At 35.4% G+C, this 72,089-nt stretch overlaps 1 long non-coding RNA gene across 1 annotated transcript; it reads right to left on the reverse strand.

The window, feature by feature from the left end:
- Positions 1-533: 533 nt before the first annotated feature.
- On the reverse strand, positions 534-28,184 carry LOC146544632 (uncharacterized). The gene is made up of 8 exons (XR_014882344.1): positions 28,087-28,184; positions 26,446-26,502; positions 25,763-25,858; positions 24,973-25,334; positions 24,365-24,598; positions 13,959-17,634; positions 4,765-9,570; positions 534-675 (listed from the first exon to the last, which is right to left on the reverse strand). It is a non-coding gene; the product is annotated as an uncharacterized LOC146544632 (long non-coding RNA).
- Positions 28,185-72,089: the final 43,905 nt, after the last annotated feature.

Raw genomic sequence — 72,089 nt, forward strand, 5'->3', positions numbered from 1 at the left:
TCCTAAATAGGACTGGTAGTGACACATAGCGTGTCCAAATACTTCCAATGTGTGAGACAGAGATGTTCAGATGTTCCTTTCACTTTCTTACTGTTTTCTTTCATTTTGTCTTTCTAGTTCTAATGCAAAGATGTTCATCCTGTCCTACTACTGTCTGTAAACAGAGTACCTGTGGGACTTCAGCTAAGTTACAATACAGTTACTTTAAGTCAATTTTGAATTTGGCTGCAGATATTTGCTATTGATCCACACCTAGTTAGACTGATGTGTCAACCAGCCTCACTGGCCAGTTGAGAGGCCATATATTCCAGCTCAAAATCTTGTGGGGCTAAGAGGCAGAAGACAGATACCTCAAGCCTTAGAAATCTGGAAGATTATGATGATATAAGGCAGTCCACAGACTGGAAATACTGGTGGCCCTACAAAGGTTCAGATATACACTGAACTAGGTCACAACATTGTAGTGAGATAGATGTCTTATCAATCCAAGTTGGTGCATTTCTTTCCACAGGCAAGGATTCATCCATTAGATTCTGTGCTGATGAAGACTGAATTATGTTAGCTATGTTTCCAACATCATAGAAACCAAAATGTAATCAGTAGATAGGACCAGATATTTGCTGTCAGTGTCGACCTTGTGGAAATTTCTTTTCAATGCTGGGTTAAACAGAGCTTCTACAAAATAAATAAATAAATAAATAAAAAAAATAAAAAAAATAAAAATAAAAATAAAAATGTAGCAGTTCTACATTCAGAGGAAAATACCACCATTCTTGTCAAAGGCGTAAAAGAAAATACTCACCATGAGTATTTTCTGAGTGTCAAATCTAGAAGGAGGTTCCCTGTGGCTTTGTTGTCCTTTGTCAAACCTTTCCTCATTGCAGGGATGTCTCATACAGTGCAACAGTCAGTGTGCTAAACTCAGGAATGTGGTGAGTCTGCTGGGTATGTCATACCCCAAGAGGAATTAATCCAATTTGCCTTTATGTGATGCTAATCGCATTTTTATCTGCTAGTTGAGGCACTGAGTACCTGCAGCTTACAATTTTAATTAACTCTACTGTTACAGCTTCAATTAGGAGAATATCAAAAGTGCATATTCACAATTCAGTAACACTTAATTCCTGCTAATTTTACAGAATGCACCATTTCCTCCAATTTTGATAGTAAAGAAATGGGGTTCTATGTTTGCATCTTCACCTAAATATACACCAGAGCGAAATACAGCCTTAGCGAAACAGAATATATGAATCAAAAATTAAGGTTTTATATATGCCACAGGATAAGCTTAGTTGCAGTTGGCTACTCCAAAACTGGCCCTGTAAAATTATTTTGAATGTGACACAGAAAAATAACTTCAATCATTTTAGAAAGTTGAGTATTTTCTCAAACCCTCCAGAAGTAATAATTATTCCAACCTTTTAAGTCTGTCCTTCAACAACCCACCCAAAACCCTTCAGCAAAGAACATTACTAGGAAAAGTCAGAGCAAACAGGAGAAGCTCAGAACACTTTGTTTCAAAGCAAGGAAAGAACAAACTGTTACTTTTTTGTTCTATCCAGTAAATTAATCTTCCTTATTTACATAACTGAAATAATAGTTATACAGATTAAATATAATGTGTATTCATAATAAACAACTTCAGGTTATTGAAAATGCTAAGTTTTTATTTGCTGTGTAATCAACTATTGGTGATTACTTCTCATGAACAAATATTACTGCTTGCATATTTTATGCATACATAAAGTTATTATGGAGTTGAAATTTTGTTTTGGAATAATATTTTTGTGTAACTAAGAAAAAAATTTTTGCTTTGAAGCAAATGATGTAGTACTACTCCCTGCAACAAAATTCCACTGTAATAAACCGAAGAAACAGTAAGAGATCATTTCTGATCTAACAACAACAAATAAATGATAAGACTTGTTAAGAAAAGATGGTAAGAAAAAATACTGAGATGTTTTTGATTTAAAGTACTGATAAACTAATGATTTTGAGGTCTGAAAGTTGTTTTGCAGCATCGTAAACACGTTTTTCAATCTTTCAATTTCATTATGTTTTCTCACATAGAAAAGGTGAAGAAAAAAAAGTACTTAATGAAGTGAGATATTAATAAATAAGACAAGTCAAAATTGCTTGCTATATGCTTACTGGGAAGCTACAGTAGGAGATTTCTGGGATTCTGATACACAGTCTTTGTATCAGAACCTGGCAGGCTCTTGAGCCTGTTAAAATAAAATCAGTTTTTTTTTCATACTGGCCAGGGCTGTGCATGTGTATGTTTGTTGAAGCAGTGGGAGAAACCACAGCCTATGAGAACCTCTTTTAGTGTTTAATCTGAGTGCCACTGATAATCTCTTCTGAAGTCACAGGTGTTGGTCACTGAGACCTCTGTAGGAGATCTAGAACTTGGGTCCTGAAAGTTTCGTGACAGCTTTTGTGACACTAAGGCCCAGAGACTCATAACAGCATTATGCTGAAACTCATAGTCATGTAATATAACTGTTGATCTTGTTAAGCTGTACGCTGCAACTTAAGGGATGAACAGCATTACAGAATGATACAGTTAAATGGCTTTTGCAGATCTTATTTTTGTTGAATGAGTAGTCAGTCCTGTTCTAGCAAACAGGATGTTGCTAAAAGGTTTTTTGACTCAGCATTAAATGTATCATTCAAAATTATATAGGAAGCCGTTAGTAGAGAAAAAATGCACCAAGGACTCTTAAGTAGTGAGGTAACACCAAGCATTTTTTCCTCTCCATAAAGCTACAGAAATTTTTCTGGGAAGGGAATATACACCATTTTTGCATCTTTTACACACAAATTTCTTCAAAGGCTCTTTTAGGAAGAGAATGAATAGAAAAATGTGGGGTTTTTTGGTATAACTTTATCATCATCATAGATAAAAATTGCTGAATTTGTATCTAGTACTGAAACAGTGAACTATTTATATATTGATAAGACATGCACTGTATTCTTATTTAAATTCCTTGTTATCCCCAAATAAAGTTACAGCTCAAATTTTCCATATTCTGGTAAATACTTTGAAATAATTTCTTAAGGAATATAAAGTAAACTTTTAAAAATTATTATTATTTTACTTTTCATGCTTTTTTTTTTTTTTCTTTTCCTTTTTTCTACTCTGACTTTATAGCACTTGAGTTATATTCCCATATTCTCAAAGTTAATGGAACGTATTTTAGAGGTAACATATAACTAAGTATCCATCTGTCTGGAATTTATTTACATGTTCCTAAGTCATGATGAAACTGCACTTGTTACTTTGCCATAGAGCAAGGCCTTAGACCCCAGGCCAAATAACATTTATTGGCTTGCATCCTCTTTCTCTATATAATGTGAGATCGGGAACAAACAGTCATCTAAGTAGAACAGAAATTTGACCAGCCACCATCAAATTGCACTTGGATGTCATTGACACTAGGCAAGATGATGTGGTTTGGGAACCTGTGTTTACACAGTGGTTTTACAATCTGTCTACAGTTTCCAGCTGCTTTAATAAAACCCCCAAAAGTGAGTCAGCAGTGTTTTATGTTTAACTATGATATTCCTTGTGGGAAGGTGAAATTTGTTTATGTCTGTATACAAAACATTTATTTTTCACATACGAAGACTTCATGGATTAAGAAAGAACATTATGCTCTGTACTAACGAATACATAGTTAAGAAAATGGACTGGCACAAACACATCCTAGGTAGATTCTATGGTGTCTCATTAGAAAATACTGATCTCTATTTTTATCCCTTGTTCTTAGTTGCTATGCACCTTTCCTTGACAATGTCCTTAAACGGCTTTCAGAGAGATGCAGACACTGATGGGACAACTTTAAGGTCACAAAGGACACAAAGAAATTAACAGATTTATGCAGCAGTATTTGTCTGCCATAAGGCAGAGAATTTAGGTCAACAACACTGCTGCTCTGGCTTTACAGCCTGTGAAAAGGAAGGGAAAAATAAAGCACAATCAAATCCTACATATCTGAAATATTTATTTTTAGAGTCTTTATGATGTAAGACCCAGCAGAGTCTAACAATCTAAGTCTGAAAGGATGATGAGGCACTAGAACAAGCTGCCCAGAGAGGTAGAGAAAGCCCTGTCTCTGGAGATATTCAAGGCCCAACTGGACCAGGCTCTAAGCAACCTGATCTATCTGTAGGCGTCCCTGTTCATTACAGAGGAGTTGGACTACATGGCCTATAAGGGTCTCTTCCAACTCAAACAATTCTATGATTCAAGGTATTAAGTTACTCACTTACCGTAAACCCATATCTATAATATATAGTTATTACTTAATAAATGATGTATTCCTAGTTTTAATTTTAGGTGGAATTGTTTTCACCATTTTTCAGTATTGATTACCTTTTTTTCTTTTTAGAAAAGTATCAGTGAAGAGGAAAAATTAGTTATCGTTATTATACATGCAATACTCTGCAGTTCGGAGAGGGGACAGGTTATTCCTTTAGAGATTCTTCTGTACAAAATCAACTTACAAAAGACAGCTATGTGGACAGAAAAAACTACCACGTGCCCTTCTTACACTTATGTTTTAGGTTTTGCCTAAATAATTTAAAACACTGTTTATTTGAGGCTAGCTTCAAGAGAAGATATAGGACGTTGCTATTTGATTAGTCTCCAGCTTTTAAATATAATCTTTCATTGTCTTTGCTTTGTGAGACACAACATATGAATTTTTTTTCTGATTTGAATGAATGTAGTATCAGTCCACAAAAGCAGTTTTGACTTACCTCCAAGCGTGGTAAGTGATCTCATCAATGTGTCACACAACAGTGTTTGTGTGCTGAAACAGAAAGTCAAGCTCACAGGAAATTTTAGTATATTCAAAAGTTAGATGGTTGCTGTCATGTATCAAAGACATCTAAAACAACTGGAGTCCAGAAATGATGATAGGAGTACCTGTGGACACCTCTCTCAGCATGTGATGCCTACCATGGTACCAAAAATCCATTTGCTGGAACAGATATTCATGCTTTTTGGCACATCTCTCTTCATTTGCAGCCTTCTGGTATCTCTATTTCTCAGGTGGGTGGTAGGAACAGCTTCTAATGAGAAGGAATAATTTACAAGTCAAGTATTTCAGAAACTCAGCTGGGTGTCACAGAAAACGTGAGAAGAGGCAGGCACTTGAAACCTGGCAGTAAAAACAAGAGAAAGAGAAGAATAGCAATGCTGAAGAAAGATTGACAACAAAGACTGCATCAATCTTGAGATGACCTTAGTACATCAGCAGCAGCTTGTCAGTGTCCTGGAGCTCTGTGTTCCTCATAAAAACTGTTGCACCTTTCTGTGGTATGCAATGCATTTAGCCACTGTAGATGCTTGTGGTGAGGACATATGCTGCCAGTACAAGTGTATGGATATATAAGGTCCTTGATGTTCTGAGATTGCTGTTTCATGTGCCTGATTTGAGCTCACAGAGTTTTTGCTAAGGCACTATCAAAGCTGTACCTGTCCTTGATTTAACCATAAACCAGAAAGCAACATCTGAAAATAGTGATTTATTTCTCTGAACAATAGCTAGATTAGTAGATTCAAAACAAGTGACTTGATGTTACAGAGAAAGATCACAGGTGGTTTACTGGCTAATAGGAAGGATATACCAGTAAAAGTATGAAGCAGTGCTTTAAACTTTTCTATGAACTCTCACTATATTACACGACATTGTAGTTATATATATACAGACATATATATATAACAATTTTAAGACAGAGAATAAGATATATGACAGTAATTTAGCAAACTATGCAACAAATGCAGACAGCATTCAACTTTAATTATGACAGTAGGAAGTAAAATGACTGGAATGACTCAGAGATTTCCAGACAAGTTAGTTATACATTTAATATGTAAAAGAAACTCTATTAGCAATAGAGACATAGTCCATTTACACTAGTAACTCTAAATAGATTACAGTGTATTACATTTTTATATTAATGACAAGTAAAAAAAAAAAAGCATTTTACTTGAAGATAAAAGTTCATCTAGTACTAATCCTCTATTCATACAAAGGCTCCCATCTTCAAATTCTCTTAAAAATATTTTTGAAACTTATTTGGATTTAAATAAAGTTGAGTAGGACTAATAAATTTGCCAGTTGTAACACTTTCTGAAAGAAAATATGTTCTGTTCTGCTTCTTATTTGTGTTGAATTATTCTTCATTTATTTACTGAATTCTGAAGATGTTCTGTAGCTATTTTTCCTTGTTCTTCTATTATTCCATGCACACATTTCTGACTTGGATGCGCTATGAACAGGATACTTATGCCTGCAGAGGATACCAGGTGGGAACGAACTTTGAAGGATGAGATTAAAACTGGAGAAAGGTTCCAGATTGTGATTCAGCAAGTTCAAGGACAAAAGTATCACATTTATGAAGAAATAACACTACAAGAACAAGGTGAGAAATGGCTCAGGTCAGACAGCAGTTCCTTCACATCAAAAAGGATGTGAAGCATAAAGTGTTTCATAAATTAAACACAAGACAGCATATTATCCAGAAGAGAAAAATAAAGCCTATATTGAGAGGAATTAACATGTAAATTGCTATGGAAAATATATGTAAGAGAATTTCTAATACTGATAAGGCTTTTGCTTTTAGAAATGTTGTTAACATGAGCCAACACACACTTCAACACTTCTGTAAAAATGTAGGGAGTTGACTGAGTCTGAGAAATTACATGCTAGAGGTGAAAATGAAAACTGGAATCTGCTTAGTCTAGCAATAAACATATACAAAGGGATATACAATGAAAATTTGTACATGTAAATGACTCCAGTAAAAAGGAAGGAAATGAATGACTCTCCATGCACATCATGGATATGACCAGACTCAACAGGTATACGCTCTAAGGGTACAAATTTGTTAAGGTAGTCTAAATTCTCTAATGGATTTCCACCACACAGAGGAATATGCTTCTTCTGCATCCCTGCAACAGTTTGATATGTCAAATCAGTAGCTTGTTCTGCTCTTCTTTAACACATGCCTCTTTCATCGTTATGCAAACAAACCAGTTTGTGCTTACACTCACTTACCTAGAAAGACTAAATACAGCTCTTTAATTGTCTGCATCACCTACTCTGCCTCTTTTCACAAAAAAAAAAAAAAGTCTCACTTTTTGTCATTCTTACATCTATCTTCTACCATTCTCCTGTCCATCACTGTATCTCTCACTGATCTTTTCTTTGCTTTTCTGATGATGTAAAACCAGACATGATAGGTAGAAAGTATGAAGTAAATAAAAAAAAATAAAATTAAATAAAATTAAAAAACTAAATAAAATTGCATGATTTTGATATTAACATAGTTTTAAAGGAATATAGGTACATATCCCAAAGGAATTATTTTCGATTTATGTGTTATTGAAAGAATCAAATTGTTGTTAGTATTTCTCTAATTGCCATACAAAACATACGTACTTTGTTATCCACTTACATGAATTCTCACAATCTGTCAGGAAACCTAATTTAAGAAACAACTGGGACAAAATAATATTTTATAAAATTAAATACCCATTACTCTGAGTAATATTTTTTTTTGTAGTGCTTTTAAACAAATTTTCTCAAATAACTGATTCCTCCTAGGCAGGAGGTGACATTGTTACTCTGTTACATGCGATTTTAACTTATTTGCTTTACTTTTACAGGACAGGACTGTTGTGAAAAGGTATAATTCAGGATATCAGCATGATCCATAGTACTCAAAACTAATTTAAAATGCAAATGTTAAAGACAATTTTTTATAAACAAAGTAACATACACACTACATATTGTATTACTTATTGAGAACTAAATATTCATTTAGTACTGTTAATTAATAAATTTAACTCTTCTGAACAGTCTCAACAGAACAATCTCTAATTTCCTCCCTTCCTCCCTTCCTCCCTTCCTTCCCTTTTTTTTTTTTCTGCCACTTTGGAAGATCACAGATCTTTCTTGACATTTCATGACTTACACTGAGGCCTTCCAAGTTATCAACTGACTTATTTCATATGCTGTACTACTGAAGGAATCTGTAACAATCTCTCCTGTTGCTGCTAATCTACTATTTTATCAGCAGCCACCAATTAAACAAAGGAGAACTACCTTATTGGGTACAACAATAACTTTTTACACGAAAGGTCAAGAAAGGTCAAGATTAATTCAAAATCCAATAAAAGTATACGCAAAAATGAAAATATTTTAAAGTAGAGATTCACAACAAAATATGTTGATTAATAAGGCATTTATCTGTAATGGAGTAGATCTGATAAAGTTCAGAGTTATTCCTTACCCTGCTTTCAGCTGGAATAGAGTTGATTTAATTTCATAGTGTCTATATATATAATGCTATATTTCTACTTTTAGAGAACAACAATGATGATAACACACCAATGTTTTAGTTGTTGCTAAGCACTGCCATACAAAGTCAAGGACATTTCAGCTTCTTATACTGTCCTGAAAGTGAGATGGGCTGGAGGGTCACAATTTGCTGGAAGGGAACAGAACCAGTATATTTGATCTAAACTGGCCAAAGGGTTATTTCATACCATATGACATCAGATGAAAAAAACTGTAAAACTGTAGGAAGTTGGCTGGGGGAGCAGCTGCTGGGTGACCGGCTGGGCATCATTTGGCATGTGGTGAGAAATTGTGTTATTTAAAAAGAATATATTTTATGTATAGTAAATATATGAGCTGATATCTAAGGATCTTCATTCCTACAGATTCAAGGGGGGATATGCAAGGGGAGCAGGCATTCATATATTATAAACAGTGCAACTGCTTTTTAATCAAATATTTGTTGAAATTCTTAAATTCTTACGTAAGTAACATACTCAGGCTGAAATCCTAACAAGTTATTCAATAGCAAAGCACTTCCCGCTAGGAGCTGATTGATGTTTATAATACAAACTGAAACAAAAAAACTACAAGAACAACCATTAAAATAATAATAATAATAATGATAATAATAATAATAATAGCCCCTGTAGCATAGTAACAACATTGAATGTAATATTGTTGGGAAGATTCAAACTTGACTGCCATGCCACCAACATCAGGCTCCTATTCTGTGAGCCAATATAAGAAAATAGGAAGCATTACTTTTGGAGCAGCCCCCATGTATTTATCTATATCATCTATTTCTATATCTTGATGCATAATATAGGGCAGTACATAACAATTGAAAGATTACTTGCCCCCACATCTTTGCTTTTTGTGCATATGCTTCAAAATAATTCACAGTGATCTTATTTTTATAGATGTAAAAGCCTGCTAAGAGGATTTAGAGCAATGAAGCAGCACGTATACACTATAGCTTCAGGTCATCATTGTAAGCTGAAATTAAACAATTAGGTATTGATCAAATAAAGGTTGTGTCCCTGTTGGATTTCAGCCACATTTTAGTAAGTATTAATAGACCTTCATTGATACTAAGTAAATTGAAGTGAGATTACTTACACCTGCTCTACCGCAGTCTCAAATCCTTTTGTAGTACAGATACCATCAGTCACATTAGGAAGAATCTACTTTAATCCATAATGGCCTTTTGTTCCTAAATTTCAAAGAAGCTGAAATCAACTGTGTGAGAAGACACTGGATAAGACAGAGAAAGAGGAAAAGAGAATTTGCAGGTTTCACATGTGCATACTGGAAAAATGAAGTATGCATTTCTAAAAATGTAAGAAAAACAAGGTCTTTTTATAGAACAGTTAATAAAGCCTGGAAAACAATAAAAATGAGAATACCTCAAGCATGATTTCAGTCTTGAAGGAAAACACAACAGCTATTATAAATAATGCTAGCACGCCAGAGGCCTCCTCTGATCATCTAACTTCATCAGGCTATCTTATAAAAACCTTTCCCTCCCAACCCTCTTTGCAAATGTAGTTTACAAGAGTACAACAGAATATAAAATGCAGCTGTCAAGCAAAATTTCATATCACTAATGAGAACAGACTAAAGTCGCAGCTCATTCCTATACCATGTTTCAATTCCTGGCTGTAATGAAGTGTGATTATAAGTTGGCATTCTGTATAAATTGTGAATTTCTGTGGGAAAGCTCTGTAGCTATTTGGCTAGAACACTAAAATTTTTAAAATGTGTTACCATTTATACTGGCAAATAAAATCTGGTGGTTTTCATACTAAATTTTAGGCCAATTAATTATCTGAAGAGACCATTTGTGTGCATACAATTGCTTTGAGTTCCAGATTTTTTTCTTCCTAATGAGCTGTCTTTATATTTGTCATAAAAAATGCATTTATGGTTATGCTGCTGATGTAACCAGCTGATGTATTTCATGGTAATTTGATTAGCTGAATAGACTTTGTTGTATAACACCAATGGACATCCCACTCCATGTGTTGATTTATAATCACAAGTCTTTCAGTTTAAAGATTAAAATTTTGCTTTCATATTGCATTCCAGATCAATCAATTCACAATATGCACATGCACAATTTCTCAATCTACTTTTTTCAACATTTTAATAGTTTGCTTCTGACATAAACCATTTATTTAGATACTTCAAGTAAAGATAATCTTCTTGAAGATTATTGCTAGCATTGTTGATGAAGGGCTGTTACAGCTTTAGCAATCTTCTTACTTTTTATAAACTATTAATTAAGTCTCTATTCACTGAATTCTTGTGGCACTAATTCTTAGGAGGTATTGCCAAATAAGAGACAAGAATTAATCCAATTTCTAAAAAGCCTTAGAAATATTTTTTATAAAGTTATAATAAGAAAGCAGTAAAAATATTCTCTTTCTTTTCTTTTTAAATCAAAGACTCAATTTCATTTTTATTTCAGCGAGCGCAGATTCCTTATCATTGTAAAAGAAATTTATGGAAAATGGTTGATTTTCAGAGTTAGTTATCTCAATTATAACCAGAATTTAATCTCAGAATGATATTTGAAGTGAAAAAAATCCCTTCTCTCTTCATGAGGTGGTATTGGCCAGAGAACCAGATGAGAAAGATAACCGCACTAAAAGCACTTCTGTTTTTACTCCTTTTCTAACAAAGTAGAAATAAAAGCGGAAATTGTTCACCTCACACCGCATTTTGATATCAGCTTTGACTCATGTAAAAATCTTTCAATGGAGCCAGTCATATCAGCTTGTTCAATAGTACGCTGAAGTGCTTAGCAAAGCAAGCCAAAAAAGTCAGAAATTAGATACCCCACAGAAAGCTGGTAGTTCTCACAATTATATAAATATTGACAATCACAAAACTGTTAAGTAGATGCATCTCTGTTGTAAAAGAAACCACAGAGAGTACTAAAAGATTTTTTCCTGAGTGAAAGTAAATAAATAAATAAATAAGAGAGAGAGAGAAAAGAAAAGGAAAAAAAAAAAAAAGAAAGTCAACCGAGACTGTGGTGCCTTGCTGAGAAAGCAAGAAATTTTGCTGAATAGCTCACTACTTCCAGCAGGGAAAAAAATTGCAGAAATGTGTCAGACACAGGCTGGTGTTAGATGATAAAGAAGATTAAAGATTATAGTTATATCTGCTTCTCAAAGAGAGAATGCAAAGACACTGGCTGAATGCTTCGATTTAAACTCACAGCGTTCAAAAAGACAGGTGAACATTTAACTCATAACTCAAATAATGTTACAGAAAAAGCAAACTTCCATACAAGTAATACAGATTACATACAGAAACTCAGCTGATCCCTTCTATGTTTGAGAATCAGTGACAGGAATTACAATAGGTAAAATTTTCATCCCCAATTTTTTCATCCTAATTTTTCTAGCTTTGATTATGTACCCAAGGACACCTGTGAATTTCCAGAGTGAAACTGGCGGCGCTGTGGGGTCCAGTGAATTCCTTGGGCAAGAGCACGGGCTGTCACTTAGTGGCCCAGGCAGGACTGGCCAGTCAGGATCCTCTCCAGCATTTCACCTGGAGCAGGGCACTGGGGCAGTCCCAGCCTGAGGGACTTCCCTGCGGCCAGACTGAGGTGTAACCAGGCTGAGGTCCTGAGGATGGGCCCAAATGGATATGGGCCACAGTTAAGGAGGGCAAGGGCTGTGGAGACCTGGAGCACAGCCCTATTGAAGACTTTATAAACTTGATGAAATTTGCTTGACAATGCTATTGGTTATTCTTGTCACAAGAGAAGAGAAATGGGTAAAATAATACCCAGACTTGTGATACCCTTTCTTTTACAGAAATTATGTGGAACTCAAGAATTTAAGATGAATTTCAAGAATTTAAGATGAATTGCAAGAAAAAAACTGTACCTCAGTTCAGAGAAAATTAAGACATTGTCCATATATTACTAAAGTGGCTGAAGAGAAGTGCAGTGGCTCTCTAATTATGAGAAAAAAATATTGCTTAGTTAAAGATCTTACAACTACTTCTGCCAGTAGGACTGACACTTCTAGGAAAAGCACTGCAGCTAGACAAAAGAAAATAAATATGCAATATCACTAATACAAACTGGTACTATCACAATGGTAATCATAGTCTACCTATTAGTGTCTGTGCTTCCTCTCAACAAAATAACAAAAAATTCTAAGCATATTTTAAGATTTCTGTAATTTCTATAAGATACCAACAGTTACGTTAAAGACACAACAATACTTGAAGAATTTTTAAATGTAGATATAATGACCTTGGAGGGAAATTTCTGCCATTCACAAAAAATATTTACAAGACTTGCAAAATGGGACCTCAAATGTATGTGTGGTTCAACTCAGAAATTTTAAAACATATGCCTGGAGTTGGGTTGTTGTTTTTTAATACCAGCATGTTATGTTTTCTTTAAAACATGTAAGTCTATTTTTACTTTAAGAACAGCCTAATTCAAAACCCCTTGCTATGAAAAGTAAGTTTTACAATGAATTTAAATAAGCACTCGAAGACCTTGAAGCATAGCTATTTCAGAGCCCAAAGTACACTTTCCTTGGAGAAATGCACTTTCATTTCATTTATTTCAAAAAGAGTCACAACGCCACACTCATTATTAATTCAAGTGTCAGATCCATGAGAAGTATAAAATGGCTTTACTAAAAACATTAATTGCAATACCAATTAAGTAGCATGTTTCCAAAGGATGTCAGCACAAAGAAGAAAAAAAGAGTGCTGAGGTAAAACTGCTCTATGATTTTTTATATTTGTTTTATGATTAGCTACCATGAATCTCTAAATACATTGTAGAACTGTCTTCCAAAAATAACATAAGGGAAAAAAATCTACAAAACAAGGTGTGATAAAATATTTCTCTCTATTCCATAACATAGGTTTTTCTCACTTGTTTCACACTGGCAATCTAGAAATCATATGAAATACAAGTATTTTGTTGGGTAACAAATGAAATTCTGATTATAGTAAGTAAGATTACTAACGTCCAATTTACTCTCCAATTCCTTTATTTAATGTTATTGAGGACTTGGGGTAACTTGGGTAGGGAGCTAGTATTTTTCTGTGCTTGGTTTTAGAAAAAGAGGATTTTCTTTGAGATCTGTGAGCAAAATTGAAACAATTCTTGTGTTAACAATGTGACTTAAATGTTTACCTCTAAATAGCTGAAAACCTCTTCTATTAAAGAACTGTGGCCAAAGTTCATTGAAAATTGACTCTTCAGCTATAAAGAATGCTTGGATTAAGTATCCAGGATTCTGCGACTCCTTCCCTAACTGATATTTGTGACTGAAGCTGAATCTTCTGATGTGTACACCTACGTTACTATTTAAAATATTTATTTTCCCTTCTCTCCATAAAAGAAAAAATCAAAAAGATGATCCATTCTTTACAGGGAGATTTTGCAAATTCTTCAATACTTTCAATCCTCTTCTCTTTCCATGGATAAGAGATGTAGATCTTGTATTTGGAAACCTAAATTTTATGCACAGTCTATTTGTGTGAAGGACAATAACAAAATACAGACCAATATAAACTTGTCAGCATTTGTAACATTCATTGTAAAATTCTCACCAAGCTATCTGTAACTGTGGCTTCAAGTTGACCTCTATCACAACAGACTTTGAAAATTCCATAAAAAACAACAGCTCCAACAGAACAAAAGTGAATACAGGAATCAGATGATGTTCATTTAGCTGTCTCTCTTGAAGTGAGCAGGAAGGTGAATACTTATTAACATGGATGTGGGAGATATGACAATACCTCTTCCATAGATCTATCACGGGTTGCACTGTAAAACTAGCATAATAACATGTCAATCATTATAATTATAGAGAATTAAATTTCAGCTTCACTATCATAATCATGTAGAATACACCTCTATAAAATTCTCAACAAAACCTAAACACATAATAAAACTATAAATGGAACAGATTTATAGCAGTAAGTCCTCTTATGTAATTATATTAACATCTGGATAGCAAAAAAGGGAAGATTATTCATGCGTTATGACAACTGTACAAGTCTTAGACAAAAAGTCTTAAGAATATATAGGGTAAAATAAAGGATCACACAAATAGGAGAAATAGATAGAAATACAGCAAATAATTAGTATGATGGACCTACAATATCAAAGAAAGTCACCACATATGTCAGAAACTTCCTTTGCTTGGTATAATTGAAACTTCTGTCAGAAAGAGTAACATTGCTACCAAATTCAAACAGACGAGCTGTCAGAGAGGGTTCTTCATGAGGGGATAGGAAATAGGAGCCAAGAGTTGCAGTTTAAGATCAAACGAGACTGTGGAGATTAAATGGATTTGAACATCGACACATTTAAATCAAAGGTATATGCATGGTTTTGTGTCTTAAATGATTTTTCTCTTATGCAGCAGAGATGCTGTGATCCAGAATGAAAGTTGGGTGCTTTGGCACAGCGCTTTTCAGCCTGGAGTTGCTGGGCTATAGGGTCTCATCTCAGATGTGAGACCCTACAGTGAGCTGTGTAGTTAGGGTTCCTTTAGAGTCTTTCTGGTGTCCTAGATCTCAATAAGCTTTGCAGAGATGGCTCCAAATGTCAGGCAGGGTAATGGAGTTAGCAGGGTTCCCCCAAATTTTCTCAGGTTCTACTTTTTCCTAGGCTTCTTCCACATTCTTTCTCCCTGGAGTCTCCCTTAAATTTTGTTAGTTTCCCAAGCTGATTAGAGAATATTTCCTCATGATCAGTCTATTTGTCTTCTGCAATCACTTTCTCATTTGCTGTTGCCGTGCCTAGTACCACAATGAGAGTCTTTAAGACACTTCTGTGTATGACTGCACTTGAGGATTAGCAGATTGTTTGCACCATCTGGTTTTCTGTTTCTTGGGACGCATAAAAAATATTTAAGGTTCATTCTGGTGTTTGAGATAAGATGTCGGTCACATATTATCTACTTAAGAAGTTGGTAAAAACTCAGTTTTATGCCAACATTAACGCTAATTTAGGTGAAATTCATGCAAACTGCTATGCAATTGCCCCAGGTCAGCATGCTCTGCTCTGAACTGCCCTCTCCTCCAAAGCAGGGCATCATCCCACCACACTCCACGTCCAGAAATATTATATGAATGTTTGTAGTCCCTGTGGAAATGCTAATACTTTGTGAGAAAGAAGCTGCATCTCAAATGAAATTGCTAGCTAAAAATGTGGTTTTTTAAAGAAAAAGAGATGGCTTTGTTGTTAGTGCATATGAAGTTATAAAAATGGGAGACATTTACTGTGGATCAGTAATGGTAACATTCAGTTTCTAGATGGGACCTAAACAGCAAGAGCTTCAAATAAAAAACATTTTATTTTACTTGCCATTTTTATCCACCACTAGGACAAATCTTGCATTATATTCTCTATATGCATAAAATTTTATAAGGAAATAGTAAGGATTCACTATAAGGATGCAATTACTTTATCCGCAAAGAATCTATTTATTATGATGATATTATCAAGGTCCCTTCCTCACCTATATGGTTGTAGCTAAGGAATGAATCACTATAAAGCTCAACATTCTGTACAGCAATTCAGATTTAATATGTTAAGTGTAAGACTGAAGGTCAACAGCTATGACAGTATATAGACATTAATTATTACTTAATATATTCACATTTATGAGTGTTTTACTGCATGGGACAGGTCTGGGAACATGGAAATAAAAAGGCCTTTATGGGCATAAATCTAAATGACCACATTTCTTACAAGTGAGTGGATAACTATGACCTTTTAAAATATCTATGAGAGCAGAGTGAAGCATTTTTTGCTCTAAATTACAATGACGTGACTCTGGATTAACATTGAAGCTACCAACAGAGAAATGCAGACTTCAGTACAATTTCTATACTCTGAGTAATTTATGAGGAAAAACAATGACCAAGAAACAAATAAAACATTCTGATCTGTCTGAAATAACTTTTACGTACATACTGATTGGCATGTTGGGCTTTTCTCTAGTTTACTTCAAAGAAGTAGAAAGTGAACTAAAATGAGATCTCACATTCTTATATAAAAGCATGATCAAAACTCCTGGACTTGTGTCTATAGTTTCAATTCATTTCACTATGCTCAATGCCCATTATTGGTTATATAATTACACATATGTATAATAAAACTGTATGTTATGTTATAGCAATAACAGAAGAATATTTTGTCTAGGGAAAAATCAAGAGTTTAGGCTTCCAGAAAAACATAGACAAGGTTTTGGGATTATTGGGTCAATTAACAAGATATTTTTATAAAAAGACATTAAAGCTACTCCAAAACCAGTCATTTCTACACCTTTGAAAACTAGTTATGATGACTCTGCATTCTCGGGCTTACTGTTAATAACTTATTGAGTTTTCTCAAAGTTTTCTCCGTAACCAAGAATTCTTGACTTGCAACTCAACTATAATCAGTGGATTCTGACTTTCTCACAATCATTAAAAAGCAGAATATATTCAATATTTGTGTGTCTGGAAGGCAAGATGCATCTGAATATGACACTGGTAGAAAAAGATTAACATATTATTCTGCACGTGTGCTTTTTAGTAAGACTTACATGAAAACTACTTACTGGTATTGGAAAGATAAAATAACAATAGTAAAATTGAAAAAAAATTCTTAATGACAATAAAATCATAAAGACAAGAAAAAATGAAATCAATACAACTTCCTGCAGATTTAGTATATATATATATATATATATATGAATTCTGATTACTTCATTTACCTCTTTTCCTCAAGTTTTTTATGAAGTTTAACAAAAGTTTAATGCTTCATCTGCTCTGGAACTGTTGTAAATGGAATGACCCTCCTTTTATAAATTCTCTACCTACTAATCATTTATTTCAGAAAAATACTCATGAATTTTCTCCTCAGCCCACTATAATAGCATTTAGATTATTAAAATTTCTCCCACAAGACAGATCATTTCTCTATTTTGAACAGTTACGAAATTCTTTGTTCACGTTTCCTCTCTTTTCTAAATTTTTGCATTATTTTGACTATTTCAAAGTCCCTCTGTCTTTCACCACCACTTAAAGCATTAAATGACAGCTATAGAGTTTCATTACTACTTGTTCTGCCTCTTGCCTTTCACAATTTCCACAGTGGTAGAATTCCTCAGCTGTGTTGAGGCGACCCTGGGGAGAACTGCAGCCTGTAGCAAGCACATGCAGGATCTGTTTTGCATGGACAGCATTCCGTAGGAGGAGCTTCATGCCAGAGCAGGGATAGAGGCTGAATCTAAAAAAGACAGTAACTGGTGAATTCCTTAAGCCTTTTTTGATCTCTTGCTTCCCCTCTTCCTTTGAAGAATAGGAGAGTGAGTGGTATGGTGGAGCTCAGCCGCCCATCAGGCTGAAACAACCAGAAGGGCTAAGATCATTATAAATGTGCAACAAACTGAAAAGTGTCCCACTATAAAAATACGCATCCGTGCAACCACAGGAGTAGCTTCTTGAACAGAATTCAGCTTTATATCTAAATATCCAAGTTTAGGTACTTACTGTACATATTTTGACTGTTTAGATTTCTAAGATCTGGTTAAAATGAACAGAGAACTAGTCAACAGGAGATTGTAGACATCTCTTAATCTCACTCTAAATTAGATGGCTCACTCTAAATTAGATGGCTACATTTGAATAGTTCATCTTACTTTACTGACTGTATTGACTACCCATTGCTATTGGACTACAGTGAGAGGTTAAGTACAATTTTCTGCAATTGTATAACTAAACATAGGGGACTGTCTCTGAAACAGAATCCCAGCCAAAACCGTGTATGATAGGTGAGCACAATTAGGTAAAGTAGACTAAGCAGCAGAAAAGACAATGAACTCCTTTAGGCTTAAAATGTAGCACATATACACTTCTTTTGGGTGAATCAAAATTCTTTCCTGAATGTTTTCTCAGGGTATATAGCTTTATAGACAGAAGCAAAAGTCTATTAAGTAAAACAAGAGCTGTAATATAATTTAATATCACATTTTCTGTTTAGAAGCAAAGACAAAGCTAAAACTTATTCCCTTTTCTTTATCAACTTTTAAGATATTTATGGAGCTCCCTAAACTTTCACAAAAGATTTTATTGTAGTTTAATCAACATAAAGAGTGAAGCATCACACAGTCACTTCCTCACTGCCTCTGAACTACTGGGAGGGCAACATAAGAAAATTCCAAGGATAAGATAAAGACAGTTCAAACAAAACAAGATATCGTAGTAGTCTTTTCCAACCCTAATGATTCAGTGATCTATGAACGTAAGAACAACAGACAAAAACAACTACAAAGTTAAAAAAAAAATATATAATCAATGCAAAATGCAATTATTCACCACAAGCTGACTGATGCCCACATAGTCCTTAAACAAAGACAGCCCCCCATACAATTGTGTTCAGTATTGCTGAGCATGATGCCAAATACCAGGCCATGTCCAATCCATGCACAAGGTCCCCTGTTTCTGCACTACCATGACTGCAGCTCTTCCCAGCTGTGTGAGGCCCAGTCCAGCCTCACACACACACACACCTCTCAACAATAACCAAAATTTTGGTGTGATATTAATACTGTCTAAGTTGAAGCCAGGACAAGGGGAGGGTGCAGTGCAGATGATAAAGATAAAAAGATTATAATGTATATGTGTGCTGTATCAACAGTCCTTGAACATCTACCAATATGAATACAACCTATATTTGAATTGTGGATTGTGGGGGAAAAAAAGAAAAAAAAAAAGAAAAAAAAAAAAAGAAACTTGTGAAGAGAATTTTTAATTTTTTTGTGAAAATTCACCAAGTAGAAGTATCCTAGATTCGAACATTAAATTTTACATTAACTATATGTAGGAAAATATACACTTAATGTGTATACAGCATAGCGATATACAGCAAAAAGACACACATTTGGTTGATCAAAACTTGTGAAACACTTTTGTCTGCTGATTACTGATTTGTATGGGAGGTCCTGAAAAACCTGGTGGGAAATCCGTCAGAAAGTCATTGTCTAAAATGTTCCTTGCAGATTTTGCTGACTTCCTCTGAAGTAGTTACAGTTTTCAGATCTCCATTCAGTCATGCCAAACAATCAATTTTCATGAATTCATCACATTCAATTACTCTTTATTCCAGACTTTCTGCAAATGAGATCTTCATCCTACTGGTGCAGCGAATATGTATCAGGCAGCCCGTTCATCAAAATTTATTTATGTTCTTATATTTCTTCTTTTCCCATTTGTCACTGTCACACTGTCAACCAGTAGTTCACAGTTTTGGAACTTTCCCTACAGAAGTTCATGCACCCCTTTATCTATCAGGTTTACTTCCAACTCATTCATTAACCCTAGCTCCGTCTAGCAGCTTTGTGCTCATCTCTGTTCCTTTTTCCAAGTCTTTTTCTTTTAAGTTCAATTAGAATTTTGCAGGCAGAGCCTGAAATATTAGAAATGCTCCACCATCGTAATGCTAGATTAAATTGCTTGGTAGAAGCAAAATCCCTTCAGAGGCAAATGGATGACTCACATAACAGTGGGTAATCATATCAGTACATCAGGAGGTGGAATCTGTCTCTAAGATTACCTCTTCCAAATACTGACTTCATTTTCACTTATGTATCACATAGTTCTGGGACAAGAAATAAGTGAGACAGTGGTAAGCACTTACAACTTTTATATATGATTCAGGAAATACATTTGTAGTACGTATATGTGGTAGCACATGAGAAAAAAAAATAATCATAAGTCAATATTCAAATTCCTGCCAAAATTTAAATTCCCAGATCCTTAGTTTATAATTAGTTATTTTCCAAAACAAGGGAAAATACTACCATATGTGTCTGGGAAATCATATTTGTACAGGGAAGTCATGTATTTAAAAATTTACTGATCTGGTATATATACATAAACATAAACCTGTACTCAAGTTTCAGTATTTGGTATAAACACTGACCAAAAGTACTCTAAAAACACAAATAATGTCTCTAATACTTAAAGAACGAAATGGGCATACAGCAAGATTATGACACACAAAGGCATCTGATGAGATACATTTTTGTGTTTCTGTTTTTAACCTGAAGAGAAAATGGAAAGTGGTGAATTTTCCATTAACAGAAAACTTATTATTAACATACTCTAAGACAGAGCCTGGTCTGTAACAAACAGTGCTCATTAGGCCATGACATCTGATTATGAAATTCTGCTGGTTTTGGGTTGTTTTTTTGTTTGTTTTTTTACTACTCAAGACATAAACATACTCTTTTCATGTATTTAATTAGGGCCAAATGCTGTCCTTTTTTCCCACATACCAAAAAAGACATTTAGTGTTAAGCTGTCCTAGACTATACTGTTACATTCTCTTATGAGAATGAATGAAGTTCTTAAAACTATAAAAAAAGGTTCTCTCAGTAAGCGAGCTACATACACAGTAGAGCTTAAGTAGTGTGCCAGCAAGAGTGAATTCAATCTTAATTTGCAACAATAATGATATCAAAGTGAATTTAAGGGGATCATTATTTTTCTACCTTTTCTGTCTATTGTAGTCACAAATTTCATTTTTCTTCTGCTTAGTAACTTCAATTGTTACTAGAATAGATGTTATAAACTGCTAATTATGACCAGCTGAAATAGTTTCTTTTTAACAACTTCCAATTATTCTTTATTCCTCTACCTTAGAACATAATGTATTAATTTCATTTTATGCCCAAAGATAGCAAGTCTCTGTTTTATAGCACTTAATAGGTAGCACTGAACAAAAAAGTTAAAAAAAAAAAAAAAAAAAAAAAAAAAAGGAGTAACCCATCAAATTGCTCCATCTGTTTTCAAGCAAAACCGTATTTTTAAGGAACAATACATCTATTAATTTTTTCAAAACACTCATCAGCAGGCTTGAATGAAAATCTTTATCTGATCATAATTCACCCGTAATCAATCTAAAATCTCTTTCTTTTATTATCATTAATGAAATGTGGTTTTGGACATCAGATGAGGATAATTTAGAAAACAAACAAAATTAATTATTTGGCTACAGATAACATTCATGACTAACTTCTTAAATTATGTAAAGTTAATTCTATTTATTTGATTTTCACTCACATATTTAATTTTTGCCCATCTTTAATTTCATTATGTTTTGCATGCTTCTTCACTCCCCTGTAAGAATGACCAGATATGGATTGTTAGATCTACTCTTCTCTTTGAGACTTTTTATTAGTAATAATCATGTTTCTAAGTGCAGCTTTGCTGCTTGCTTTTAAAAATCTCATCAAAATATAGAATAGCAGTTGCAGCATGGATCACATATTCTGCTTGAACCTTGAATGCAGAATAACTTCTACACTTGGAGAAATCTATTCTAGATGCAAATGCTTGTCATAAAAAGTAATGCAATGTGACGAATGGAGAAAAAGAAAATCGTTTTGCTGTGTCTGTAATTACATTACAACATTTGATACTGAAAATCAGTAAATCAGGGCTGTGTTTAGCAAATAAATTGATTGACATCCAAATATTATGACACAAGTTATTTAAATAAAATCACAGTTCTTCATAATAACAAAACCAATGATGTGTGCTTCTTAAAGCTGAGGCATTGTTTTCATTGTCCTCTACATGTACTTTTTCAGCCAGGAAAGTAGTCATTGTTCAAAAGTGTTTCTGAAAAATCTCACCAAACTTACTGTTCATGATTTCTGCTAATTTTTTTATGTATTTGTGACCTGCTCCTGAGAACATTCACTTTTCTCCCAGATAGTTAATTTATATCTATTCCGTTTTTGGCTTCCTCTAGTGTGGACTGTTATGTCCACAGAGAACAATGGACAGGGCAACGGTTGCAGAACTTCAGGTCTATTCACACATGCTAGCCTTACAGTCATGCCACAAAATCAAGATATGACTCATCTATTCACATGCACTCCATTTAAGTCCTTATCATGCTCCTTGAGGCCATAGCTTTCATTTTTAGGGTTCTGAAGGCTTCTCTGAAAAGTCATTCTGCCATATCTGAAAAGGATGATCAAGCAGATGTCTGAATTTATGAACTCTTGCCCTCTGTGAGAGGAAATCTAATTTCTACAAAGGTCTGAATCTGTTCAGGGCTGCTGTCATTAATACTTAGTGTTTTACTGTAATACTCCCAAAGTAACTTCAGGGCTTTCAGACACCACACTGTATTTGTGTTTTAAAGGACAATGTCATATTCCTTTGTTTCTTCGTTTTAGAGCAAATGAAAAGGAAATTTGTCATTTGTCACCTGGGTTGGGGCAATACCAGACACAAATACAGGCTGGGCAGACAATGGCTTGAGAGGAGCCTGGAGGAGAAGGGTTTGAGAGTGTCAGTTGATGAAAGACTCAACGTGAGTAAACACTGTGCACATGCAGCCCAAGAGGTCAACTATATCCTGGGCTGCATCAGGAGAAGTGTGACCAGCAGGTCAAGGGAGATGATTCTGTCCCTCTACTCTCTTGAGACCACACCTGGAGTACTGAGTCCAGTTCTGGGGCCCCAAACACAAGAAGGACATTGAGCTGTTGTAGTGGGTTCAGAAAAGGGCCACGAAGATTATCAGAGGGCTGGAGCACCTCCCCTATGGAGATAGGCTGAGAGAACTCTTCAGCCTGGAAAAGAGAAGCTTCCAAGGAGAAGTTATAGGAGCTTCCAGTACCTGAAGGGGGACTACAGGAAAGCTGGAGAGAAACTTTTTAGAAGGGCATGTAGGGACAGGATGAAGGGAAATGGCTTTGAACTAGAAGAGGGAAGATTTAGACTAGATATTAGGAAGAAATTCTTTGCTGCAAAGGCAGTGAGATCCTGGAACAGGTTGCCCAGGGAGGTTGTGGATGTCTCTTCCCTGGAGGCATTCAAGGCCAGGATGGATAAAGCTTTGAGCAACCTGGTCTAGTGGGATGTGTTTCTGTCTATATCTTGGGGGTTGGAATTAGATGATCTTAAAGATCTCTTCCAACCCAAACATTCCATTCTTTGATTCTGTGAAATTTAAATTGTTGAAGAATGTTAATTAAATGCTGAAAGACTAATGCTAGACATCTGAAAAAGAACCGGCATCAAAGAACTGGCATCAATCTATCAATACTATCTGTCAGAATGCTCACTAATGCCATCTAACCTATCATACTATTGCTAGCTTTTTCCTTTTTTTTCCCTCTATTTTTTTTTCTTCTTTAGTGGAAAACTATCATATCCCTCTGAAATTGAGGTGATGATTATTCACGTGAATAATTTGGAAATGATCACTGAAGAGAGAGCAAAACAAAGGGAGATCCAAAGCAACAGTGAAGATAAATGCATACAGATTTGTATAAAAATAAAATGAAAATACCATCTGAAAATGATTTGCTGTTAATACACTAGTACATATACTGCTATAGTACTACTGGTAACATTCGTATGCTCATTAATCTAAATCATTCTAAAACTTTTACAAAGTTTTAAAACACTAGTATGGAGGTGGGGAAAAAAAAAAAAAAAAGGAAAACAAACCAAGTCTGAGAAACATGATGTGCTATGGTTTGGAACTGTATTAGTGTAAAGTTGATGTCACATATAATGTCCAATATTACTCATGTAGTTCACTACAGTAAAGTTATGTCTGAAAGTATGTTTCATTCGCATCTAGGATTTCTTATCAGAAATGATATCTAACAAAATAATAGAAAATGGAATCATAGAATTATTTGAGTTTGAAGGGACCTCCAAAGGCCATCTAGTCCAGCTCCGTTGTAATGAACAGGGACACCATAGCTAGATCATATTGACCAGGGCTTTATCAAGCCTTGCCTTGAAAGTCTCCAGGGACATGGGGCATCAACCACAACACTAGATAACCTGTACCAGTGCCTCACCACCCTCACTGTAAAAGATTTTTTTCTTACATCTAACCTAAACCTACCCTCTTTGAGCTTGAAAATCAAACACTTTCAAGTAAAACTCTTTCTTTCACTTCCACTGAAAACAGAATTAGTTACCTTAACATACGTTGTATTTTGCCCAGCTGATGCTCTAGTTGATGTTTCTGGATGGTTCGCATCTTCCATGGATTCTCCTTCATATTTGCCTGTCCTGTGCAAGGCCTTGCTTATCTAGTATTATTTCATAATCCAAAAATAGCAAAAAGCTCCTAAGCTTAGGCACCTGCAGCACTCCATAGAATGTTGAGATCCTGACATTTTCTTCTCATTAAAATCTCAGAAACAAGCAGACTACAGGTTAGGAAAAAAAAAAAAAAAAAAAAAATCAAACAGAGAAAATGTAGAGATGATATTGCGTGCAAGAGTGGTGGATTGTTACAAAGAAGTGTTGTCACAGAGTTAACGAGATCAATCTACACCCGTGACAGGGGGGCGGTAGGCCCCTGCCCTCCCCTCCCCAGCCCACAAAATGGGAAGGAAGGGAGGAAAACAAAAAAAAAACAGCGGCAACAATCTATGGAGGAAAACTTATTTTACTAATTATGATATCGGAATGCAAGATAACACAATATAATACAATCTGATTGAAATTGAGACTAATAAATCAAATAAAACAGGAGAGAGAGAGAGAGAGAGAGAGAGAGAGTCCCGATACCGATTCAAACCTGAAAAGCTTGGAACAGGCAGGAAAGCACCCTCCAGCACCCACTGCCAGGCAGTAAGAGACGGCCCCACCCGGAAGGGCCAGATCCCATGACTTCTGTAATGTATAGGGATAGGTGCCTGGAATTGGAGCATTAACACTTTAACTCCCAGTACACTACATGATGTTTTGATGCGGAATACTGAGAACCAAAACAAAACAAAAAATATAAAACCATGACAAGTGTATAAGTTGTTTAGAATGGAATGGAATACCTGTATCTCCATCTGTTCTGAATGTTCTCCATCTGCCAACTTGGATTTTTCAGAAGAGGAATTTCTTGATGGCAAAGTATTTGCACTCTTCCAGCAGATATTAGGGCTTCTGTGCATTGGACAATGTAATTCAGCTTCTCAATTAAACTGGTTTCACAGAGGAAATCTGTGCTTTTGTATAATATCAGACACTTGAAGATATACTGAACTGAACTGGCCTTTATCTATCTTATCTATTCTATTTTATTTTTACGTAGAATTCATCTGTAGGAAAAATAATATCTAACTGAAGGACTTAGTCCCACAGGTGTATTTTCACCAATGTCAGATAACTTGGATGAGGTCTTCTGATAATGCAACCTCTTAAAATGAGAGAGAAAAACAACTAGATAGATATATATGCCTATTTGAATGAGGAAGCCCTCTGAAATTCTTGAAGTCACGTGACTCTACAGCAAAACCAGCCTCTGTCAATTATGCATCTGCTACTGCCATCAAGCAAAGCATGCAATTACAATGTAAACTGGAAAGCAGTACCTTTTCCATGTGTCTTCAGTGTACAAAATAAAACGTCTCGGTGGAAAAGCATCAGTTTATTTTCAGTGGAAACAATTTACGTGATGATCCGCCTTTCTAGTCCAAACAAGGAGAATAGAGTATTATCTACATACAGTATTTAAACAGTCAGTAAATATATAGTTTAGAAAAGCAAAACTAACAATACTGATTTTTACACAGTTTAAGAGGACAGGTGTTATACAAGTTTATCATATAAAACAGCACAGCAGAATCACAGTCGTGGCAGTGCAGCTATTTCACTTCCATTAACATCACAGAATTAACTGTCCTGAATAAACTGCACATTGCCAAATGATGCAGTTGGTTTGAGAGTTATCCAAATGTAACAAAACCAGACTGCATTTCTTTACAGAACCTATGTGTAAATCTACAGACGCAAATGTAAGTATCTGTCCATCCTGCGCATAAACTGTTTGCATTCCTCATGTTCTTACTTCCAGCAAGATTTCTGTCATAATCCAGAATAAGAAAATGACTCTGTTAATGGAGAAGATCATATGCTCAACAGATGGAGCATAGCTGCTACATGAGGCTAGACTAATCTCAGTATCTGGTGACATTTTAGAAATAAAGGTTATTTGAACATCTTTTGCCTTCAGAGAAGATGAAGGAGAGGATGAATCCAAAATAAAAATGCCCACCTATCAAATTCAGAAGGATTCAGGTTCCAGATTTTCGTGCCATCTATAGTTGGGTTGCTAAAAAGAAAAACATTAGAAAATGTGAAGTCTAACCTCTAAGCAATGGTGTTATCTACAAAATGGTTGCCAAGACAATACAAACACATCCAATAATAAATGACTAAAAATCTGAAAGCATACTTAGTAAAACACAGTAAAATTTGGTTACTGTCATTGTGTATCAGCCATTTAGAAAATTGACAGATGTGTTAAATACTTATTTTCATAGTTTTTATTTCACATTCAGCTAGAATACTTTGGAAACTGACCATGTTTCATTCATCTCCTTCAACAAAAGTAAGTTGAAAATGAAGACTTTAGATTTTCCAGAGGATTACATGTTAGTTTTTGTTTTACAAATTGCTGAATGATGTGTGAGTGTTCTCAAAGTTTGCTAAGTAGCAGTCAAACACTTTAAGATATGGACATTATACTGCCATGTACTACTTCTTTGCCTTCTGTGACAGTTTTTCCTCTCTTAAAAAAAGTTTCCTCTCTTAAAAAATTCACAGTGTTTTTACTTTTTATTTATCAGTCAGAAAGGGCAAGACTGATAATGAGTGTGTGCAAAAAAAGCATATTATAGCAGTTTGTCAAGTCAAATCTCATTTTATGAATTTTGTTTCAATGTAGCTAAGACAATCACACCGAAAAATAAATTATATGCTTTTTGGATGTTTTGATAAATTACTAGGTAAGTTCAGTGTGAGTCAACTCCTTTGCACAACCCATGACAAACAGTCTTCTTATCATTTGGGGGCTTACTCTTTTCTATCATCTTTCAAACGATAAGAAGCAGACCATTTTAGTAGAAGTCAGTGATAAACTGCATTGTTAAATTACATTCATTACTATGTCAAACAGACATTCACATATTGCGATATGGGAAACGGGTAAAGAATCAATATATTGCTATCTTTTGTTGTAGTACCACAAATAGGAATACTAGTTGGGTCACTTCATAATAAAATAACAACCTATCAGTAAAAGTGTGTCTAAAGAAATGACACATAAGAGTGAGTGTATGAAGGAATTACTCAGCAGGTCTGATTTATCCTTGTTCTGGTCCTCTGCAGTTATGTACAGATGAGCAAAATTATATAAAATGGGAACAGCAGTGTTTTACCTCTGAGACACAAATGGTGAATGGATTTTGCTGCAGTGGAGAAATAGGGTTACTCTAAGGAAATGGTACTGCTCTGCCACTGATTAAAAACCTGTGAACATATTCTGTTTCTCATTATAGTAAGCCTCTTTAATTTGTTCCCTATGCAGCATCTTGTGTTTCTTCTCTCCCTAGTAACTGTACAGGTATGCATTGCTCTGCTCAGAAATACAGGATCTGCATCAACACAGATAAGCCAGTTCAAAAACTAAATAAAGGCCATTCACTTTTTGAAGGTAGGGCATGGAACTTAGCAGCACTGAAAACCAACATCCTTCAGAAATGACAGCAGGCAAAATACTTCATATGTTCCTGCAGGGTCATCTAGATGTTTATTCTGTCTCAAGACAAATATAACTCCCTCTGTAATAGTATAAATAAGAATCTATTATAATAATAAATGGAAGCCTTAAGATTGAGTCAACTCAAATACTTACTCAATGAAGATTAAATGCTTTTTATCTTTTGACCCAAGTAGCACCCAGAACGTCTCTCAACACTTCAAGCATCTTCGGATCCATACAGTCACACTGCTATATCATAAAGAGAATCGTAATAATCTTTTAGAAGAAGGATATTATTTTAGTAGTGTGCAGATAGGAGACAGGAATTGCCTGAGATCCCATGAAAACTCTGACATTTTTTGGTACCGCAAGTAATAGATTTGAGTCAGGATTTGACTGTGGCACTACACAGTACCCACTAGAGTGGGTAGTACAACCCACTGTGTCAAAACAGTTATTTTTAATGAGTACATGCATTTCGTACTATGCCAGTCATTTCCTTGTCATGCTATTGGATTTTTAATGCAACAGGAGAGAGGCCATTAATCGCAGTAATAAAATGTTTGAATACAGAATGTACAACTTTACACACAGCAGAAACCATACAGAAGTTAATGGACCAAATTTAGCACTGGCTTAATTCCACTTAGATCACTGGAGATAAGCCAGGTCTTAGTTTAAGTTAATGACTTTTGTGGATTACTATCATATTTATGAATTTGCATAATTTATTACATTTAAAATAACAAACACCTGTACCTGCTGAGTGCACAGTTGCCTATTACCTCAGCTACTCATGTCAAAGACACCGAGAATAAGAAGTGCTTTTTGTGCATGAGTACAGTGATAAAGTGAATATTTGGTGAGTTAGAAAAAAGTACTATAAGTGGCCTGTGAATCTGATCATCACACTGATTCTATGAAAAACAGTAATCAAGATCACTATTTTGTAAATAGTTTTAAAAAATAAATAACCAACCAATAAAAATAAAAAACTTAAAAAATTGAGCATAAATTCATAAAAAAGCCATTTTATAAATAATTTACGATAAGCTCAATATTTTCCCTTTCAAATAGTGACACATCACAAGCAGAAATTGCATTAAATTAATCTACTAATTAAGAAATGGCAGTTGCTATGGAGCAAAACTTCTGTTTAATTACTTAATAAACAAGCATGAATACATTCCAAGCAGACTAACACTGAACAATCAATCTGCATTTATGAAAGAGCCTGGAGCCTGTAAAGAACGACAGAAACTTTTTGCTGTTTATACTACTGGAAGAAGAAAAATTACATTTTTCCTTTCTGCCCAACTAAATTTTGAAACAGATGTGAGCACTGATAGTAAGCTGAATAAGCAAACAAATCCCACAGTTTGCATAAAGAATTTGGAATTCATGGAGATACATTTAGATGCTTTTTGCATTTTCAAGTTTTGCACGTTTTACCACATATATTCAAGAGACATTTGTGGTATTTCTCCCGAAAAAGAGAAACTGTAAAACTCATTGCCTCTGTTGTGCATACCAATGGTATGCTGAGTTATTTACCTTTTACTGTAGATAGTCAGTTATTAGACTTTTATCATAGATAAGCAAATTTGTGATTTTTTAATATATATATATACGTATAAAAAAAGGATTTTGCAAGTAAAGTGGAGTTCTGTGCTACAAGATCTGATCTTTACAATTAAAACTGTCACTAACTTCACTTGTTAGTGACAGGATTTTACTCAAGTTACTATTTGCTTTCATCTCTATAAAACAGATAATGTTCTTATGAAAGAAAAGAAAATACTGATCAAATCTAATGTTTTTGAAGTTGATGAATTAAAAATAGGATTTTCTAATATAAAGAAGCCAGAAAGTTTCATGCAGAAGTGGCAAATATAGATACATATATTGTCAGATAAATGCAATAGACACACTGCTTATAAAAAAATCCTGAAATACTGTTGTTTTAGTCTTTCATCAAAATCCTACTGATTGCATAGTAAAATGGATTAAAAAAAAAAAAGATATTAGAAATGGAATAGCTTATTTGATTTTGGTCTGAAAATTAGTTACTGAAAACCACAAGTTCTTTGCATATGCATGCGCACATGTGCACGAGACTGCTGCACATTTTCACACGTTTTGGATAACTGTTAATATGAATGCGTACACTGGAAGACAAATGTCTGCATGTAAAAAGCTGTTCTCTTTACTGGCATGGTTGTGGGAGGTGTCACCAAAAAAGTAGTCCAGCACATTCATGAGCAAAGCTACTTTCTCGACTCAAAAAAAGGGAATGGTTATGTTGGCAAGAAAAACAGACAATGACCCTTTGCTTAGTAAAGACACGACTTTTCACGGTTGTAAATCTAAATCTGCTCTTTACAGCTCCTTTCATATATTCAGTTACTGATTCAGCTCCAAATCATTTCACCTACTTCTTGAAATTCAACTTAATGGAATTTTTATGAATATTTTTCAAGTTTTAAAAATAAATGTTATGTCCATCATCCTGTTCAAAAAGAAATTACATATAAATTGAAAGTGTATTTTAGTGAACATGCAGTTCCAATTCATTCTGAGACTGGTTGGTATTCAATTTCACAACGAACTGCAATACAATACATTTTTAATGGTTGTTACATCAATAATATTATACAGCTATTATTCCGTTTGTATTACCTGGAATGACACCAGCTTTACACAAAAACTCACAAATCATTACAAATGAGTTTCAGAACATGTTAGCTAGCATGAAGTAATGAGTCAGCATTTATGCTATAAATTACTCCTATGCACTCTGCCAATTTTTCCTTGATGCTGAGATGACATAAAAGCATGCTGCATGCAAAAGAGAGTTTGAATGAACTTTTTTTGCTTCGTTTTGATACTGCATGTAGCTTGAATTGGCTTTGCGCCTGTATTCAGTCAAATTGGGTAGTCCTGAAAAACCGCAGTCTTGTCTTTCAGACAAGGAGTCATACATGTGTTCACATAAGAGATTAATGATATAAGGAATGGTACAATATTTTCAGCCTTGCAAATTCAGTGGAGGTATTAGTGAAATCATCTTTACAGAGCTTTACAGAGCTGGTGATCTGCTTAGTTATACTTAATCCCTGTGAGAGACACTAAGGTCTGATCACAGACAGTAGGTAGTTTCAGTCGTTAATGATATGGCTCAGTTTTAAAACAAATTCTACATAATGAATCACTTTGAAACTACATGGCAAATGTATACATCTGAATACAGAATTTAAACCTGCATTTAGAGATCTTGGTAATAATTAAGGATTTAATAAACATTCAGAAACTGAAGAGAAACTCCCACGAACTCCAGAATAGTTCTTTCATTTCTCAATTTGTACAATTTTTTTATTTTTACCTATTAGATAGTTTTAATGTTATTTGACACCTCTGAAAAACAGAGTCCCTTTCTTAAATACTGTTGATATAAGCAAATAAGAAACAATTTGCAAGACTTTTAATTATCCTACATTACTACAGGTAAGACTTCTGAGCACAAGTTTCAAAACTAACCTATTCTAACCAAAAACTAACCAGTCTTTTGAACAAGCTTCTACTTATAATTCATCTCCCTGTTTCTTCCATCCAGTAAATACTTTAAAAATTATTTGCATGCCAAGACTTTCCCCTTCACTGAATACAATTTTAAGTCATATAAAGCGTGCACTATCCAATCTTACTTACAAATGAAACTATCAGAAGCATAATAAAGCATAAAGTATTAAAAAGACCTATCACCAAACTGAATGGCAGTTTTCTGTTTAGTGCTGATGTTCTCACATGCACTTAAAAGAAAAACAGAACGCTCCTAGGACCCTAAGAAGTCACTGCACTTTCCTGTCACACAGAAAAAGTTCTGTTGATTTCCATTCATCCAGCCAACAATTACATCAAGTGCTTTCTCTGGAGAACTGAATCCAGCATTTCCTTCTCAGCTGAAAGGGCAGCAAGGGCTTAATTTCCTAATTATTGTGCCTTCACTATGTAAGCAATCACTTATGCCAGTCATATATTTCAGTGAGACATATGTGTGCCTATCCTGATCACAGAATAAAGCAACAGAAAATATGAATACATTAGTAAACTCTAGATAATGCTATCAGTACCAATGATACAGAATCATAGAATGGATTGGGTTAAAAATGACCATAATGATCATATACTTTCAACCCCCCTGCCATGTGCAGGATATCTCTTATGTTGCTGTAACTAAGGTTAAGGTTACCACATTTTGCTTTCTAACTAGCAGCGTGTCCACAAGACTAGAAAGACTGCAATGGTCTCCAGGAAATATAAGCTGACACTTCTCTATCTTCTGAACTAAATAACCATCACATTAACCTCTTTGAATAATAGAATAGCTTATGAATTGGTAATATGAAGTTGCCTTCAATAACTAGCAATCAGAGGATTTTGAGGTATTTATTTTCCTTTTAGACAAAAAAAAAAAAAAAAGAAAATAAGTTCTGTTGTATGAACAAATCAGTTCTTTGACTGAGTCACAATTGAATTCATTCATCTTTTTTTTTTTTTTTAATGCAGAATTTGTTAGCTGTTCGCAGGTTAAGCCTACAGGGTAGCTTCAACATGTCAGCTGATATGTTTGTTTAAACACTGCATGTACTTAACCAAAGCAGAAATTTCGGCACATTTAGCACTGCTAAAGAAAAAAGATCTGTTTGCACATTAACTACAGTATTTATTTTACCTACATATATTCATTTTACCTATGCTCACATTATGCATGCATATAGTTACATTTTGTTTTTCAAACAGACTATATTAGTTAATTGGGGTGGTCTTTTTATAAAGTAGTTTTCACATAGCAACTCTTAATTTCTCTGTGGCTTCTTGAGGGTTTTTTTTCTTCTTTTTTTTCTATCCTTTCTCTCTTTTCTCATTTCCTTTCCTTTCTTTTCTTCTTTTTTTTTTTTTTTTTTTTTTTTTTATTTTTTCCCCTAGAAGCCCTCAAAAAAGAAAACAGCTGTGAAAGCAAATTCCATTTCACAGAGGGACCATTCAGTTTCTTTTGTGGTGTTCTGAAGTTTTAGTTTGCTAGTTAAATTTGATGACACCAGAGGACACTGCAATTTAACGTGATAAAGTCTTCAGAATTCCAATTTCTTTTCAGTTTTATAAAAATAAGGAAAGAAACCAGAAATTGTCCATGTCCAATTGAATGAAACCCTACCCAACCTGACCTGAATTTAGTATTCACCTTCGTAGGGCAGCAAGTTCCGTTTCACTCTTACTAATGATTATCTAGTTCCAAATATTTAAAATCTTCTACTTACTTAACCTGAACATTTTAACATACTTTGTATCTATAGTTGATTTTTGCTTTAACTGGAGAAGGTAACAGGTTAATTTAGAATACTATTGTGAACTTTCTGATATTTATTACAAATGTGAAATGGCTATAGCTTCTTAACAAAGTGTTTTATTTCTGAGCATTCAGTAAAGCCTTAGTGTTATGTTTAACAAGTAAGTCAACACATAAAATACCTTGGTTCTCCACATTGCTTCATTTCACCAGATGAAGTGGTAACTTCAACGGTTTCACAGAATCACAGAATGACCCAGGTTGGAAGGGACCTCAAGGATCATGAACCTCCAACCACCTGCCACAGGCAGGGCCACCAACCTCCCCATTTAATACTAGATCGGGCTGCCCAGGACCCCAGCCAATCTGGCCTTGAACACCTCCAGGGACGGGGCATCCACAACCTCTCTGGGCAGCCCATTCCAGCACCTCACCACTCTCTCTCTGTAAAGAACTCCCCCCTGACATCCAACCTAAATCTTCCCTTCCTCAACTTAAAACCATTTCCCCTTGTCCTGCTGTTATTCACCCTTTCAGAGAGTTGAATCCCCTCCTTTTAATAGGCTCCCTTTAGGTACTGAAAGGATGCAAGCTTTCTTTTGTCCAGGCTGAACAAGCCCAGCTCCCTCAGCCTGTCTTTGTAGGGGAGGTGCTCCAGTCCCCGGATCATCTTTGTGGCTCTCCTCTGGACCCTCTCCAACAGCTCCAGCATTGGAGGCTCCAGACCTGCACACAGTCCTCCATGTGGGGCCTCATAAGGGCAGAGTAGAGAGGAGTAATCATCTCCCTATCCCTGCTGGCTACCCCTCTTCTGATGGATCCCAGGATACCATTTGCCTTCCGAGCCGCAAGAGCACACTGCTGGCTCATGTTAAGTTTTTCATCCATCAGGACTCCCAGGTTCTTCTCTGCAGGGCTACTCTCAAGGACTGCTCCTTCCAGTCCGTATGTATGCCTGGGATTCCTCCAGCCCACGTGCACTTGCACATGGCTGTGTTGAACCTCATTATATTCACCCAGACTCACCTTTTGAGTCTGCTGAGGTGCCTCCAAATGGCATCCTTTCCTTCCACTCCATCACTCAGCTTGGTGTTGTGGTGCCAGAGGAACTCTAATTGATTTGTTGCTCTTTCATCCCTTTAGGCAGTAGAGATTCACAAGTGTATTCACATAAAGTTGGCCACTTAATCTTCAGTTCTTGTTCCAAACACTTTTGTTTCAAAGGGACAGGACATTTTAGATGAGACGTCATTGTGAAAAGACACATCTTGGCCTTGGACAGAATGGTAGGATCTCACTGACTGCCTAGAAAAACAGAAGAAAGACCTATTGCAAGATTTTATGCATAAATGAAAAAAGTAAAAATATAAATAAAAATCTAGGCCTGTGGTTCCTTATTAGCTGAAACAATTCAGGATGCAGGCTACTACATGATTCATGATCCTGACGCCAATGGAAATGCTCTCTGTAACTGAGCAAGTGCTTGTTTCTGAGTCTTTGGACACATCAGAGAGTGAACTTATTGTTCAAATTACAACCAATGTGTTCTAAGTTGTAGTCACCTGGTAAACGTGCAAGTGGTGTAGTCCTGTTGCTCCACCTACAGCCCCTAATGAATCAAATAATGTCTTCCAAATTTTGCAGTTCTAAATGCTATTGTGATGCAGCGCCTACCATTCTTGAGGACAAAGTAAGAGTTTGCTTTTCTGAATGACACATTCTTCCTGCTGAGCTCAGATTTCCTTACACAAGTGATCTGTGGCTCCTCGCAGCTTGCCTCCACGAGTGGTAGAAGCTTGCAGGAATAAAATGGTAATCTCTTCTTGTACAGAAAATTTATCTTTGCTTTACTGTACTTCTTGTAACAGATCACATACATTATTATTTTTTTTTTCTAAAGGAAAAGAATAACTATGCAAAGGAACAGAAATTCCAGGTAAATTATTTGCAGACTTAATAGCATTCTAGCTTCATTTTGTTATGCAATATGCACAGTAAGCTTCCTCCCTAACTGAGGTTTACTTTGTTAAATTCTATTGCAGAATAATATGAAGTAATACATTTACTTTTAATCTTTTTGCTGTTGTTGTTCCTGCAATAAGCTGTTGCTTCTGAAGCAGTTCCGTAGGTGATGTTCAACTGCACAAAAAGACAGTATATAAGTTTTATGTATAACTCTGTCTCAACACTCATGGCAGCAGGGCAAAAATTGCTGTATGATAATTTTGTATCAATTTTTTTTCTCCCTTCTCTATCTAAGCTGCAAACTGGTTTCCAGCTGGATCATTCTCCTCTGGCAGGAGGCACTAAAGGCTCAATCCAGTCTTGCGTTAAGATACTTCATGGTTTGCCTGTGAAAAGCCAAAGGAAAAAGAATCTGTTTGAAATCAGGGAAATCATTATCAGAAAGCATCAAAAATAATATCTCACATCTCCTTCTTTAACTTAAAATAATACTTTTTGCAACAAAGAGCGTGGGTTTTCCAAAGCTTTTGCGGAGTGTATGCTGCCAACATTTTATCTCCTGAAGAATTCAATGCCATTTACACTGAACACTAAAATGTATGTGACTCTTGTACATTAATTAGAACTCCCACAATGCTCTTAATGTATTTGCAGGTTTATGTGATGGCTTCAGTAATTAAATAAAAATACAATTTAAAGCCATTGTAAATCTGGCAGTAAGTGTAGTCTTACAAAGAAACATTGCTTCTTGGAAGAAAACTGAAAAAAGGTGAAAAATATCTTTCATGCTTATCTAAAAACAAATTTCATAGCTGCTGACTACGCTTCATAACTGCATGTCCATTCGGAAGGGTAGGATTTCAAAAGTATCTCATATCCAAAATCAATCTTCCCTCTCCCCAAGTGCCTGTTCAGCACAACTAAATGATCATGTCTTGAAAAAGAACAGTTTGAACTTTTTCCTTAGAAGATTAGCCTAAATCAAAACATACTTCTTTTTTCCTTTTGAGTTATATTATTCATCTACACAGTGGGTGGTTGTAGTACATTTGCAGAACAGAAACAGAATTATAGAATTATTAAGGTTAGAAACGACCTCTAGAATAATCAAGTATATAATGTATACTTACATATTTAGTGGCTGGAGAAGCATGAACTTCGTACCTGTCTATCTTTGTTACCAATGTATAGATTCACTGAATGGCATGGGTTGGAAGGGATCTTAAAGCCCACTCAACCCCTACCCTGTGCTATGGGCAGGGCTGCCACCCACTGGGTCAGGCTGCCCAACCTGGCACTGAGCGCCTCCAGGGATGGGGCACACACAGCTTCTCTAGGCAGCCTGTTCTAGTGCTTCATCACTCTCTCAGTGAAAAATTTCTTCAACATCTGATCTAAATCCCTCATCCTATCATTATCTACCCATGCAAAATGTTTATTTCTCTCTCGTACACTGCAACCTGAGTGAGAGGAAGAAAAATATAACTTTCTTTCCCTCAAAGTGGGTCATATGACATACTTAACACGTATTTCTATGTGTTTTTATGTAGAGATATAATAAAAATTACACATTAAACATGTAGAACAATGTATCTAATATTCCTCTCCCACCTTCAAACTAAACAGCAAGCTCTTTACCACAGATAATCTTGTTTACTTTATAGAGCACTGTGAAGCCTTATGGCTCATCATTATTGCCTACATAATGGCACTGTAAAAACAGTATTACATTCAGTAAGGAATCACATTTCACCAGATTCTCTTAAAGATCCATATATTCTTATCAACTCCTATGTATTAAAAAAGATCTTTTGAATTAATATTACATTCAATAGCCAATTATAGCTCTACTTAATCTTAAATCTAATCTGGTTCATACTGACCAACTATCCAATTTATCTTCACTAGCCCTTCACATTGCTACTGCTAATTCATGTACTTCTCCTTGAGTAAGGAGAGGCAACAGCAAAATAACTGCTTTAAAACAGTTCTGGATCACCCAAGGAAAGTAGCGGTAACAATCCAGTAATAAAGAAGGAACTGCTCACTCCTTTCCGAGGATCAGAGCTTGCCAAACACTCTAAAGAAGAGAATCTTCAAGTAGAAATGCTTCTTTTGCAGATTCCAGCCCCTAAATAAGATTAGGGAGAAGTGGATCCAGGGTCCACCCCCTTCCAGTCACACAGGTGAATTGTTTCCATCTGTGTTTTCAGGACTGGCTACTGCCCTTCACCAAGTGCTCAATCACTGGTTCAGGATGGTTTCCATACAACTTTAATTTAAAAAGTTTCTGACTTAAAATTAATTTGGCTAATGCTGTAAAACAGTTCAGAGCATCATTTAAAGTACAATTCTGTAGATCACTGCTGTTTATAGCAATACAGCTAGGAATGTATATTAAGCTCTACTTTCTACATTAGCTTCTAATCATTGTTTAGCACTCAGTACAGTACTTGATAATTCCCAAATTAATTATTCCCTGTGTCACTGTTACCACTTTGCATTTGCTGAGTCTGTCTGATACCATACATTTGTCAATGAAGGTGTTTAATTTACTTCAACAGCCTACAGATAAGTAGTTAGAAATACAGTACTCCTATAATAGTCTCAATGTCAAAATTTCTAGTACTCTTCCCATAGTATTGTGTACCACCAACTTCTAGGTGCAATACTAGTATCAGTCGTCTTTTCTGTAGATAACCTATCAAACGGTTTTACAGATAAAGACTCTCCTGCAGACCTGATGTTCACTGATAAAAGTTCTATAGACTGGTAAAGATACTCTGATTTGCAATACCATTGTTGTTTTAAATAAGAATGTGACCAGTATCTTTCAAGTGTACTTCAAAAAATGCATTTTTCTGTAGAATGAGCATTAAACATTATTTTGAGCTACACTGTAAATACAACAATGAATTATCTTTCTAACTCTGTTCTGAATGCCTGTTATGCTGTAATTTCCAGAGTAGTGCTATACTTTCCAGCTATGTATATGTGTATCTCTGGCCACTAAGCTAATTTTGCATTCAGCCATTTTCTATGGAATAACGACAATAGTTTATAGTACTACAGACACTTTTGACACTTTTCTCTTTTCGATAAAAAAAAAATAAATACTAGCATAAGATTATTTTAGATGTTTATTTCTTTGTTAACCAAATATAGGTTTAAATTGCTAATATTTGATCTTGAAAACCATATACTGGTATGAATGGAGTAAGCTTAATTCATTTCACATAGAATATGAAAAGTTCCCAGAGATACCAGAAATTGCAGGGAGAGTCCAGCTAGACATCTCTGTCCTCATTAGCTTTCCAGCTACATGATCTCCACATTCACTGTGTCACCCAGAAATGAAGGTTAAATCTGGCTTTCTCTTGATTGCATAGCATTTTAAAGGTTTTTAAAAAGGATGCCAATAGTTTTACACTTGAAGAAACAAAGAGCTGAGAGTGCAGACTGACCTATACGTCCTTACTTGGGTTTTCGACAGTAATTTAGAGATTGCTTCTTAGCTTCTTCAGAAAAGCACCCACATATAAAGAAAACTGATGACAACACAATTTAGACACAGTTGATGAAACAGTAAAAATGGTCTCACAGTAACATAACTGCAGCAGAATTTTCACCAAAACTTCACTATTAGAAGAGAATCATGTAGCAATACGAAAAAAAATATGAAATACTACTTTAAACAAATAAATACTACCTCACCAAAATACAACACATTCCAGATTCTTCCTCAGTTTTCAGGTTAATAAATTAAACATTATTTTTTATCTGAAATATCTTTATTTTGATAGTAAATCTGAGATAAGCCTACTTACTTCTATTGATACACTCCAAGTTTCTCTGATATAAACTATATCTTGTGCCTCATCAAAACTACACCAAAAAAGGCAGAGTAAATCAAATATATGTTTAAAGTGCGCCAGACTTGTTCAGATAAAGGACTAACGCTCAGACCTTGGGTATGGAAATCAAGATTTTGACAGTTACATTTTAGTTGAACAAGTGGAAACACATTAACCAGGGGCTAAAAAAAAAAATCTTTAGAACACATCATGGAGCACACATCTGCATGATATGAAGGCTTTCAACATTCAAAACTATTATAATGATTAATTGTAAACGATGAATTAGAGGGAGAAAGAATTCAATGTCTTACGAAAGAGCTTCTCTGTCCATGGATGTATTTCTACGTAATTTAAAGTCTCTTTATAGTTCCTGCACTCTTTAGTTCTTTGCCATTGCAATAAATGAAGCATAAGGATTCCTTCAAACTTTCCAGTACAGTTTTACTTTTTCTTGGTCATTTCACCTCCTTTATCAATCAGAAGTTTAATAGTTTCTTACACGGTAGAAGAGCAACTAAAGAGAAAAAAAAAAAAAAAAAAAAAGAGACAAAGAAAAATCTTTCCCTCCTCCCTCCAATCCCCAAAAGTTTACCACTTCCAAGTTTTCAAAAATTGAATTGGAAAGCAAATGATGTAGAGGTAAGGTGGTTTTTTTTTTTTTCTTTTTTCTTTTTTAATTATTTTTATTTTTTGCAATGTTGGATACAGTTGAAAATAAAAATTATAATGTTCTGTTTCTCAGCTATTAAAATCATTAAATCACAGAAGAGTTGATGTTGTTAGGAATCTCTGGATGTGATCATCTCCAAACCTGCCTCTCAGTCACTTGGAGCAGATTGGCAAAGGCCATGTAAAGATTAGTTTAGAATGCCTATGTGGAAGGAAATACTTATACCCCTTCAGGTAATCTGTACTACAGCTCAGTCATCCTCACACTAGAAGTGTTCCCTTTTGTTAAGACAGCATCTTTTGCATTCTAGTTTGTGCCCACTGCCTCCTGTCCTATCACTGAGAACCAGTAAAAAGCACCTTGCTCTGCATTCTCTGCATCATCATACATGCAGGTATGCATATAATTGATAAGAACCTTTTCTTCTCCAGTCCAAGATCTCTTGCCATTTCCTCACAGGTGAGGTACTGCAGTCCCTTAATTATCTGGGACCTGACACTACTCTCTTAGATCTATTACATCTCTGAGGAGCTCAGAACTGGGCATGACAATACAGTACTGGCCTCAGCAGTGCTGACTACGTGAAATATGTTTGCAATACTCTTAATGGAACTTCAGATAGATTTCACTGTAAAGTAGGAAAGAAGAATGTATGTTATATAGAAATTCACTGTTCAAAAAAATACCACAAATTAAGTATCTTGATTTTCTACCCGAAAATTTTCTTTTGACAAAAATTGGTCCAGCTAAAATCTGTTGGACATCTTCAGAGAGAGCAGACCAGAAGATGAAATTACATTGTTATTGTCAGAATAGAAAGTGGCAGATATAGTTGCTTTAAAATCCAAGAAAGGAAGCTATCACAATCTGGTAATAAAGAAGGGATCCTTTCCAAGGATCAGGGCTCAACAAATGCTCTAAAAGATGCAGTCTTCAAATAGAGAGGCAGCTCTTGTGGCTGTAAGACCTTACATGAGGCTAGGGAGGTTGTACAAGCAAATTGTTTCCACTTCATCTCCCAGGGCTGGCTACACCCCTTCACCAAGCACTCAATCACTGGTTCAGGCCCTGAACTACCAGTTCTGATACGCTTATTACAGAAAAAAGAAAGAAAATAAAAAACTCAACTCCTGAAAAATGGGGTGTAAGACAAATATCAAAGGTTTGCAATCTCTGTAATCACTTTTACAAGAGTGTGTTACATGATGAGGAGATTTACATTCACAATTAAAGAGCAACTCAAATTGCAGAACATGTTTTGCTGTGATTTTCACTCAGTAGAATAAAAGTTATCTCCTGAGAAATTTTCATTAATGAAACGGTTTAGTTTTCCTTGATCCTTCAAATTGTTAGCATTTTGAAGTGTTATAACTGGATTAATAAAATCAGACAATATTAGTTCTACCAAAAATAACAAAGTCTGACTGGGTGAAAAATAACATCTTTTTCTTTTATCTTTTTACTGTTGTCCTCTTTATAAATTTTGGCAGTTTAAATGATTAAGAACGTATTTTCTCTTCAATTAATTTTAACAATTTAAAGACAACATTAACCCTCCTTCTCCCAAGACACATATTCAGGGTAATGCCAGCCATTTTAACAAAATAATTAAAGATCAAGGTAGCATGGCAGTAGTTCAAGCGTATCAACTCAGTGAGAGAGAAAACTAGATTCCGTAATGGTAGCTAGGGTAAAATAAGGTCCTTAGCACAAAGTTTGGTGTAAAAATCCCACCAACAAATAAAAAAAACTGAATTACAGAATCATGGAATAGTAGGGGTTGTTGATTTCTGTGGAGATCAAAGAATTATAGACAGGCTTAGGTTGTAAGGGACCTTAAAAGACTGCCTAGTTCCACCCTCTGCTGCAGTGGGCAGGCACTCACCAAGTCAGGCTGCCCAGGACTCCATGCAACCTGGCCTTGAGTACTTCCAGGGATGGGGCACCACAGCTTCTCTGGGCTGCTGTGCCAGAGATCATCTAATCCAATGTGCAGACACACAGAACCCTCAAAACAAAACAAACAAAAAACCCCCCACAAATAAATTAAAAACAAAAACAATCCTGCTAATTAAGGAAAGGCAGTAAATCTCACTAGTCTATTGAGATTAAGAATGTGATGAAAGTCTACCAGCTGTGTTTTTCAGAGGAAGCCTGTTGTTTTCTTGAAATTCTGATCTGCCCCAGAATGAAGTCTCTGGTAAAGACTATATAGCACATAGTAATTGTAGCTTTCTCACTACTCTCAAAAAACAGAAAGTATGACAGAGTCTACTTTTGTCAGTTATCACAGAATATTTTTACTATCACATACATAGTGAATAACATTATTTTCTATTTTACTGCATAAAACAAAAAAAAAAATCTTCAACAAGACCTGAAGGAAACATTTCATCTGAGAAGCAGAAACCAGTCCTATTATATAAAATCCCAATTATGCCTAAAGGCCTGTTATTTTATCACACTAAAATTAAACTTTTATATTTTGCAGTGATGTAAAATGTAATAAAAGTCATTGCAAATATTATTTTTAAACTATACAATATCAAAAAGAAGGAAATAAATATTTTCTTTTATGGTGCTCTGCAAGGCAAGAAAAATACCTCTACTAAAAGAAAATGCATGTGGAAAAATAGGAATCTATGTGTTTCATGCTATTAAGAAGTCAACTGTTACTCTACTGTCCTCTAACTTATCCTTATGGAATAGAGTTCTTCTACAAACTCTACCTGATTGTCTAAAATGTTTAATGTGACATCTCATTCCAGGCTACAATATAAATTTTAAAAAGTTCTCTTCTTTTTTCCTTTTCCTGAAAATCAGGCTTTGATTGTTGTTTGTTGTTTTTTCCTCAACATTCCCTCATTTCATTTATTATTATCTTTTCCTTGTTAAATGAACTGAATAAGATTATCAAGGAAATACCAACATTCTGGGAAAACCTCTTCAGTAAATTTTGCAACTCAAGGTGCTTTCTGGTATATTAAAAGAAGTCTAAAGAAAAGACACTTCTATGTACATAGGTCTACTAGAAAATAGGTTGCATAAAGTGAAACAACCTGGATCTTTATCAGCTTGCCTGCCCTGCAATGTATTATCTGCTTCTGAAGAGAATAAAACTGAGGATTTCCAAAGGAGATATCTATAGGGCCATTATTCCAACTTTTCTAACAGGAAAAATATATCACTGCTGTTTTCTTACTAAAAAAATGAAAAAAAAAAAAAACATCTTTTTTGTAATAATATAATTCCCACAGAATGTTTCCAAATAATCATCTCAGAGATGTTATAGTTATATCTCCATTACCAGAGGTAGTGAAAAAGGTGATGAAATACCACTACAGTTCATTTATATCACGTGACACTTCCTAGCAGGGAAATGTTCTAATGAATGCTAATTTGTCAGGGATGAATTGCCTAACACTCTTTCAATAGAGAGAAGGATTTGATCCAGAAAGGGTAAGAAATCTAAAAAATGACAACTTACTTCTAAAATATTTGGTGCTATGTTAAAACTATGACTAAGGCTTGGTCTCATCTAATGGTCTTCGCTATTTAAGTTAAGCTTCGTTAAAAGTACACAATCTCCTGCAGAATTCAGATATGGTAGAATTTCCACAATGGAAATTTCAGTTACATTAGTTGGTGAACGCCTTGTACCCTGCAGCATGTTCATGAATTCAAAATATTTAATTTAACTTGTTTGACCTACCTCTGATTAATTGCTGTTAACCTGAAGCTCTACTGTTTGAATCTAAACACACTATAAGTGCACTATTTGAACAGCTAGTCTATTTGCCTGTTGTATCTTTGTACAGACTGAATTATCATAATCACAACACCATCACATTCCACTTAATAACAAAGCAGATATTCCTGCTTAAATTTCTTCAATTATACTTCTGAGATCAGCAGATTTTTGGAGACAACTCATGTAAACCTGGCCCCAAATATCAGCTAAAACTTAGAAATCTTAGTTCAATTTCATCTCCTAAAGTAAATTAATTTTCATCCTTTACATAACTTGTTCTCCTAGGAGACCTTTCTTCAGCAGGCAAGGCTGGCTTTGCACTTATTGAGATGTGGTATTAGGTTTGAGAGACATCTCATTCATTAACACCTTGCAGAGATGCGCTTAGTACAACCACAGAGGGAGAAAAATGACATATTTTGAGATCTTGTTTGCTCCTGCACTTAAAATCATTTCCAAAGGGAATGTATAAGACAGTACATATGGTGCAAATGTAGTTTTGGACAGAGCCTGCATATGAATTACAACTCCGAGTCAATACCACCATCTGTCCAAATAGTCCTTTCAGGTCTTCTTGCTTCATATTCAGCAGAATTGGAGAAAGCATACAACACAAAAAGAGAAAAGGAACAAAGCGATTGGCTCTACATTGTAATAAAACAAAAATAAAGTAAAAAAGAGGTGCTTGAAAATAAGCCTTCAGATGTAAACCCAAATCATTCCTTGATAATCTGTCACCCAGTCACTGACAGAACTTCCTCCCCAGCCATCAGCCTACCCTATAACAACTGTCATAACTTTTGCTATGATAAGAAATTTTCATTCAGCCTTCCCATGGAGAGAAAAAAATAATACATCTGAATAGTTTCAAAAAGAATAAAAATATTTCCAGCTGGTAGCTCTACTTTAGAATATCTTAATGCAGAAATTATGCCTTATAAATCCTGGAGTGGCTTTACAACATCAAGGAAAGGTTTACAGAAAGTAAGAACCTTTTATCAGTAATGACTTGAGGCTGAGACCTAGGGGAGACTAACAAACAAGGAAGCAGGTATCCCCTAAAAGATAAATTTATCCCTTGAAAGGTCCTAGATCAGAGACTTCCCGGAGAAAGAAGCAGTGTCTTAATTCTAAATAACAATAAAGGCAGACAAACACAATTTATCTTGAATAATTTTGTTCATCCTTTTTTCTTGAAGTTTTTGCAAGGTTTCTCAGCTACTGAATTTCACAGTAAGTTCAAAATGACTACTAACTGCATAGTGAAACTCCACCAACTTTTGCCTCATAAACCTAAAACTCAGATGCTGTTATCAAAAGTCTACTTCAGCAGCACATTAAAGTTTGGAAGTACTAACAAGAAATACAGGCTAGTCAATAGAAAGTTGAGTCACAACAGATGTTATCAGGAAGTTCAGCTCTTGAAAAATGTCCACAAGACTTTTCAGAAAAAAAAAAATATATATATATATAATTTGTTTGGGTACACATGAACACTTCAGTGTAATTTAGAAATTTAGCCATAATTAAAAGATTTTCCCTCTGAAAAGTATCTGCATACAGAAGTATTAAAACTTCCCCATATGATGTAGCTGTTATATTAACAGTTAAGGAATTAGGAACAAGTGTAACTAATAAACAATTTGTTTGTACCAAGACCTTTTTAACCAATTTATTCTATCTTATGCTATTTATTCTCCTTTTTTCTTTCCAGAGTCTAATCAGAAAAGGTTTCCTTAGAAAGTGGGAAAAAAAGATCTTGTTTAAACTATTAAAAACAGTTGCTAGAAGTCTCTAATGTGTGTGATGTAAAAACAGAATTACATTTAAAAAAAAAGTATGAATTATTTAGACTTAAAATTATCCTGGACAATGCCAGCACTTAAACAATAGTCTTAAAAAAAAATAATAAAAAAGTTATACTACTTTTTAATTAAATGGAAATTAAACAACACAATTATAATTTTCGACCTGAAAGTAGATTTATTAAGTATTTTCTTTCATATATGGCCAATTTCTGCTGATATATCAATATTTGCTCAGCTTAAATCTGTATGGTACTATTTAAGGATGAAAAGACTATTTTTGCTCATAAATTTTGATTGATAAGAAAAGTGGACAAGTGTTAAAAAGTAGTTTCTACGGAGTAGAGTCTATAGAAGCAATCAACCTGCAAGATTTCATACCTGAGTGGGCTTCTGAAACTCCACATCAGCCAAGACAAAGTTACCCTTTCAGAGGAAGCCAAGTGCATCAGAAAAAAATATGATACTTTGAAGATTTACCAGTCACCCCTAAAAATTTTCTTGAGTTGATTCTACTCTGAATCACTAAAAAAGTGAATGATCTGTTCAAAAATACTAGTCAAAAATATCACACATGGTCTTGGATAAACCTGTCCAAAGAAGACAACTCCAAGCCTGTAAAATATGAGCTATTTTCCATGAGATGTAGAGTATCTCCAATACTCACAATCACTCTGTAATTTCTAGATGTCATACTTCTCTCTAGGAGAGTTATTTGTCTGAATACAAAGTGCCCAGTTTAATATTTTCATCTTTTTTCTTCTATTGTGTTTATATTTTCTTACTGTTAGGACATAAGCATTTATTTTCATAAGTACTATTGGAGAACATACAATAAAACTGCAAATATGCTGAAAAGATAATATACAAAAAGGAAATACAGTGTGCCTTCTTGTAGATATACCCAAGAGCAAGGGAAGATGGGCTCTCTGTTGTCAGAGAGCCTGATTTCTCTTCAAATGAGATTTTCACCACATATGCTAACCTGCATTCAAATGTGTTGTTGCATACAGGTTACATACAGGAGTCCTACCACTGATAGGGTTTCTAAAGGCAAATATACATAATTAGCAACAAGCAACAGAGAGATGGAAAGCATGTAGACATACAAGGACACTGTCGGAGCAATGGGAATGAATGGCTTGGGTAGTTAGCCAGTTATATTAGCAGGACATATAGATGATTTACATGATGGGATCTGTAAATCACTCTGTATACTAACTGCATGTGATACTATCAGAAATAATAATAATAATAATAATATCATAATTAGCTGCCTGAAACCTAATTGATAAATCAGACATGCTTATAAATTTAGCATTAATCCAGTAGAAAAATCATAGACAATTTCAGCAAAGAAGATGATACTGTTATTATCAAACCCTCCTGCTTTAAAGCCAGTTGAGACCATGGAAGATAATTGTAATATTGAAGGTTTTTGCATAGCTGCTTATAATTAGCATTATACTATTCTGTGTGTACACAGCATACTTACCACTAAAATGTATATTTTCATTAACTTTCAAAATTTCATTCTCATTCCAAATTCAAGAGTTTGAATAATTTGTTTGAAGTAAAACAACACAGTAGAATGAATTCACTTCCTAATTTTAAAAATGAATAATTAAAATTTTATGGTTATTAAGATTATATTACTTGATACACTTCTTAACTGTAACTGCTTGGTGTGTTCATCTATTTTTATGTTTCCTGCCAAAGCTAGACAAGTATATGTAAGATCTCAAAAATTGTCATGTATGCACATATCAAAGGAGGGACACTGGTCATAACTGCTTAATGTGAACAACTAGAATACTGAAAAGCTGTTTTTCGATTGAGGTACAGTGGAATCCACACACTTATATTTACACCCATATATATACATATAGATCTATCAAAGAATTCACAGAACTGAATTAAATATAGATTATAACATTGCAAATTCAGTATTATTTGACTACAAGTAGAACTACATATCATGAGTAATGAAAACAAAAAGATCAGAATCAGAATTTTCAAGTCTTTCAATATAATGAGGGCTGATCCTAAATCAATGTCTCCTGTTTTATTACGTTGGTCCACACCATCAAACGCAGGTGGTGGGGTGGTGGTACGGTAGCAGAGGTTAGAACTTCCTACCAATACCCCCTTACATGGTTTTTACCGTGTGACAGATGGCAGCAGAGGTGCAGTCTGACAGAATGGCACCTGACATAGTGCAGATTAAGGAAAGGTGTGGAACTGAAATCCTCCATGCAGAAAAAAACCAGCACCCACTGACATTCATTGCTGAATGTTTAGGGAGACTAAGCAGTAAACATGAGCACAGTGAGGCAGTGGGTGTGGCATTTCAGCAGTGGAACAGAGACATGAAAGAAAAACCATGTGCCAGGTGGCCATACAGATATTTACAAGTGCAGCATGCAGGTTCTTATTCATTGCTGGTGAAAATGCAGAGCTAATTGGGGTAACTATTTTGAAAAATAGTGCTTTGCAGCTGAGAATTTGCTCTATCAAATAGCGTTATTGCGCTCTTTGTATCTGTCCTCATTTCCACGGAAATAAATACGAGGCATTACTTATGTATATCACCCAGTGCCCTAAGGGAGCAGAGAATGAAAGCTGTTCATTTACACAGGAATGAGCAATTCAGATATAATTAGAACAACCTCTTATGTTGCCCAAAATTCAATTACAGGAAAAAACAGGGGAAAACTCTCAGTAGATTGCCTTGCTCTAAGTTGTGAATTTATGCCCATATCTATTTATTAGAACTGAGAGATATTAACTTCATCATTCTAAAAGTCATTCTACATTGAAGTCTCTTAAAAGATAAGTTAGGAATAGTTTTGTCTTTGAGCTCTATGCATAATTGCTCCATGCCATAAAAATAAAATAAAACATAATGAAATACTCTTAATATTTCTTTTTTTTTTTTCTTCCTCTTTGATGGCTCAGGAGATTAAATTTTTTTGTGTAACTAAAATATCTGAACTATTAGAACATTATCTGAAGTTTTTAAGTTCCAGCAGTCACTAAAATGAGACTCTCTTAGAAACAATCTAAAGAATATAAAATCCTCAAATTTACTTCTACGGTCTGCAACATTTTCAAACCTTCAGGTATACTCCTCACTGGAGGATTAGAATCCAGGTAGGGTTTCTACTCTGAGCCAACATCTAAAATGAACACATTCTGGATAAAAGTTAAATATTTATATTTTTAAATTTTATTAGTAATACCAGGGTTGAAAATTTCTGTCCAGGTGGGAAAAAAAAAGTTTATATGTAAACTTAATTCTCAATATACACCATAGTGAATTTCCTTCAAAATTAAGCAAAGAGAAATAATGAATACTAATAAATGAGTGAAACCTGTTATCCAAAACTTTTACTGAACACATTAATTAGAGCTTTAGAAAACCGCTGAAACTGCAGAAAGGTCTCATCCTGTCCAGAGTCCAGGCAGAGGCAAACAGCAAGAGTACTATCCCTACATCCAGCACTGCACCCCATCCCAACCAGGAGATTTGAAAGGCAGAGAAGATTCATCCACAGGTCTCCCAGACATGGGATCTGGGAGGAACAGAAATTTAGGGAAAGGAATGAAGTAAGGATAGGCAAGACACAAAATGCAGCAGATGGTGAAATGAGAGGAAAAATAAAACTGAAAGCAAAATTTCTAAGGACGGACTTACGCATCAGAGCAAAAAGGTGGTGTAGGCTTATAGCCCAATAAGTCTGTTTGTTGCTGTTACTTGCAATAGGATTCATGCTTTGTTTTATGGCTGACCTGTGGACTCCTCTGGGTTTGTCTGCATCTGACAGGAGATTTGTTTTCATCTGTAACAGTAATTGTCTAATAATCAATTATCTAATGTTTATCTGAGTATGAAAGCACTGTATCCTTTGCTTTCGTGCGACATTTGAAAAAAGGTAAATATAAATTCCACCGCAAGACCCTACTATTAAAAAATTAATATCTCCTTATTTAGTGTGTGCATTCTTTTTTTTTCTACCAGCAGACATGCCCTTGCCTTGCTAGAGGCACAATCTTGTCAAGATACAAGAAAGCATCAACCCAAGAACTGCATAAATTTTTAAAGCACCATCAGGAGCACTATTCCTTAGGCAGGAGATAACATTTCGTTTGTATCCATAGCAAGTAAAAGTATTTACATACAAATTCTGAAAGCCTTCTGATCCTTATGTTGAAATAAAATACAATGAATGTTATTTCCAATTAGCTTAACACAGTCAAAGATGAGATAGTTGAACTGAGAAAATTCGCAGTGCCCTCTGAAGTACAACAGGCAGTGTTAGCAGCTAATAATGTAGTAAATTTTTCAAGATCACTGCAGTCAGTGGCAAAGCTGGATCAAGAATCTTCTGGATCCTTCACACTATAACTGCTCTCAATAGCTTGTATCACATGATGAGTGTTGATGTAATATTCTTAGTTTCTTCCCATTTCCACTGCTATATTTATGAAACCACGAGTTCTGAATCCAGCTTTGTTAAGATTTAAAGCACCATAATTCCTGATGGAAGTTTGCATATCTGTAAAAATATCTGATGTGACATACTAGGTTTCTATGCATGAAAGCAAAGTTGAACCTTGGGTCAGGTGTTGCAGTACTAAGTTAAGCAGCACCAGCACACCCTCAAAATTCAGATCGTTCAACTTCAAAAACTGCTTTTTATACAATTCAAGCAAAAATGAAATAGAATTTATGAGCTGAATAATGAGAATGATGAAAAAACCCACTTTCAGTCATCACTGTCACTATTTGAAGATCTAATTAATTAGTACTGATACCACAGTTTTGGTCTCATTTACCTTAAAGCATTTTATACATTAAAGCAGTTCATCATGCAGCTGTATCACTTTCCTTGGAAATAAATAGGAGGCATTACTTTTGGAACAAGCTACATAGATCCGGAGACATCACTCTGCAAAATTTTTGGAAAGAAAAAAAAAGCAAAAATAACAAAAGCAAAACAAAATACCAAGCAATGTTAAGTAGTTTACTGAAAACTAGGTTACTTACGTTTTTTGAGTATAGGTGCAGATTTAATACAAATACTTATTTTATTGAAAAATCGTTCCAGCCGTTACACGCTCTTACTAGGAGCTGAAAAATAAAAGCAGGGCCAGCTCTGAATGCATATCATTTAAGATGGAAATCATATGCCTTCTTCTGTTTCCTTTCAAAGTATTTATCTCAGAGATGAATAATCAGTAATTGCTTCATATGAGATACATACAGAGTGAAACTTAATTAGTAATTTAAATGTACACCAAATTGGAACATTTTGAATCCCAATTAAAATTAATGGCTGCAATTAATTCAAACTTATTAGCCACCAGCTTGTTCCCAGTTCCAGCTGCTGACATTTTCAAGTAAATGAGACAGTGTTTGGTGAATCCATGTCATAAACATCACCATCAAGGGATGCTGTCAGCTGTTAATTTGTCAGAAGGATGTTAAAACCTTTCCATCTGCCTTACAATTGCCTTTATGAGGATTCTACCAACTACAAAAGCAGTCAGATCACCAACAGAGTAATATGAAAAATTTCCATTAGGCCTGAGATAAGCATAGAGTTGCCCAAATCCCTATGTTTAAATAAATCTTTCTTATTAATATGTCAGAAAATAGACATTCAAGTTTATTTGTATGTGTTTCTCAAGTGCTCGCATGTATAGAAGATATTAACCATGTTTCTGAGAGCACAGGATCTTACAATGGGAAATTCAAGAGTCATCTTTCTTTGTCCTTATTGCAATATACAAAAGAGACTGACTAAATTGCCTATATTTGTACATTCATTCCTCAAAACTAACCCAAATTCAGACAAACATTAAATTCTTATCCATCTGGGGAAATGTTTCATTTCGTTACATATTGTTGCCTTGCCCTTATTTTCACGTGCATTTATTTCGCTTCACTTATTTTAGAACCAGGCAAATATGAAGCACAAGAAAATTTTATGTACCATCAGGAAAAGTCAACCAGAGAGTCTTGCTGAAAACCTTTGGTTCCTGATTCCACACACTCACTATTCAGATTGACAAATGACAATGACTTCCCAAAATGAATGCAAATCTGTGTCTTGTATTCCCACATTATTTCAGTGATGTAGATTAACATCTAAGATCTGTTTCAAAATAACCTGAGAGCTGCACAATACAACCATCTTGCTGCTGTGATAAATCCTCCATACAGCATTGTTTATTTAATCTGAAATAGAATGCATCACAAACTAAATTTTCAATAGGTAAGAGCATGCATATGCTGTGGTGTATTCTGACAGCCTAACCCAGGCTCAGTTTGCCTGGGAAGTGAAAGAAAAGAAGTGGAGGAGTAGCAGGAACTGCAGAGCAGCTGTGATATTTACTCTAAAGTTAGTATATGTGAGAAAGATGAATTTGATTACATCAAGAACTTAAAGAGAGGGGGACAGTAAAGAAGTATGTAAAGAATAGCAGTTCAAAAAGTATGCATTTTGAAATACAAAGTTACAACATTCAATTTTTTGCAAATTTACATTAAAAAGTAAATATGGAGTAACAAGTAGTAACAACTACTGCCTCAAATAAAGTTGAAGTTCTCAAGTTAGCAGAAAGGTATATTTCACTTGTACCAGGAAACATGCTAAAACTCTGTGAATGTGGCAAGCTAACGCTGTATCTTGACTCCTTAGGAGTCACGCTAAGTAAAATCTAAGAAAATGTTCCTATTTTGAAAATAATCGTTTTACTTAGGACACTGACAAAGAAAATCTGCCTTCAGCCTACAAAATTACCTGTCTAATCACGAGGATTATATGTATGACTACATATAATGACTACAGTATGCCACTTATGATGCACAGCACTTGGATTCTTGACAACTGTGATTCCCTAATTTACCTTATGTTTGAAAATCTCAAAGTATTATTTAAAATAAATAAAATCTGGTAGATTTCAGAAAGTTCTCTCTTAATCTATTTTCTGTTGATGTACAGATATTTTGAATCCCTTTCCTCTTCTGCCTGTTACCTTTCTGCTTTCAAGATAGCAGTTTTCAAGCACAAAAGCGTTTCCAGAATTTCAGTATTAAAAGAAGTAAATACTTTATTTCATCATTAGTATTATGATTAATGAAAAACATGTTTCCTTTGTGTATCCAGAAGGCTTTGCAGATAGAGAGTCTATTTTAAATATTATTTCATTGATTTCAGATAACTAAAGCAACTTTCATTATCTTGACTAGTTCATATCCTATTTGTGGAGAAGTAATCAGAGAGATTTCTACGACTAGACCTTGTAACCCTGAGATATTAAACTTCCAGAGGAAGAAAAAAAGCTGCCTTACTGCCACCACTTCCAAAGCCTGGAAAAGCAGGCCCCAAAACAGCATAGAAAATCCTCCCTCAGCATACCTGGTCCTTCTGACTGGACAGCCTTTCTATGCAGTACCTATATGAACAACATGTCATCCACCAGGACCCCTAGTTCTTTCTCCACAGAGCTCCTCTCCAGCAGGTCATGTCCCAGCCTATACTGATACAGTTATTCCTTCCCAGGTGCAAGACTCTATGCTTGCTTTTGTTAAACTTCATCTGGTTTATTGCTGTCCTGTTTTTCAGTCTGTTCAGGTCTTGTTGAATAGCAGCCTTCCGGTGCGTCAGCTACTCCTCCCAGCTTTGTGTCATCAGTGTACTTACTGAGGGTGGACACTATCCCCTCATCAAAGTCACTGATGAAGATAGGGAACAAGACCCAACCCAGTACCGACCTCTGGGAAACACCGCTAGTCAAAGGTCTCCAACCAGACTCTGCACCACTGATCACAACCCTCTGAGCTCAAGCCAGTCAGCCAGTTCTAAACCCACCTCATCATCCACTCATATATCCCACACTTACTCAGCTTCAGCATCAGAATGTCAGCGGAGATGGTATCAAAAGCCTTGCTGAAGTCAAGGTAAACAACATCCACTGCTCTCCTCTTACCTGCTCAGCTGGCGATGCCATCATAGAAGGCCATGAGGTTGGTCGAGCATGATTTCTCCTTGTTGAATCCATGCTGACTATTTCTGATGACCTTCTTCTCTTCCAATTGCTTCGAGATGGCATCTAGAACAAGCTGTTCCATCACCTTTCCAGGGACTGGCCTGCAGTTCCCCAGATAAAATGACCAAACAAAAATACATATGGACATTATCAACTACAAGACAAGAACAATCTGTATTTTTAAATGTCTTTTTGTATCTTTTGTATTAGTGGCAGCTTTCTTTTATGCTAAGTAAAATTAGAATTACCCAGGAGAGTGAGCTAGAAAACTCCAAATATAAAAATATAAATATAAAAAAAGTATTAATTCAAAAGCACAGCAGCTTTCCAACAGCCTGACTGACTAAAATATTAATAAAAAGAGGTCATGTTGTTTAACCAATAATATTGCTCTTTGTACAGCTGATAGGTTTACCTTTTACAGTTTGTGGATAGGAGTCATCATTAAAGAATGACTTGCAAGCAATGTAGCAAAGCACTAAGCAAAAGAAAGAAGCATAATGTAAATAAAGAACCCCCGCAGATGTTGCAAATATGAGACCATAGCACAATGATTTCTTGATTACCATTTCTTTTCTTTTGACAGATGTATCTTGTGTACATAGCATGATCAAATTTGATGTGGGAAACTTTAATTTCATCTGTTTCCTGTTCTTCAATGTTTAATTTATTTTTCATTGGTCTCATCTGATAAATTATTCTCCTTAATTCAGATCTCTCCTGAAAATTCCCTTCTTCCAGAATAACGTCATTAATAGCCACTGTCATTTATCTATTCCTTTGAAAAAATAAAAAATATATGCTAGAACACAACATATCCTCCCAGGATTACACAAACAATAACACTGTCACAACTAAGCCCTTCTTCAAGCTACACCATCCCTACTTGAAAGCATCATCATCTTTGTGCTACTGCATAAGAGGGAAGCATCACCACCTGCTATTCTTAGTATATAGAGATATGCTCCCATCAGTCTGGCTTGTTTTCTGTGTTGGCCCTGTGGGAAATGCAGAGACTACCTGCTGAAGCTAGATGAGCAGAAATGCATTAAGGTACTCAGTGTTATCAGGCTGGAAAAGACTTGGAAAAGAATTGTCCCTACTGGTAGAAATTCACTAGGCAGAAATTCAAATACGTACACGATATATGAAGAGTCACATTGTGGTTCTGAGAAACTACTCAAACTAATAGCTTGCATTCACCCTAAGTCCTTTGTGGATTTGAGTATAACATTTCAGTAGTATTGGTCATGCCTTCCTCTTTCTGCTGTCTCTGAATGCAATTTGCCTAGACCAGGTGCACGTGACACTGGACTGCTAGTAATGTAACCTGACAAGATGGTAAACTTTCTAACATTTTTATGTGATTTTTAGCAGTATTTTCTCGTGAATCAATTGCACACAGCTCAAGTGCAGACTGTATAGGTGACAATGAAATTCTGTGGAGGGAAGGACCCAGTGCAGTGCTAACTGCCTGTCACGTCCACCACACTACTCAATGTGTTTCAAAACTGAGTGTATTACCTGTTACATGTGCTTGTGCCTCTTGGCAATTAAAATACAATAATTGCCAGCAATGTGTGTGCGCATGTGAAGACACATAATTTTTCTACTAAGCAGAGATGCACATTTTCTTATTTAATTATTAAACTTGCCATCAAATCTTCATCAAAGTTGTGTTTCGTAATGTCCAATGGATTGAATCGTGGCCAATTCCAGGAGTTCCTTTAAAGTATGGATGCTAATTATGAGAACATCATTTACTTTTCTGAAGTAAGGCAGCCAATTCAGGGTAAAACAATAAAAAGATCGTATGATTTCATTAAAAAACAAGGTCAAATATCCCATTAGTTTCATGGGTTTGTTGTCCTCCTTTTTAATAAAATTTTTTTTTTTTAAAAAAAGAAGTTGTTTTGTTACTCATAGACATTATATATATCATATATTTTATATGCTGCCCAACAGATTTCCTATTCACTAAATATGACCCAGGAAAGCAAAAAGGTTGGACACATACGGTCCAGACTTTTGTCAGCCTGCAGCTTTCACTTCAAAGAACTATGGCACATCCATATTTGCTTTAAAAAAGCACATGTTATTTTTACTATGTATTGAGATATCCAGGAGCTGTCTCCTGGGCTGAAGTCTCTATAATGGTGTAATTTTTCATTGTACATTTTACAGCTAAATGTTTAAGAGGCAGTTCTTATTTCTTCCCTGATTTAAATGCCCTATAACAGATATCAGACAGATTTTCTGTAGCTGTTATCTCACATAGGCTTTACCTTTTACAGTTCTGACTTATTAGCAATTTTAAAAGTGTTAACAGTTTTTCTGTAAGTCAGTTCCACTTCTCACTTACCTTCATTCCTCTTAATTCTCTTTAATACTACTATGACCTTCCTAAATGTTTAAAATAGGCTATTTTATTATTATAATCATTGTTTTTGTTAACCTTCCATTTTTTCCCAAAATCACTAACTGAAAACCAAGTTTTAGGAGCATAAGAAACAAAAAATAAACCCCAAGAGGGAACACTTCATGAGGGAAAAGAAAGAAGCTCTGTGTGGAGGGATTACTGAAACTGAGATTGTGCTGTTTATGAAGATTTCTGTCATAATTCTACAGATTCCCCATAGCCTTTACTGAGACTACCTTTTCATACTGGGAGCTGAAAAAGAAAAAGCAGAAAAGAGCTCTCCTACAGTATCTCTGTAGGTTGCTGTTTTATCCACGAAAAAAAAAAAGCCTATTTTTTTTTAAATAGCTGAGATACTGCATTTTCTCTGTAAGAAACATGGTTTTGCACTAAAATTTGAATGCTGAAATGTAATTTAGATAATAACATGGCATTCATTTCTCTGCAATGAAGAAAACAGGAAATCTGTGAAAGCACAGTGCTCCAATCAAGACAAATAATGATTTAGTCTGACTCATTTGGAGTTTGGAGAGTGTGTTAGAAATTATTTTAGAGTTATTAAAGCTAAAATATTAGGTTACTAATACTACATAGCATTTATATCAAAGCATGAATTAATTCCAAATAAATTCTTCTCATGTATCAGGAACTTCACTGTATTTTTATGGCCCTAATAAATATTGAAGTGGAGCCATCAGAACATAATCCCTCAGAATTTAGAAAACTAACTGATAATGAAGTGAAAAAGAAAAATCACACACACATCTGCTATGATCTTTGCTTAATGTGGCAGATTACATCTTATGGCCAGAAAAAGCACTCAAAACTTTAAAATCTGACATTCCAATAATGCAGGATTGTGTTGAAAGAAATGAACAGAATTAAGATGCTGCAGTGAACGAAATTCAGAAATGAAGTGCAAGGAAATAAAAAAGATAAAAAAAAAGAAAGAAAAAAAAGGAAGAAATGTAAATGATCTCACACTAGATATTATGTCTTAACAAAACTATTAAAAGTTTCCTAGAAGGTGATATGAAAAAAAATAATGACTGATTCATTCATTACCAAGATTTATTCAGACCTCTGCTATAACAATGGCTCCCTTCCTTTCATTTCTAATAAAAAAAAAAAAAAAAGTGAATTAAAAACAAGATGTTCCTATCTCTCTTATATTGCTTATATCAAAATAAATTGTGTATAAATCTAACAAGTATTTCAGAATTCATGAAAAATCACAAAAAGTGACAACGGACTGCAACAACTAAATGTAAACCCTACAATGCCTACTCACTGGGATTCAGAATAGTGCTATAAAGTCAATATTAACTTCAGGTAACTTTTTTTATGAGGGACTACTTTTAATTAACAGCTAGTCAAAAACCTGCTTGTTGCCTTACAAGTAGACTCTTGTGTAAGTTTATTCCATTTGAAAAATAAAAGTTCCATCATGCCCACTGTTATGTGCCTATATATTCCTATCACTTTGAAAATGGAGATTCAAGATAATGAAAATCAAACCTAGGGGATGAGAAAGTGCTCTCAGCAGAACAGAGAAGGGCTGACCAGCAGTTACAGCTGAACAGAGAAATCTCATTCTAGAAATAAAGCTAAAGGTTATTGAGTTTCTTGCTGGCTTGTCTAATGCTGTTCAGCTCTGGAATCGAGAAAGTAGATAGTGGAAATACTGCAAAAGATGCAAAAAATATTAATGATTTTCAGGATGTCACCAAAACTCTATCAGGACGCACACTGTTCTATTAAAAATCATAGCTAATGAAATATAGGAAGACATTCAACTCGTAGAACACATGAAGCATTTATAGAAATATGTGCTCATATAAGTGAGCACATAATGTCAGTATTAAAACAATTTTAAGTACAAATTTGGTATTAACACAAAGAAATGTTCCCAGTGATTATCACAGTTTTCTTCATAACAAGTACAACTCAATACTTTATGACAGAATATTGCATTAGGAGTTTGAATTTTCACCTATTTTAAAACGTAGATCACTACAAAATTAAAACAATGAAATTGCAACTTCTATGGCTGGAACTATGTCCAACTTGCTTTACTGAAAAAAAAAAATATATATAAAGAGATAAATCCGTATTTCTCTAGCTGAAACTATGCTTTCAAACTAACTTCAAGTAGCTGAACAAAGTAGTTTTATTTAGATTTTCCTTAAAAGCAAGTTTTCACTTACACAATTTCAGATCATTCTTTTAGAAGCTGTAACCACGCTAATTAGGTTGATCTGAAAATAATGCCTCCTATTTATTTGAAAACTACAACAAAGGAACAATGAAAGTGATTGGTAGAACAAAAGTATCAGCTACAAAATACTATTTTTCAGGGTAGTCACCATCATTAGCTATGCACCAATGGAGGTGATCCACTGTCACTGTCACCACTATATTTCAACCCCACTGCTCTCCCGTGGCCTCACTGGCTTACATCCACTGTTTGTTCTCCATAAATATTCAGCAACAGTCAATAAATGCCAACAGGTGCCATTTTTCTGCATGGAGGAATTCATTGACACACCTGTCTGAGACTGGTAAGGAAAGTGAAATCAACATGAGGCAATCAACATTACTTTGTTGACAGTTTTATATTTGAAAGCATTTCTTCAGAATTGTTTGCCTTTGAATGGAAGGGCTGTTTATTGGCTGAAGACTTTAACTGTGAGAAATGATTCCAGCTTGATACAGGAAATTGGTAAATGATACCACTGTATCCAGTGAAAGCAAGATACAATGAAATCTCGCACTTTCTTTTATCTGATGATTTAAATTAGCAAGGCCTGCAAGATGGCAACAAAGGAGTTCCTGCTGAGATCCCCAAAACCAAAAGAGCAAGCTCGACCACTTTGGAGTATAAGCAAGAGTTTGTACAGTCGTCTTCACTTGGCAACTGGCCAACACAACCTTGGACAACCCACCACTACTGAAGATCAGCACCTGGCACGAGGATATCATTGGATCAAAGAGTGAAGAACTGCTTTGCTTTCTTGTGTTTGTATGTCTATTTGTCTGTCTCTCTTCCCTATTTTCTATCTTTTCTCTTTGTCTTCTTTCATTCTTTTACTCTTTGTAGTCACCTGTATGGGAACTGCTGAATCACAGCCTGAACCTCTGATTGACCACCTGAAGCAAGCAATGAGTCAGCCACATGAGCACAGTGAAGGCAATTCACCCATGCTACCGAAAGAGGTGGAGCCTGGCTTCTCCTCTTTTAGATCCCATTTAAGTGCTGACTGCCAATAAGGAAGGATCTCTTCTTGGAGATCACTCCTTGTGGAGAATATTGTGCGCCTACAACATTGGTAAACATTTTTCATTCTTTATGTTTCCATCACAATAATTCTACTTAGCCTAAAACTCTGTATGCCAATTGATTTTACACCTCCATACACTTACTGATTGTACACCACCATTGCTTAATATTATCTTACCTGTAGCACTTATTAACTTGTAATTGGCAAATTAGCCAATTTTATCTCCAAGTAGAGTACTAGTTGCTATCAAGAGATCTCTCAATAAGTCGATATGTATTATTCTTCCAAGATTCCATCATGGTAGCAACCCTTGCTGACTAAGGGAAGCATTACTCAGGAGATAAAAATTCACCTCACTCAAAACCTACTGAGTGGGATGAGAAACAAACCTTTGCTTCATAGGCGTTCCCATTTCAGATACTAGTCTGTCAAGGCAGACCCTCTGCTGCTATCTGTCACATGGCAAATAACATAACAGGATTTTGGCAGGAAGGTTCAACCCTACTATCACAACACCAACATCCTTCTCTGTCATCATGGGAAAATATAGTAAAATAGAAGGTGTTACTTTCAGACTAGGCCTCATATTATAGTATGCTTTTAAACATTAATTTTTAATAGCTTTTAGCATGGTCTATTTAATAGTCATTTATAGACAAAATAATCCCGCTGATAATTTTGTAATCATGCAGGACACCGATAATAAGTCAAAAACAGCCTTAGCAGGAATGATATTAACTTACAGAACTTACTTATTCAGTGTCCAAACAATTAAATATCCTGGTAATTAGAAGTATGAGGGATTTTTAGATTTTATAAAATATTAAATATACTGTGCCAATACGTCTTTTAAACTGCATTGATTTAACTTAAATTTCTATCATCTATCACTCATCATCGTTAAACTTGCACATTGGTGATCAGAATTCATTCCTATAGACTTCACTAGAACTGATATTTTATTATTTCATTTGAGTATTTTATTTTAGATGACTTTTTTATTCTTTATTCTAGACCCATGTGACATTTCAGACAACAATCAAAAATTGTTCCACAAAGAGATCATTAGGTTACCTTCTGTAGCTGAAACACATGACTTTAAAAATAGACTAATTTCACACAACTCTTAGTTTAACACGTATAGACAGCAGAAAACAAGCACTAAATAGAGGGTCTTCAAGAAAAGGTAAGGTGGAACAGAGGATCATAACTCCTCTTAGGAATTAATGAAATGGTTTACATGGCGAAGGAGAATTTAGTATCTTATATTAATGTGGGTAATTTTATATAAATTTGAAACCCATTTTACTTCACTAACCAAAGGTATTTTAGATTGCTAAATCTACCACAAAACAAACAACTGAATATTAAATTCTGAGAATTATCAGAACTCCACTTTCTAGCAAATGCAAGAATCATTTGACTGTCTTATTTGCAGATGAATGCTTCAGCAGCTCTGTTGGCAGGAGAAGTTTTGGTTAATGGTCAATGGCCCTATGTCCAGGTAGAAGATGGTCACAAGTGGTGCCCCACAAGGGTCAGCCCTGGGATTGGCATTCTTCAACATCTTTACCAGTGCTCAAGGCCAGGCTGGATGGAGCCCTTGCTAGCCTGATCCAGTGGGTGGTAGCCCTGTCCATGACAGGAGCTGGAATGAGATGATCTTGGAAGATGCTTCTAATAAACAACAACCTAATATAAATATTATTCTAGTATACTGTAAGAAAAATGCTAAGTAATATTATATCATTAAGATACAGTAATGACTTTCAGTGTCTGGAGCTGGCTCAACCGCAAATTGCCCAAGTAGTATGTCTCATTCAGCAGAGAATTTCATGCATTCAGAAGTCAGCCTTCTTTGTAATATTCTGAAGGTAATTTTTTCTCATATTTTTATTTCCTCCTTCTGGGTACATGGATAAACTGCCTTCATTAAAAGAATGCACTAATTAAACACCGCTATTTTTTCAAGTTGGTAAATTTTGCACTCAGAAACTAGAGCCCACAAAGCGATTACTGAACGTACTTGTCACTTATCTATGTGAACAGAAAGCCTAATAGGGAAAAACAGAATAATAGTGAAAAATTATCAAACTGTTGCATTTATCATTTTCTCTCACTTTGCTTGTGCTAGTTCTCATTAAAGATATGACTTTGGAGAAGGAAATAAATCTTGAACTTCATATCACTGTACTAAGGATAAACTGTCATCAAAAATATAGACCAATCTATAGTTCAATAAAAACAGCTACGTAGCTCTAAATGAAAAACAAAATGAAACAGCTAGTAGATCTGTAACACACTGTGTAGTCTTTACATTCTTAATTTTTAGTCATCAAAAACAATAGGAAGGAAAAATAGCTTCCTAAACTTCTGGCATTTTACTTAATTTACTCCGATTAAATTAAAACACTTTATTATGAAAAATATGAGAGAAGGTAAAACAAAATACTTTTATCAAATGAAACAAGAACTGGCAATACATTTCTTCACAGTCTTTAAAACACATTAAACACAAATAACCAGCAGAAAAGACATTAATTATTTTGTATTTTTGTATACAAATACAAAAAAACTTTATGAACAGTAAAAATTATCTTCTGGAAAGTAACTGGTAAAACCTAATGATCACACTACACTGAAGGAAGAAAGTTTTCCTACAAATAATATGGCCCTTCACATGGGTGAACCACACAACATGGTAAGCTTTGTAAACAAATGTACAGAAAAGAGTATGAAACGCTGGAAAAAAAAAATCTTCCTCAATTCAGAGTCATTCTGACCACTTACTGGCAATTCATTAGTTCATGAGCTTTAAAAGTTATGGGATATTCAAGTGAAATATGAAGAAAAATCTGGGTGCTTCAAAATAAAAGTGGCAGTGTTAGGGAAGATAAATGTATTTATTTTGAAGATTAGAACAAAAATCTCTTTATCAGACAAGATCAGCAGTGGAACACTTTGTAAGCTTCTGTTAGAGTATACAGTAATCTGAACAAGATGATCCAGTTGCTGATTAACACTCTCAGTTAAGTACTTTTCTCTCAGTTCTGGAGATTTACAAATTAGGGGTTATTAAAATGATCCCCCAGATCCTTTCAGTAAATTAGTCTTTGAAATACTAGAATTTTGGATGTTACTGCTATCAGATTCACAGAGCAGATGACCATATATGGAACCTATATATCTTGCTCAAATAATCATTTTAATAAGGCTGTTCATATAGAACATGCTGTTCCTACATGGAAATCTTAGCCCAGAAGGCTTTCACTTCTTTAAATCTTAAAGAAGAATACATATATTCTGGTTCCATCCTGATATAGGTTAGTATGTAGAGTGCATACCCGAGCAGAGCAATGTCTGCGGTTTGTACAGTTAAATAACTTACTACAGTCAACTATTCTCAGCCATATTCACACAATTTCTTACTCTTAATGTGTTCTTCATGCTCACTATCAAGGAGAGAAACATTTGACAAAGTCATGAGCTGCTCACTTTTCCAATATATAAAACAAACAAACAAACAATTGAAAATGCTAAGAGTGTTTCAGTTCAGTGAATAACAACTGGTTAATTTCCAGTGGCAAGGAAGCACATTTTACATTTGAGCAAAATGTTTGCATTTAAACTGGTAGTTCTTACACTTTAATTTTCCAGTATGTAACTGTGTAAATCTGGATCGGTGCTTTTCTCAGCTACTGTGGAATATCTGTGTTTCATAAATGCAGATGACCACATTCCCAACTGATGCAGCAGGTCATTGGCATGGTAAGGGTTATGTTTAATTAGTAGATGTTGCCAGAATTCTGTTTCTTTCAATAGCAAATTTTATATCAGATTTTCTTTTTCTCTCTCTCAGATTTCATATGTTGTCTGCTGTAGTGGACAAACTTGATTCAAGAACTTTCCTAGATCAAATTTATTTTATATGCTGTTAATTCTACTGCTCAGTCATTGTTCTGCTTATTTCTAAAAATTGGGTTTTATCCTGACATCTCTCAAGCCAATACATTCTGCAGGTGGTATCTAATCATACGTCTCTAACTTGCCTCTTTCTATAATTTTCTCATCTCTAATATTTGATCTGTTAATGCACATTCCTCATTTACCTTGTTGCTAAGATGTTCCATAAGTATCTTTTTTCTGCTTTTTCCTCAAGGCCACCCTTCATACAAGCTTTTTGCCTTTTTTTTTTTTTTTTTTTACTTCTCTTGGGCTTTGATACTATCAATAACCCATGTAAAGAAGATAAGCTCAACAACTTTGATCAGATACTTACAGATATCAGGTTTGCATTAGTCTTTGATGTCAATCAAAAAGAGAAAGTCCAAGTTAGACCTTAGAAGAAGTTTTAACTTCTTAATTACTGACTTGAGTATCATTGCCAACAAGCATTGCATCAGTTCTGTGGCCCACAGTCTTACTGAAGTACGAAAAACCAAGTAGAAGATGCATTTGAAAGGATCCCAAGTAGAGATTACTGCTGCATAATTTAATGCCATATTCTTTTTCCTCATCAGCAAAGTCCTTGAGTGGTTCTTCACAATATTGTAAAAGAAACCTGCCTTTCTATCTTTTCAATCAACCTATCCCTATATTTAGGGGTTCAGGGGCAGCTGGGAAATAGAAGGAGATCATCTGCTCTAAATTATATATATATATAATTATTATTTTTTTTTTTTAAACCAGATCAGCATGAACAAGTTGGAGTGCCAGTGAAAAGAGATTAAAATCTGTGGCAGGGCAAAAAAGATTAATTTTCCAGGTAGTACTCAAAGGAATGTTCCAGCATGACCTGATCCAAAAAGGCTGAAAATTATACAGCTAAACAAAACAGGTCAGCAACTGTTCTCTGCCCATCAAGTCAAAAAGTGACACTGTGTCCATACAGGTAACAGCCTCCCCTCTCTCCTGCCAAAGACCTAGTTCATCTTGCCAGCTGGGAACAGCTGCTGGCCCATGCTTTAACCCCAAATCATGCCTGGACACTGTGTCAGAGCATGTAATCAGGCAGAGACAGAAAGCACAGCAGCATGAGTGCTGCTAAGTAGTCAAATGTATGCACACAGAGCAGCATTCCAGCCACAGCGCTAGCCCTGTTTTCTCTGCAGCACAAAGCTGGAATATCTGAATCTGAGGTTATGAACCAGGTATGGAATAAGCTACTGAAAAAGCGTAATAACCTGATGCAAGAAGCTCTTGCTGGATTCTTAGAGCACTGTTTTAATTGTTTTCTACAACAGGAGCTATGTACAGGGCTATATCTCAAAAGTAATGGAACAGAAGGAAAGTGATAATAAATACAAATGCTAAGGGGATATTCATACTCATAGGATCCTCTAAAATATTTGTCTGCCTGTTAGATTTCAACTTGACCTAGGTTCTTATGGTTCATACTGTGATTCATCTATAAATAATCAGTCATTTCATATTTCACTAGAGTGAATAAACAGAGTTGAAATGATACTAATTTAATACTTGTGAGAGTGCTACAGTTAGAAGTGTAATGCAACAAGAATTTATTTGCAATAACTGGAAAGCAAGCTGCAGGCACTTCACACAAAATTAAGCTTAAAATTATGAACGTGCTTATGAGTTGCTAAAGGTTGATTCTCCAATCCACTCCCAGGAGAAAATGGGAATAGAACAGCAATGCTAAAGAAATAATCATTTTAATTCATACATTTGGAAGAAAAGGAATTTGAGTATTTTATTATACACTGGCCAGGTGAAGGATTTACATGAATGATTTACATAATAATAATGACAAAAATTCCCAAACTCCACAACTCTAAATAGCTTGCATATTTCTCATTTGACTTATCTTTCAACAAGAGTTATTTTGATTCATTTTAAAATTTGGTAAGTTCCAGACAATACATGCAACAATTTAAAAGGACATGCAACAATCTAAAGGAATAGAAACAAATACATACACACAAATATGTTTTAGACTTGTGCGCTCATTTTTTCCAAAGCTTATTAAAAATAAAAATTACAATAATCACCAAAATTAACAGTAGAGACAGCAATGAAATCAATAACTAAGTACTCTAAGTGAACTGTAAAACTGGTATTATAAGGACTTAGTATGCTTTATTCTTACCTTGTGAGAATTGAAGGAATAATTCACTTTCTCCTCAATCTAAAAGTGATAGTTGTAGCATTACCTGAAAATTTTCACAACCACTGTGAAGTTCCAAAGGACAAAGCTTGATTTAGTAGTAGCATTCTGAGATTTTAACCAGAAACATGTATGTGGTTAACAGTAACTGAAATGTGAGACATTCAATTTTCAAGGAGGATATCCTGCTTGAATGCATCTCAGTTTACAGATCAGAACAAAAAAGCAGAGATAACACTTGGTGACAGCACCTACGTACAGTTTTCAGGCAAATCTTATAAATTTATTTCTCAATGTTTTGTAATCTTCTTTCTAAATATTTGATTTGTTTACTATTCAACTTAACAGGATGCCTTCTCTCAAATCTTGTCTGACAGGGAGCTTAATTTTTCAGTGCAATGGGCATATGCAGGATACTACAAAGCCTGCAATAATTTACACGGGACAGACTTTCTGTATTAGATTGGGCTAAGATGAAGTTATTTTTCTTCAGAAAAGCCCATAAGGTGTTAAGTTTAGGATTTGTGACCAAAATAGTGTTAATAGCACCCACAGTTTTAGCTGTTGTTGAGTGGTACTTGCACAGTGCCAAGACCTCCCTGTTTCTCACAGTGCCCTGCCAGCAAGGAGGCTGAGTGCGGTCATGAAGAGGAACCAGATAGCACAGGTGACCCTAACTGACCAAAGGGATGTCTTGTACCTATGGTGTTCTGCTTAGCAACAAGAGCTGCTGAAAAGAGTGTTCACCTCTATTGTGTTTATCTTCCCAAGTGACCTTCATGCATGATGAGCTCTGCTGTCCTTGAAATGGCTGAACATCTATCTCCCAATTGGACATACTGAATGAATATCTTAATTTGCTTTGCTTGCAAATATAGCTTTTGCTTTACCTATTAAATTGTCTTTACCTCAATCCAAAACATTGTTCACTTTTGCCTCCCTGATTCTCTCCCTGTTCCACCTGGGGGAGTGAGGGAGTGCATGTGTGAGTCTTGGCTACTTACTTGTGTTAACCAGAATCACAGCTGTTTAGATGCAGCTTGCCTGTCTATCCTAATGCACGGTGAATATGGTGAATGGTTTAAGAATTGGTCCTTGGGTTTGGTGTCAGACTGCAAGGATGGCAATGCCAAATGTTTTCTGTACAGAGAGAAATCTCCTTTAGGCAGTACATAGAGTCTGTTTACAAAGCTGCAAGTAATGAGGAGAGGCATGACTTCGAACATTTGCATATTATCCCTCAAAATATTCTACTTTTAGGTCAATTTTCAAATTCAACAACATAACAAAGAAGGAGTATAAAAGATAATTAAAACTTCTCCTCTTTCAGTCTCACGGCTGTTTCATTAGTTTCCCCTCAATTCCCTTAAACACCTAATCCCTTTCAACAGACTCTTAGCACAGTGGTGACAATTAAAACATTCAACATAACTTTTGAACAGCGTGTATTTTAACTTACAGTATTGTGCTGATTAATTCAGTGACTTGGAGAGCTTTTTTGTCAGGAAAATTCTTAAAGGTTGCCTCATTAAAATGTGAGCAACTAAAGAATGGAACCACTGGCATTCAGTACAGATTTCTGGTGATGATTCATCATTACCAAATTGCGGGTGTGAATTTTGTTAGTTTTCTAGAGTTGTCAGGATTCTGGAGAGCGAGAGTCTTTCAAGCACGTGCAAACTTATCATCTTCTGCAGACTAGTGAACCCATTCACAAAAATCACAGAACGATCCGGGTTGGAAGGAACCTCAAAGATCATGAACCTCCAACCACCTGCCACAGGCAGGGCCACCAACCTCCCCATTTAATACTAGACCAGGCTGCCCAGGGCCCCAGCCAATCTGGCCTTGAACACCTCCAGGGACGGGACATCCACAACCTCTCTGGGCAGCCTGTTCCAGCACCTCACCACTCTCTCTGTAAAGAACTCCCCCCTGACATCCAACCTAAATCTTCCCTTCCTCAACTTAAAACCATTTCCCCTTGTCCTGCTGTTATCTACCCTTTCAAAGAGTTGATTCCCCTCCTGTTTGTAGACTCCCTTTAGGTACTGAAAGGCTGCGATGAGGTCACCTCTCAGCCTTCTTTTCTCCAGGCTGAAAAAGCCCAGCTCACTCAGGTCTGTCCTCATAGGAGAGGTGCTCCAGTCCCCTGATCATCTTCGTGGCTCTCCTCTGGACCCTCTCCAACAGCTCCCTGTCTTTCTTGTACTGTGGGCTCGACACCTGTATGCAGTACTCCAGATGGGGCCTCACAAGAGGAGAGTAGAGGGGGACAATCACCTCCCTGTCCCTGCTGGCCACTCCTCTTTTGATGGATCCCAGGATACCATTTGCCTTCCGAGCTGCAAGAGCACACTGCTAGCTCACGTTAAGTTTTTCATCCATCAAGACCCCCAGGTCTTTCTCTGCAGGGCTGCTCTCAAGGACTGCTCCTTCCGTCTGTATGTATGCCTGGGATTCCTCCAGCCCAAGTGCAAAACCTTGCACTTCGCTGTGTTGAACCTCATCCCAGTATAACAATGTATAAAATATATAAAAACAATATATAAAATAAATGATTTCAGGATGGTGTAGTGCATGCATGAGAAAGCACGTAAGTTTGTTCTATGGGGCCACTTGCTTTGTTCCTGGAAATACATTTGTAGCTTCAGAAATAATGAAGGAAATCAACAAATTTTAACTGATGTACTGACCGTAAATAAAAGGTGAATGATGTTTCATGACATTTATTTTTGTCCATAGTTAAGAAATTTTCCAAAAGTACCAAAAACCATATGGATAAGCAATTTCCACCTGATATAACTAACATAAGAATCACATATATAAAAAACTCTGCACCACAATGACTTAAGTTTTTTTTTTTTTTTTTTTTTTCCTCCATTTCTACATCCTTTCTGTATCATTTGCTTGAATCTTCTTAATATTTCTCATGACAGCATAGGCAACTCACCAGCACAGAACACTGGCAGTAACAGAAACATTAACCTCTAACGTTTGTGACTTTCACAAACTTTCTTTTACTTATTCACAGAGGAGATTCTACTCATGATTACACAACTGGAGTGTCATAGGTATAACTCAAATTTTTCTGCACTAACAGAATTAACTGCACAGAAAGAAGAAACCTCAAGACATGTCCTTAAGTGGTCCATTTTACAAAAGTGGATTATTAATGATTTTTTCAGTAACTTACACAACTAGTAGAAGCAAATTAAGCAGTAATTCACTCTGTAAAACATATGAACATTTTTAGAAATGCAGCCATCCATAACTTTGACAAGGTTCAGAAAAATAATTAATTTCAGCTGGAGGAAGAGAGCTTTCATAATCAATGTTTCATTTTCCATTGAACTACTGGGACAAAGGACATGAAATACATTTCATCACCAAAGATCTGCCCGCTTAAAAAAAAAAATGGATACTCTACTCAAACATAATGTGGTTTCAGACATCTTAACCAAAAAAATAAAAAACTGATTAAGATGATTTTCAGTATCTATTATGTGAATGATAAGAAAAAGTAAAAATTTCTTTGAAGGAGCAATTTCAAAAGAATTTTAAGAGTGAAAAATGGAAAATTTTTGAAATCCAAACCATTGTTGCAAAATTCTAATTTGAGTGTTATGACATGTATTTTTCCATACAATTTCCCATGCTATTTTTCATGTCCTCAATGATTTTTAATGTATTTATCTATTTATCTGTATGTATAAATTGATTTTGTTAGAACAAGGGGTAACAGTTCTAAAGAAAAAAAATGAGTAGGTTTAGATTAGAAATGAGAAAGAAGTTCTTCACTATGAGTGAAGGTACTCAAACAAATTGCCCAAAGAAGCTGCAGATGTCCCTTCCTTTGAAATGAACAATACCAGGCTAGATGGGGCTTTGGGAAACCCGGCCTAGGGGAAGATGGTCCTGCCATAGTAGAGAAGACAGAACTGGGTGAGCTTTGAGAAAAGTTCTATCCCAAACAACTCTATGATTCCATGATTGGAATCACTGTTTTACTTCAGATGTATGTCTTGATTCCACTTTTTCTCTAGGAGATTCCTGGAAATTCAAATGTTGTAGAACTCTTATTTACTTGTATACTGGAATCATCTACAAATCCTACAAAAACTAGGTCTGAATGTCCTAAATTATATCTTGATTAAATTATTTCCACTGGATTAACTTACAATTTTGACATTAAAAAAAAAATCAAATGGTGACAGGTATGCAAGAAACAATACGTTCTGCTCCAAGTTTGGCAATCGTAATGTAAAATCTCTCCTATCTTTATGACACTTAGCTGAGTAGTGCAATTGAATCAAAAGAAAGAAGGGATGCCATCCAAAAGGATCTGGACAAATGGGCCCATGTGAACCTAATGAGGTTCAAAAAGGCCAAGTGCAGGATGCTGCACTTCGGTAGCTGTGATTCCAGATACGTATACAGTCTGGGAAAAGAAGAACTCTTTAAGAGCAGCCCTACCAAGAAGGATCTGGGGGTCTTGGTGGATGAAAAACCTGATGTGAGCCAGGAATGTGCACCTGCACCCTGAAAGGCCAATTGTATCCTGGGCTGCATGAAAAGAGGGATAGCCAGCAGAGCAAGGGAGGTATTGCCCCTCTCTGCTTAGACCTCGTGAGGCTCTATCTGAAGCACTGCGTTCAGGCTTGGAGACCCCAGCACAAGAATAATGTAAAGCTACTGGAATGGGTCCAGAGGAGGGTCACAAAGATGATCAGAGGGTGGATCACCTCTTTTAGGAAGAAAGGTTGAGGGAGTTGGGCTTGTTCAGCCTGGAGAAAACTCTGGGGAGACCTCATTTCAGGCTTCTAGTACTTAAAGGAGTACTTAACACTTATAGAAAGGACAAAGGCTGACTTTCTACACAGTCTGACAGTGATAGGACAAAGGGGAATGGCTCTAAATAGAAGAGGGGAGATTCAGATTAGATGTTAAGAAGAAATTCATTACTCAGGGGGTGGTGAGGAACCAGTACAGGCTGCCCAGAGAAGCTGTAGCTCATCTGTGGAGGTGTTCAAGGCCAGGTTGGATGGGATCCTGGACAGCCTTAGCCAGGGACAGCAACCCTGCTCACAGCAGAAAAATTAGAACTAGATGATCTTGGAAGCCATTTCCAACCCAAACCATTCTATAGTTCTATGTCAGTTTGTGCGTGGAAAAAGAATTCATCATAGCACTCCTGATTAAGAAACTGTTCCCAACAATTTCCATGAGCATTCTTTAACATATTTTTACAGTTGTGATTTTGTTTGTTTGGTTGTTGTTGTTTTTAATCAAAAAAACACTTCTGTAGTATTTATTGACTCCAGCACTGGGAAATACGGAAAAAATCAAAAGTATACAAACTGGAACACTACCACCACCTTTTATACTCCTCACTACTTCTATATACTTTTTTAAATGCATATAGTGAATATTTGTATTTGTCTTTAAGTAATAGAGTAATAGGAGAAAGGAAGTCTTTCCTACTTAGGTTTCAGCATTTAATTAAATACTTGCTTTCCATGTATTTTTCTCATTATTATTTCTCAAGAAACTAAACAGTTATATTTATATCGTTTTTCAATACTGAACACAATAAATGAGAAAAGTGTTTTCTAATGACTAATTTTCATCTAAACGTGCACTTTTTTCCCACCCCCCCAACTCCCTGCTAAAATAGCATCTACCAAACTTTTATAAAGGGCTGCTCAGGTACAGGGCTCAGTCAGACAACCATACTGATTGCCTCCACTGTATACAAAAGACAACACTCTGATATCCTTAAATATTCCTTACTAAGTTTTGCACGTGCCTGCTGAATATCTCAAATCTTCACCAATTTTCACGGTATCTCAAATCACCTTGCAGCCCAGATGCAACCTCTTTAAACTAGAAGAGGGCAGATTTATACCATATATAAGGAAGAAATTCTTTCCTGTGAGGGTGGTGAGACACTGGAACAGCTTGACCAGTGAGGTTGTGCTGCCCCCTCCCTGAAAGAGCTTAAGGCCAGGCTGGATGGGGCTTTGAGCAACCTGCTCTAGAGAGAGGCATCCCTGCCTATAGCAGGGGGTTGGAACTAGATGGTCTTAAGTGTCCCTTCCAAACTTCCAACTCAAACCGTTCCATGTTTCTATTATACTACGATTCACATTTCGCTTGTTTATCTTCTGAGCAGTTACAAAGTCCATGTGGCTTTGTTCAAAACTGTGCCTTGAGCTTCTTAATAGCATATTCAGTTGTCACTGGAAACTCTTAATCTTTGATGATGTCTGCTATCCTTTTGTTTATGTCTCTGTGTGTTCTTATCACCTTCTCCTTTCCATACTATCTCTTTTTTTTTTCCACTGAAAATGTCCTTGACCGTGAAACCAAAAGCACTTACTACTATTCTTATATCATGTTCTTCAGCCAAAGAATAAAATAACTGACAGTTGTATATATTTCTATACTTTCTTTCATATTTTTAGAACTTTGTGTACTATTCATGTATCACTGAGAAAACAACATTTTTCCAGAAGAGTTACTTGATAAGTGACCCTTAAATACAAGGTTCACACTTTAATATTAATTGGAAAAGACTTTAGAAAAGATCACACTCCCACATAGTATGCCACCTGTTAACTGTACATAGGTTAAGTGGATTTAGACATGTATTTTTGAACACATGCCTATATATATGTACAAACACACTGAAATCTTTTAAGGAAATTCTGTAATAAAGGACACAATTTCAGAAATAGGCTATTACACAGTAAACGATGGATAACAAAAGGCAGAGAGCAGTTCAAGAGAGGTTAACTATCCTCCAAGTAGAATGATTACCTAAAAAAAACCCTCATGCTCCCTTATTCTAACCGAAGCTTATTTGTTTCTTTTTTA

Source organism: Meleagris gallopavo, chromosome 3 (assembly GCF_905368555.1).
Source record: "Meleagris gallopavo chromosome 3, MGAL_WU_HG_1.1, whole genome shotgun sequence".
Classification (NCBI taxonomy): domain Eukaryota; kingdom Metazoa; phylum Chordata; class Aves; order Galliformes; family Phasianidae; genus Meleagris; species Meleagris gallopavo.